Here is a 72,089-nt window from a genome sequence, read left to right on the forward strand (position 1 = left end):
CCCCACACAAAGTGTATGAAGAAGACACGTGTCAGGGTATAGCCACAGTTTATGTGGATGGGTGCTCCTACAATTTTGAGAATAATGGGGAAAAAGAGCTGGTGGCTGGCATTGGGAATGCCTGGGTGAATGATTCCCTGGAACCCTCTGCTCATTAGAAAATAGGACCCCAAAGTAGTTAGGTTGCAGAGTTGATGGCTGTTTATCAAGCCATCCTCACTTCAGTGCACCACCAACTCAATGAACTGGTCATAATCACTGATTCTGATTCTGTCAGGAATGGGTTTGTGGAGCACCTGATTAACTGAAAGAATCAAGGCATGCTTTGTGCCGACAACAGACCCCTAAAGAATGCAAACTGATCCACTCAATCGACGATCTGGTGACCTCTAATGAGATTACCATGTATTGCAAGAAGATAAGAGGTCATTCCAAGATAGAGGGGCCAGATAAGACTGGGAATGACCTGGCTGATCAGCTGGCTAAAACCTGAGCTCTGCAGGGGGAGTTAATAGAAACAGAATCCCTGCTGGGTTAAATCCAAATGGCAGCTGTCACCAGGTCACAAACACGGGCTAACAGCGAACTTGCAACAGACCAGTGAAGTAAAGATACCCCAGATGCAGATTTGATCGCTACACAAATAGAGGAATCTATCATTCGGAAATGTTATCGACTCATTGAAGACCTCGTAATCTTTCCTCTAAAAGAGTCAGATTATGCCGGTAAAGAGGATCCCCAGGTGTTGATGAAGTTTCCAAGATGTTCCGGATGCAAGGTGGTTTGTTGGTAAAGAGAGCCCTATCTGGCTGTAACCAGTGGGTGGTACCTACCTCATTCCGAAGCCTGATGTTGAACAACGTCCATGGCACGGCCACTGCTGGTCATAGGGGATTTCATACAACATTGGTAATGTTGTGCGAGGTTGCATACTGGCCACATATGGGCCAGGACCTTGACACATACCTAAAGGGGTGTCTTGTGTGTGCTCAATTTCAACCCCGTTCACGCACATACAGAGCTCCCCTACAAACAACAGGAATTACACTGCCTTTGTCAGATTTGCAAGTCGATTACATCAGGCCAGTGATTCGCTAGTCTAGAGGAAAAAAGTACATGTTGACTATGACATGCTTGTTCAGGAAGTGCGTAGAATGTCTTCCAGCCCCGAATCGTAAGGCAGAGACAGCTGCGGCACTAATGATCAACCACATCTTCTCTCGTTTCGGCCTCCCGCAAATGATTGAGTCAGACAGAGGAAGCCATTTTACCAGTGAGGTGATGGCAAAGATGTGGGAGATTCTAGGGGTAAAAAGAAAACTCCACATTGCTGCCGCCAGGCCTCTAGAGGGGGGGTAAAGAGATACAACAAAACAATTGTGAATATCTTAAAGAAGTTTGTGGCTGACTGTGGACGCAGTTGGGACATCCAATAGCTGCTTGCCTTGATGGCTATTAGGTCTACACCATCTTCTGCAACAAAGATGTCTCAATTTGAGCTCATGACCAGATGAAAAATGGTGTTACCACAGCATCTCTCTATAGGACTCAGGAGCAGACACTGATAAACGCGTCCAATACTCATGAGTATATTGAAAATGTAAGGAAGCACCTCCAGAATGCTTTTGCTTGTGCTCAGCGCAATTCAGAAAAGTTGGCTGAAGGAATGAAGACCTACTATGATCTAAAGACCACCAAGAAAGAGTATGAAAATCAGGCCAAGGAGCAGAAATTCCTCGCATCTTGGCGTGGTGCCTTTGAAATTGTAGTTTAAATATCAACGGTTGCTTACAAGATCCGCATCCCAAAAGGAGAACAGACAGAAGAAAAATGGGTCCACATCAACCGTTTGAAAAGATGTCATCCCAGAAACGCTTTACGACTGATTATGAAAGTCGAGCAGAGGAACCATCTGAAGAATGAAAAGGAAGGAAGACAAATCGGACCATATATATATATATATATATATACATATATATATATATATATACACACAACAGGGAGCAATTTACTTTGTGTTATTGTACAAATAAAGAAAATAAAATGTGTTTGGTGAAATGGAAATGTCATGTTATAACTGTATGTTGTTGTAAATTCTATGTAAATCTTCCTTGGGAAAAATGTGTGGAAAAAGTACTGAAACTCTTTTTCTATCTTTTATTACAGAACTAAACTTCCAGCCTGGAGGTGAGAGCGGAGTCTGGTGAGAACCGCAGAACCTGGAAAAGAAGGAAGAAGCCATTCCACACCCTCCAACCCAAAGAAGGACAGGGAGGCTGGAGTGTCCTCTCCCAAAAGAAGGAAGAAAGGGGGTTCCATTCCCCACAACCCAGAGATGTAAGGGGAGACTGGAGTGCCCAGTCCCAGATGAAGGAAACCACACTCTGCCCTGCTCTTCCCCAACAAAGAGTCATGGAAGAACAGGGGGTATGCATGTGTGGTGCACTTAAAGGCCCCAAACATAAGTCCCTTTGATATGAATGGCAGGCATTTAAACACTGATACAATGGTCTGGCTTTTGTTTTTCAAGTAAAGTTAAAGAGCCATGTGGAAAGGGGCCTACAAAAACCTGCATATATGGGTGCAAATAAAAACGGATTTCAAAAAGAGAACGTGGAAAAAATATCACTGCTCACAGAAAACTTTCAGGAAAACAAAACACGATGTGTGGGTTGACAAAATCAATGTATATTATGTTTCACCTACAAAACTCCAGTAACATTTGAAGTGCCACTTTGTCTTTATGGAAAATGGCAACCCAAGGCAGACCCTATTTCTGACTGTGGTCAAAACTTCACAAAGGAAATCTCCCAATTCCAACCTGGCTGTCACATCTCCCATCTAATGACCCCTGTAATAAAATGTCCTGCTGAAGGTGTCGAAAGCTCAATGTTCTCCCGAACTGTTGGCTCTGAAAGCAGGGACTACAAGGAAAGTCATCCTTGGCTGGAGCATGACTAAAAGGTGTGAAGACAGGGGGCTGCAACTTCAAAGAGAAAACTACCAACTTCAAAGAGACTCATAAAAATAACTCTGGTCATAGGCTGGCCCAGGGAGACAGATGGGTTTGCTGGATGAAGCAGATCTCCCATTTGCTGAACATACAGATGTACAATTAATTTGAAAGGACTATTATCATTTAGGCCTTTTTCTCAGACATCGTAAGGCAGATTTATTTAATTTTTGTACAGTTTTTTATGTAATTTCTAGGCAATGTTGGGGATATAAAATCCATCTACCTGTGACTCTAGGAACTGTAATGGCCAGTTAAACTAGGTTTCTGGCTGATCTGAACATGTTCAAAATGTGAGAGTTGGTGAGCATGTGGAAAGTGAAATTAGGTATATGCTTAATAACGTACATATTCATAACTATTGTGCTTTTTATGGAAACAGCAGAAATGTGCCACATGGCCATGCTACATCATACGGATTTAGTGGTTGGCTTATCTAATTCTCTATGATCCGCTAAAACAGAACATATGTTTAGTATGGCAGTTGCTAGTAGAATTATGAAGTTGTGATACATAACTCGTTTTTGCCAAAAAGATGAAAGGAGAACAAAAGGGCGATTACAAATGGGTATTGCCACATGGTGCTCCACACCCCTAAATCAATCCCGACTTGGAGGCCGGGTTGGGAGTAGAGGAGTAACTGTCCAATCCTAATAGCAGGAATGACTGCAAGGAACTTCCCAAGATTGTAAAATTGGTGATGCCATTGCTGCTATATAAGGGGGACTGCACTAGGACAGGGCACGCACAAAAATTGGGGAGACAGAAAAAGGAGATAGACAGGTGCACAGAGAGAAGAGACAGACCATCGGGAAGGCCTCAAAGCTGACTGGGTCCTGTGGTGGAGAGCAGGAGGCCATCTTTGAGAGTGGAGTGACCAGACTCCTGCTCTATCTTTCCAGAGTGTCCTGAGATGCAACTGGCTTTCCTGAACCTTAAACAGAGGATTGCTATGTAAGTAAAACTGCCCTGGAAAACCAAACGTTGTGGGGTGTCTGCTTGCCTTGAATGCTTTCCTTTTATAGTGGGTGTGGGGGCAAAACTGTGTAGATCCTTAGCCTATGTAACCAAACATATTCATTTAATTAATTCCCCATTTGGCAGAACAATACGGGGTGAATTCTGTTAATTTCCCAGTGTGCGCTGAAAACTATTGGGCCTCATTCCGAGTATGGCGGTAAGGGATAGCGGCCACCGGTAACGAGACCGGTGGCGGTGATCCCTTACCGCCATACTCCGAGTTCCCTTTGCGCCCTCGCCCTTAACGCCTGCTTTGAGCAGGTGTTAAAGTCGAGGGCGCAAAGGGGCCTCCAAGCCAATAACGGTGACGGTAATGAACGGTCACCGTTATTTGCATCTTCCCCATTCCCATTGAGCCCTATGGGGGCACATTTGGGAATGGGGAAGAGCCTTGGTGAATGGGGAATTACCGCCCCGCCAACCTTGGAATGGGGCAGTAATTCCGCCATCCACCATGGCACTGCCGGTCCGGGTACAGCGTCAACCAAGGCGTTAATAGCGCCATTGGTTAGCGCCGTACTCGGAATGAGGCCCATTGTCTATAATTTAATTGGGTAATCCTTGTTGTCCAGCTAACCCTGACTTCTATAAGGAAGAGGGGTTTCTTTGTTTTTAAATCAGTCCAACCTTTTAATCCAGCTTCCCCAACACATACCTTTCAGTAAGAGGTATCTAAAATCCAAAATTCCCCAAAGCATTCAATTGTTTCTGTCTGACTTCCCAACATAGATCAAAGCAGGGAGGGGTCTGAAAAACAAAGTGATAAATCACCCTGTGTTTGTTTTAAACCAAACGTTTGGGCGAAATTATATTATTGATCAGTGTAATTATTTTGTGAAGTGAAATTGGAAAAAAATCTGTACGATTGTGATAGTGTTCTTTTGAGCTCACTTTTGTGATGTATTTATGCTGAGAGAAGTTGATTGTGTTGTTCCACGGATAAAGTGGTGTTTTTGATATTTTCATGCTAATTTCTATTACTGTTAATTTAAAAAAATACCAATACATTTCCCGTACACCGGACTAGTTCTTTGCTCATTGTTAGCTCAGGGGAGAGGGCTTCAAAGGGCATGATATGTGTCTGAGATAGGTCTGAAAAAAGAATATGTTAAAGAGTTTGTTGCATAACCACGTGCGTGGGGAAGGAAGGAACTCCCTGTGTTGGGGTGGCTTCTCAATAAACCATTACATTACGCTGTAGTCATTTAAAGACTTCTGAGGCCCCTTGAACAGTGCTTCAGAAATGCTGACCATCACTGAGACAGCGATTCCTGACTGTTCGCTGCCATGTAGGTCAGCCTGCAACTCTGTCCAGCTTTGCTCGCTCGCTGAACTGTTTGCCGCCTGATACCTGCAGCTGTCTCCCGTCTTGAACTCTGTTGCAGAAGCTGCAAAGCATCCTGAATCCGACTCCATCCTGTCGAGCACCAAGAACACCTACAAGCACAAGGTACATTTATTTAATTTATTTAATTGGTTTTTTATAACTTGCCTAATACCATACCTGAATTTGGTTTCTAAGCGTGGATCCGGGATTAGAATCTATGTTGCTCTGTGTGGGCTTGCTTCCAACACCAGCGTGTTGCCCCTGTGCTACTTGTGCCCTTGTCCAAGACCTGTGCCTTGCCCCTTCTCCGAAGGCCGCTAGAGACATTGTACAACCCATGGCTCCCTTTGTGCTGACACCAGGTATCTTTGAACTGTTACAATTATTTACTATTCTGACTACCCTCCTGTCAGTATCCAGAGTGCATCCCCTTTCCTTCTTTGAAACTGTCTCTAATCTACATTCCTTTACAGTGTGGGGCACATTTAAAGGCCCTAGAAAGAAGCCCCTCTCACTTGAACAGCAGAATTTAAACACTGCCACCAAAAACGGTGTTGCTTTACTTTCATTTCTCCTGAATGACAAGAAGTTATACACTGCAACCAAAAACAGCCTCGCTTTACTTTATGTCACATGAGGGACAAGAATTTCAACACTACACCCAAAAACATCTTTTGCTCTCCCTTGCACATGAACAGCAGCCCTTTAAACACTGCAAACGAAAAATGGCTTGGTTTTTCTTTTGTTCACGTCAAATTAAAGAACCATGTGGAAGGGGGCCTACCCCTCATTATCAATGGACCAACAGCAAATGCAAACTTGCTCAAAAAGGAGAGAAATCAAAGAATTGTCGGAAAAGAAAAACGGCTTTAACAAGCCACAGTGGAAAGATAGCACTGCTCACGCAGAAAATGTCAGGGAAATATAATGGGGAGGGGGGGTTGCCCAAGCAAATGTACATTATGTGCCAACCCACAAAACTCCAGTCACCTTTGAAGAGACACTTACTACAGGAAAAACCAGTTTGTGCTAAGGCAGGAAACTTCACAATTAAAAGCCCCGCTCCTAGCTGGAAGTCGCACCTACCAGAGAACCATCCCACAATAACATGTGATGCTGCTGAGGTCGTCATAATTCCCTGCTCTGTCAGACATGAAGACAGGGGCCCAGAGATTTCAAAGGAAGCAAAGTGTGGCTAAAGCATGACCAGGAGATGTGAGCCCTTCCTGCAACCACTTCAAAGAGCAAACTGCCAATTTCAAAGGGACTCATAAAAACCCTCTGGTCACAAGCTGACCCAGGGGAACAGATTGCTGTGCCCCCTCTCCCCCACATGTTCAACAAGACACTCCCAATTGACATTAAATGACTGATTTAATTTTTAGGCATTTTGTGCAGCAATCAGAATAAGGATTCATTTAATGTCATTCAATTTTTCATGTAAATTCCAGGTGGTTTTAAAGATATAAATTGCATTTTCCAGGGTCTTTGGGAACTTTAATGGGCAGTTAAATTAGGTTTCTGGCTGATCTAAACATGGGACAAATGTGACAGTTGAGTTGGTGAAAAGATGGAAAATGAAATTAGGAACATGCTTGATCATTTGCAGATTCATAACTTTTGTACATTTTATGAAAAAGACACAAATGTGCCACCGGGCCATGCTACATCATACAGAGTTGGAGATCGGCTTACCTAATTCCCTATGACCAGCTAAAACCGAATATCTGTTTCCTATGGCAGGGGCTAGTATAGGTATGAAGTTATGATAAAAAACTTGTTTTTGCCAAAAAGTTGAGCTGAGAACAAAGCAGTGTAATAAATGCCCACAGACAGATGGTACTCTCTTCCCTTAAACCAATCATGCCAGGGGCGGAGAGAGGAATGGTAAACTGTCCTATCCAAGTGGCAGGGATAATTACAGGGTACTCCCCCTAGATTGTAAAGTTAGTGATGTCATTCATTCTATATAAGGGGGACTGTACTAGGTTAGAGAGACACACCAAAATCAAGGAGACAGTAGAAGGAGGACAGAGAGAAGGCCCTAGCTTTCCAGAGTGTCCTAAGATCCAGCTGGCTTTCCTGAATCACAAATCAAGGCTTGCTTTAAGTAGCATATACCCCAGCCCTAAATTGCATAAGCCCTTCATTTCTGTAGCACTGCATCCAATATTTCTCCAATTGAAAACACCATTGAAACCCCCCCAAAAATTGCCAGTGTAATTCTGTCACCTTCCCATAAAAGAATCTCTTCTTTGCTTGTGTATATTAGCATATTAGCATATTATATATATATTATCTCCTTTGAAAAACGTCTCAGTGTCTGTGTAACTCCTTACTATATTTTTAAGTAAATCAATGTATTCCCTCTATGAAAGTCATGGTAGAAGATTGTTGAAATTCAAAATTAACCATCTTGTACATGGTGTTGCATTTAATTATTCTAGCCATTAAAGCGTTGCCTCAAAAGAATTAGCTTCCTTGTAGCTGATAACCGAATTTGTCTGTGTATTGTGTGCATTACCAAACAAATTACCATTTGCATCTGTCCTATTAAACCCCAAACCTTTGTTCCATTGTGAGCAATCCCTTTTGCCTAGAAGTCTACCTGTTATGTGCCTCTGCCCTTGTCATTGAAAACCGATTTTCCTATTGTAAGCTAAACCCCTTTGCTGAGCTGCCTGTCATTGTAAACCCAGTGTAAACGAATTTCCATTTGCCAATGTCTTTTTCCATTTTGCACTTGCTTTTTTCCGAAACTGATTTTCCCACTTCGTCTATTCTTGCCCTGGTGTGTTGATTAGTATTCTATAAACTTTCCCAATCTCCTGAAGTGTAAGCAATACAAATCTCCTTTCATTCTGTCCCCTAGCAGTTGTGAATAATAATCGAAATCCCATTCTGCCATTTTGCTCCAAAAACAGGTTTTCACTTTCTTTGCTAGCTTCCCATCTTGTGGTGGTGGGCTATACCCCAAATCTGATTTTCTCTCTCTATTCATACTTCTAGCCACTGCCTTCCATTCAAAGGAATCAAGTTTAGCTGATGTTTGGGGGTGAGTGTTACAGGGGGGAGTGCTAAACCGTTGGTGCTATGAATTGGTAAAACATATTTTTTTCTGTTTGTCCATTAAAGAACTGTGTGAATTATAGTGGGCTATCTTAACCTAATTGTTCTGTACAGATCATTGCATTAGTGTTGCCACAACATTGGTGGCTGTGAAATTGGTTGATTTTCCTTTTTCAGTAAATAATAAATGAATAAATATCTTATTGATACACACCGGCCTGGTTCCTAGTCCATTGTGACATGGGATGTTTGTGGCGGTTGGGTGCGAAATGGGTTGGAGGCCTACCCAAAAGAATCCATAGTATATTAAAATAAACAGCATTTTACAGTGCGCTACATCCATTGTAGGGGAAGGAGTTCCCTAACTGGTGTGTGCTGTGTTATAAACCATGACAGCAGTGTAGGTTGTATTTCGTAGGGTGCTAGAACTGACTGTTGTAAAGTAAATATGTGTATACATCCTCGACTGGACAGTCCCTTTTATCGTTGGGTAATAATTGCATTTTTCGCTGTGTTGCAACTAACCAACGATCCACGACCTTTCAGAGATAAGCCTACCGTTCTGGCCACGTTAATACAATTGGACAAGGAGGTTTATAATTTGCTTATGGTTCCAATCTGTTCATATCACTTCTGGTGTACTTCTGGTGTACTAGAAGGAATCTGAGGTTGATTGCTCATTTAGAAACCGATATTCACCCCTGGACCACTGCTGCCCGGAATTGATTTGTCAGAGCAACTGGATACAGAAACAGCCAACCAGGTTGTTGCGTGCTCGCATGCACTAGAAGGACTTTAATAATGGCTGGCCCTGGGTTTCCAAGTCCTTCCTGTGCACGTTGGTGCTGCGCACCTGAATTTGTCTCATTTGGTGACATTACAGAAGAGAGGGAGAGGGTGTATGTGTTCTTTTGTTTTGTGTGTTATGTGTATGTATGCTTCTGTGTTTGACTGTGCACTGTGTGTGTATAACTAGTTAAGTAAATCTGTGGCTCTGCGTGTATGTATGTTAGAATCTGTCTTAGAGTGTGTGTCTAGGTTAGGTCTGTTCACTGTAAATGCCTAGCTGAGACTGCTGATATTAATAGGTTGGGCCATCAGCTTCATGCATGCTACTTACAGTGACCATTTCTCGCATAGATAGGTTCTAGCAGAAGCTTCATACGTGTAATTTAAATCTACCATTAACTGCAAGAGTAGCTTCATTCATGTGTTTTTAAAGTGACCTTTAACTTTAAATAACTTGCACGACACTGCTGCGACCACCTATATATGTCAATAATGCTTACTGGCATAGACAGGTTGTGGCATCTTATTCATGTATGTGATTTTAATGCACTTCTCTGACATAGATAGGTTGTTGATGAAGCCTTATGGAAGAAATATACACTGACCAATACTGGCATAGCGAGGTTTTAAATGCAGCCTTGTGAAAAGTGAATAAGTGCCTCTATGTAGTTTACTGTTCAAGACATGACATTTACAAGTCTTACCCTAGAGAACCAACTGTAAATAGTTTACCGCATTTTTCTCAAAAACTGTGCTGCAAAACACATTATGTTTGGATATATTTAAAAAAAAAATGTTCTCTGGTGTAGGGTAACCTCCTCCTGAACATTTCTTAATTCTTCTTGGCTATACTCAGTCACTCGTGCTAATTTGAGGAAATGTTTAGGACCCTCGACAGAAAACATTCCCCACTCTGTGAGGGCTTACCCATGAATCATTTATAATATCTCTCACTCCGATCTGACCCCTCGCTATTCTTCTTCCGCAAAAAACAGAAAACCTGTTTCTTCACACAAGACCCCTAGCTTCACTCCATCAAGCTGTGTTATCTCTGTCATTGTTATATTGGACTATGCCTATTCATCCATATCATGCACTGTGACTATTTCTTGCCTCTTTGTTCCAACGAACCACCTGGAGGTCTAAGTGGGTGGGGTGTATGAATGTGGTAAGGGTGCCAGCGTCCGGGGAGGCGCAGCTGTGGGATGTCCCTGCTATGGCGGGTGGACGCGCTGACCACGGGGCGGCAAATGGCTGCCGCCGCCCTTATGGGGGGCTCCCACCCAGCTGCCCAAGGAAACAAAGAAGGGCCGACAATAGGCGGGGGGAGCGGCACAAGGATGCACATTACAAAGGGGCGATCAAGGGGGGAAGCGGAGCTGGACCAAGAGAGGTGCAGGCTATATAAAGCCTCCAACCCCAAGTGCCCTCATTTGGTCCTGCTCCCCCTCACAGAATAGTGGAAATCCCACCCACCCATCCCACTACAGATATATTCTTTATTGTCTTAATAATTGTTTGTGTTTTTCTGTTTCAGAAACGCCCAGCAGAGTTATATGGTGATCCCTTGGAAAAGTACTGACAGATCTCATAGGGGACTGCACAGCCAATAGCTTAGAAGTAAGAGTGCCCATGAGCACTAGACTCAGGGGAGGCCCTGGGTAAAGGGGGAGGCGTTAGGGGGCTCGGAAGTCCTTCCAACCTCAAATGTGTGGGGGGGACAATGGAAACTGGGAAAAAGGGAAGGGAAGTCAAGGGGAAATGAGAAGAAGGTGTTACAGTTGGGTTTGGGTAAAGAAAGAAGTAGGGGTATGGATAAGGAGGGTGGGTTAAGGAAGGAATGGATAAGGAAAGAAAATGGGGAAGGGGAAGTACCTAGGGGAAAGTGACAAGTGGGGGACTGAAAGGGCTCGGGGGATAAAAGTTGGCACGGCTGAGTGGAATTAGGCGGTTGGTGAAATAACTTGCTGGGGGATAATGGCTAGAACCAGTGGGGTAGGGGGGCAGGCAACTTGTGGAATAGATAGAACTGAATATGGAAGGAATGGGCAGTGGAAAGGGAAGAAACTGTATGAGGGAAGCACTGGGTGAGGAGGAAGAGACTAAGCCACAAAGGGGTGGTTGGTAGTTGGGGGGCATGGATCTGGGTGCGGGGGGAAGAAGGATAGGGTTTGGAATTAGAACAGAAAAAAGATCAACGAAGATAGGTAGGATGGGAAATCATGAACTGGGAAATAGAATAGTAATATACTAGACAGAATAAGGGAATAGAAAATAGAAGTGAAGGAAAGTAGTGAACACTAAGCACTAGAATTAGAATGGTAGACGGGTAGGACAAGGGAATAGTAATAATAATGAATGGTGGTACAGGAAATTAGGAACTGAAATAAAGAAATGAAGACAAAAGTGTACTGTGAAAAGTTTACTGTGAAAGAAATGCACTGAAAAAGGTGTACCAGGAAATGTGTACTGTGAAAAGTGTACTGTGAAAAGTAAAAGAAATGGTGTGGCCCTTTTGGAACATATTGATATGTGGGGTACATTTGAGGCCCTTGCAGAAATCCCCTTCAGACAAAAACTGCATGGAAATAATGCTGAAAAACAGCAGCGCTTTTCTTTCCATGGCACATATATCTGGCGAGCACTAAACACAAAAATGCCACCAAAAGAAGTGCTCTGCATTGTTTTACCTCCATTTGAAATAATCTGAAAATGACCTGCATGCAGAACAGCACCACATTTGCTGTTCTGTTTTCTGAAAACTAAAGCTGCATACATGACATCCAAGACGGCTTTGCAATTTGCTCTTGATTTCCTTTTCAAACATCACAAAGTTGTGCCCTTCATGGAAACCCATCCTGGCATGCTTTACTTCTGCTGAGTACCAAGATGTGAGGCAATACATTTCCAGAACAGCTGATGTACTGGGAAATCACTTGAAAGGCAAAGATTTTGGTTTTCCAATTAAACACGGCTTGTGTTTTCTTTTTCTATAAACCATTGCGCACAAACTGCAGTAAATGAAATAAATGAAATAAATGACACAGTGTTACTTTTTCTCATGTCAATTTCAAAGAAATGCTTGGCAGTATATCTCTCTGTGTCCAGAAATTGACGAGATCTGTAAAAGCCCTCCAGAAGGAGAACTGAAGTGAAACTATGTTCTTCAAAAACCGCATTTGTAATTTGACATTAAAAAAAATGAACCCACGTGTAAAACAGTGCTTTTGTCCTTTGAAAGTGAAATGCAATTACAGCATGTGCTCACACAGAAATGGGATTAAATATATGGGGACGGGGGGCTGGGATTTGCCCTGAAATGTACATTATATTTATTCCCAAAGAGACTTGGTTTCTGTTGAAAGAAAGAAAAAAAATTGGAAACCAGCAGAACAGGTTTGGCAAGGCACTTACTTCAAAGGTACCCTGCCTTCCATGGGAAAAAAATTACCTCCACAAGTGAAACAGCCCCCATGGACATATGAAGGGGCCAAAGTGTGGGAGTTTGTGGCCTCGTCAGACTGGACGGCATCCTTACAGAAAGGAACAAAGGACCCAAAGAGAACAAGCATTTTCACCAAGAGGTGTGATTCCCTTTGACACCCCTCCCCAGCCCAACTGCCTGGCTTCAAACAGCATAATGGAAACCTTTTGTTCAGACTGACCATGGGGAAGACAGTTGCTGTGGGGGTTTGTAGCACCACCCACATCTGTGACAAATTTGGCCCATTGACAATAGAGGACATTTATACTTTAAGACATTTTTCCCCGCAATCTGAATAAGCAGCAATGTGATATTGTGACAGTTTTCATGTGATTTTTACACAAGCATAATGAGACCGGGTGCATGTTTCTAGCACCTAGGAAACTAGAATGGCAGGAAAAATACATTTTAAGGTGAATTATACATGGCAGAATTATGAAACTAAGTGGAAAGATGCGAAATGATGTCGGGAAGATATGTAGCCACTGGCAGATTTTTAAATATTATGTGTCTTCTAAAAATGGTAAAATTGAGCCAAAAAGCGATGATAACCTTGGCCAGAGTTGGTGATCAGACTGTCCGATTCCCTTTAAAATATGGAAACTGCATATCTCTTTCTTATGATGGTGACTATGATAGATTTGAAGTATTGCTTAATAACTTATTTTTGTTAAAAGTAACTTTTGTGAGACAAAGGAAGTCACAAATGCACACATATAAAATGATGCCAGTTCCCCTGAACCAATCAACCTGGAGGGAGGAGGGAACACCAGGAGCCTGGCCTATCCCAGCGGAGGGTTAATTCCAGAGTTCTCCCCCCAGGTTGTAAAATTCTATGATGTCATTCTGGCTTTCTAAGCGGGAGACAGGGAGACACAGGGGATTAATAGATTAAAAAACTCAAAAACCATATTGGGATGCAGCTGATCTCATCCGGGCAGGATCATCCAGATCCAGGCAGAACCACCCCTGCAGATCCAGGCATACCCAATAATCCAGGGAGAAAAGAGGAACCGCAGCTGAAGCATCCCGCTGTCAACAGTGACTAGACCTTGCCCAGCTGATCCCCTCCATGGGAACCCAGCTGTCCCAGGGACCAGATCTCTTGACCCCGCTGTCCTAGTGCCCAGATCCTTTGGCCCCGCTGTCCAAAGACCTCACTGGCTGTCCACAATCCCAAACTCAAGTTTACCTTGTAAGTATCACCTCACCCAATCCAAAAACAATAACTTCATCTCTTTCTCTTTTAATTTTGCATCCTACAGAAAATTTGAATGTGTATTTTGCTTTTCTCTATATTCTGAATTGCACTTTTCCCATAAAAAAACCCAAACATAGTCCCATTAAGAAGATTCCCTCAGACTCCTGTCTGTTATGTGCCCTTGTTTCTCATCCAAAAAACGATTTCCGATTTTGACAGCTAAGCCCCTTTTCTTAGCTGCTTGTCATTTTAAAGCCTGTGTAAAATAAGAAATTTTTGTTCTGCATTGTTTTCCTCCCAAAATCGATTTTCTTACCTGTGTCACGTTGCTTTGGTGTCCTGTTCAGTAGTCTGTCTTGTCATTTAAGTGCAGCCACACACATTTCTGTCATAGCTATCCTACTGCAATTGTGAACTGAGATACAAGTAATATGTAAAATCTGAGTATGCCATTTTACTCCTTTTGAAGGTTTTCATTTTCTTCTTTGGCCTCCCATCCTGGGGTGGAGGGTTGAATTTAAAAATCGATTGTTCCCTCTTTATACTGACTCCTTGCCACTACTTTCCCTCCACAAAGAATTTCGTAAGTAGGTGTTTGGGGGAAGTGTTGCAGGGGGAGTGCATATCCTGTGTGCCATCTGGCATTTTGAAGAAAATAAATTTTGCTTCTGATTTCTATTAAATGTTCATATAGATGATGGTAGGAATTTGAATTAATTGTGTTGTAGGATTTTTGCATTGTATAGCCACAGTGGTGGTGACTGGTGTTGTACATTTTGATTTGCTTGATTTTCTTTGAATTATAAAAATTAATAAATATTTAATTGTTACACTCCGGCCTGGTTCATAGTCCATTGCGACACTGGGTATTTGTTAAGGTGGGTGTGAGACGGGTTGGGTGTCTTCTCAAAGTAGAACCCGAGAATCAATAAAGATAAAAAGCGTTTTTAGTGTGCGCCACATTTATTGTCAGTGGAAAGAGTCCATGGCTGGAGTGTGCCGTGTTCTAAATCCGTTATACGTTGGGGGCTCATGCCATGATTGAGCTTAGGTTTTCCACCTGTGACAGTCTAATACAGCAGTGTAACCCAGAAAAGGTAGTGATACTTTTTGTGGTTAGAAAACTGTGTTACACTGCAAAAGGCGCCATCCCAAAATGTATACCCTAAGTATCAGGCCTGTGTGTAAAAATAAAGTAAGGTTAATCCTAAACTGTGCAAGAGCAGGGTACAGATTTGTCCTTGCATAAATCAATAAAGAAAGGAAGAACACTTTTCATAATGAGCATTGTGGAGATTACCATGGCTGGGCAGCACCTTCTGCCCAAACTATTCATTGGAGGGGAAAGGCAGAGCAAGAGGAGGAAGCCTGGCTATCCAGCATGATGCAACAGGTCACCTCCACAAGCACAGATGTGTGGCAGGACAGTGGCCTGTTATATGAAGCCCTGACTGAGTTTTACATGACTCAGAATATCAAAGAGGAGCAGCTTAAAATGGCCCAACTCACTGCGTACATATATGTTTCTACCTGACAGTTATGGAAGAAAAATACCAAGGAAGTATAACTTCGGCACAAAACAAGTCTGACCTCTTAAATCAAACCCAGAGTAAATTAAAGAAGGTAGAAAAAAAATTGCGAGAGAGCCACAATTCTAAGGTAGAATTAAGAAACCTTATCCAACAGTTAAAAGAGGAGTTGGCAGTACAGCAAAAAACCATCTCAGAACAAGAGGCCCAATTAGCTACATTAAAAGAAGAGTGTCAGGAAAAGGTTGATTCCCTGAAAGAGAGTCAACACAAATTAAAGCAACAAATAACATATAATGGAGTGTACTTAGAGGACATGGACGCTCTACAAAAACGGATTGACAAATTGGACAAGGAGAATAATAAATTAGTAATTGAAATAGTTCATTCCCAAACAGAATTTGACCAAGAACACCAGACGTTAGGAGCCATAAAGCAACAGAGGGATAACCTGACTGAACAGATGGGCACCCTGTATAAGGAAAAGGATGCCCTAGGCCAGGAAGTGTGCAAATTAAAGACAGACCTGGGGAGAAGGGAGTCAGACCTTCAGGAACTGACTGACCTAAAAGCAGAGTACGAAAATGTAATGGGACATAGGAGTCAAATGGAACTTGATCTAGAGCAGGCCATAGAAGCCAAACATTTTCAGAGACAGGAGATGTATCTTCTGCAACAAAAATGCTCTCAGTGTTCCCAGGCAATGCAAGAAGCACAAAAAGACAATGAGGCCCTTTGTGATGAGAACAGGTTACTCCAGAGCCAGGTAGCAGCGCAGGAGAGGGTAATAAAGGTCAGTCAAGCCCTGATAGCAGAGCAAAAGGTCCAGGCCTTTGCCTACTATCAAGCGGTAGGGGCAGAGTGTTACGCTCACCTGATATCCACGGGGACGCCTGTATGCCCTGGTTACCGTATTTCGGGATGATGTCATCTATGGCAGGTGGGCCTGAAAACACAGGAGGGCTGGGCTTAGGTTCAGATTTTGTTTCCTCCAACCAGCGCCTTGGACTAGACCTGAAGGCCCCCCCCTCACCTTGTTATGATGTCTGGCGTGCTCTCCATCCTGCTTTCTGCGCAGGGGCACATAGTTTCTGCGGGTTGAAGCGACCGAGTTAACTTCACTGATGCCAACTCATTCAAGTGTCTTTAAAGAGGTAAGTTCGATTATAGTAGTCTTTGAGGGCCTTTGCTTTCTTGTGGGCTATTAATGTCTTTCCCTGATTGTTTCCCCCTTAGGTATGCAGAGGTTCGCTGGGTGCGCTTCTTGGGTTCGGCTCCTGCCGGGATTTATGGACGTGGAGCGTATGAAGAAAGGTAGGTACAGCGCAAAGTGTGGCGCGCAAATGTCTTTTTGGGCTAACCTGTATTCTTTATTTCTTTTCAGATTACGATGGTCTTTCTGGGCGTGCAGTGTTTTCCGGAGCGGAACCAGCCAAGATATGCCCAGCCAGGTGAGGAGATTTTGGTTACTGCTGAGCTTGCCGTGGGTAACCTGTTTAACATTGTCCCTTTTTCTCTCCTCCCCGGGTGCTTCATTCCGGTGCAAGCGCGATGTCCTGAAGATGCTGCCAACGGAATGGAAGACTGCGAGCAGCTGGGATCGAAGGATGGAAGACTCCGTGATTCCAGGAACGCAGAGTGCTGGTCTCTGAACATGGTGAGCGTTACGCTGCTGGCTGCAGAATAACGCGAAGCGCGTTTTTTAGCTTGGGTGTGGTTTATATAGCCTACCCTGTAAAGTAGTCCAGGTAAAGTAGTCTGGGCTACCACACCCTAAAACACTGCACCGCACAGTCTGGTTCTTAGGGACTAGACTGTGTGGGTCCCTCCATGTTGGCTGCATGCCTCCATATGAAAAGTAGTCCCTTCAAGTCCCATTCCAAATATGAGCCTGGCGCCAGAGAGTCTCCAGTGACAATGCAAGGCCCTTGGGGCCCAAAATGAACCCAGAGCCCTAACCCTACCTGGCATGTGACCATGCCAGTGGGGTTCTGGGTCACGGGTCGTGACAGCGAGAAGGAAAACCTTGGTAAGTTTGAAAAAGAGTGTGCTAGGTTGAACCAAAACTTGAGAGACCCCAGGAAGAAAGTGCCAGGGCAACCCCTGATCACAGTGTGATGCCCTCTGTACCAAGGGCCTCAAATCCATTTACCACCGTGTATGCCAAAGGCACTGCTGACTTCATGTCCACGGGTTCACATGAGCCAGAAACCACGAAGCAGCCAGACTTAAATAGGCCTAGCATGATTGAGCTGACAGGTCAGCGCCCATCAGAGACTGATGGACGGGCGTCCCTATTCAGGTTAAAAAATGTCTTGGCTGATGGATCTGACCAGGATAGCTACTATGACGAGAACATCAGGGAGCTAGACTTGCAGAAACATCAGCAACAGAGGAACCACTTGGTTCACATTGCAGAGAAAAAAGAGTCTGAGTTGAGGCCCCAAAAGAGTATTTTGAAAACCTCCACCCAATCAGGGAGGTGGGAGGAGTTCTCCCTCAATCCTGGAAGCAGGGAGGTGTCAGAAGACTACTCTCCTGTGCGAAAGAGGTATTCGAAGGGGAGTGACCCAGAGAGCGCAAGGCACAACAGGTGAGATGAGACTAGGCCCCATCATTCTGGGAGAAACTCCCAAGCTCATAGAATTAGGGAGTACCTAGAGGATAAGAATGGGACCTCAAAAAGCAGGAGCTCTGAGTCTGAGGGCGAATGTGCAGCGGCAAAAGAAGGCTAGTAAACAAAAGACGACTTTGGTGAAAGACCCCATTAAACAGATTAAAGCTATTAGATGTTTCATGACTTTGTACCACAAGAATGCCAAATATTCTGTCTGGGAGCATTTGGACCTATATGAACAGATGATGACATCTTTTGACATTTAAACAAATTGAAATTGTATAGAATTTTCCAAATGGACGTTCTCCCCAGAGTACTCCAGCTTATTTGCGCTTCTGGAAGACCAGAACCATTCATGGTTTACCACCTACAAGGTGGCCATCTTGAAGCACTTCTCCACGCACAGAAAACCCCAGGAGGCCCGCAAAGCGGCCTACAATCTGCAGTGTGGAGAGGATCAGGCCCCAAGAGAATTTGTTCAGGAACTAAAACTGGCATTTGCGCAAACTACTAGGCCGGTGCGCACGAATAGTAGGGAATTTATAAATACCCACTTTCATGCACTACCAAAATACATCATGACACAGTTGGTAAGGGATTTCCATGATGACAGGACCCTAGACTGTGTAATAGAGCAAGCTACCCGGATCTACTAGGTCCAAAAACCTGTAGAAAACAACAAAAATACAACCAAAACCAACCAACACCCCTGCTGCTGCCAAGGTGGCAGAGGTGAAGATTGCCCCCATTTTGGACCTAGAAATGGGGGGGGCCTAAAAATACACCTTCCCAAAACCAACCAAATCAGAGGCAGAGAAGTCCCTCTGATCAATGCGAAGCAGGTGGAACTCAGGTATGGTGCCCCCCAAATGGGCCCCCTTACCCAGGATCTGAGTCGCATGTTGAGGGCTCAGCAGAACCCTCAGATGAACATGGTGGCTCAGAATACCTCAAACCGAGGGTCTGGCACCCTGGAACAATGAAGGGGAGAGAACCCTGATAACCCACTGGTTCCAGAGGAGGAGGCATGGGAGGAAGGGGGGTGCAAAGTCCTAAAGGGCGCTTCCTTACTCACCGGTGAAAAGTGTAACGCTCACCTGATTCCCGTAGAGGCGCCGGTCTTGACTGGGCGTATACCGTATCTTCAAAGGTGATGTGTAACACACGGCTGGCTCTTTGGGCTGGACCTCTGTACACTGTATGTCTGGCTCGAAGGGTAAGATGTCTGCAGATAGAAAATGTGGGATTAATGAACTGGGTTATTGAATGTCTCTCTCTTCTTCCCTTTCTCTTCTCCTGTAGAACCCCAAAGGTTAACGCTCTCACCTTAGGTAAGTGAACGCCGTGCTCTCCATCTGCCTCGAGGCAGGGTGCTGTAACCAGTTTCTTCACTGGATAAGGGGAGCAGGCCTCTTGACTTCAGAGAACTGCTGTCCGTCGTTTACTGCACGAACGGTAAGTTTCGAGTAATTCTAATGTCTTTAAAGTCTTTAGTAATGATGTCTCTTGTTTAGCAGGGTTCCGGCGATGGCGGATGGCGGGCTGAAGTGAGTTGAAGATGGAGCCCGTGTGATGAATAGAAGCGCCTGGAAGCACGTAAGTAAGCGCTTGTTGCCTGCTTCACGATGCGCTCTAACTGTCTTTTTATTTTGCAGGTACAAGTTCGGGGCGGCTGCAGGGTGCCGGAATACCCACTGGGTTAGATGTGGAAAGGAGTAATGGCATGTGAGTATTAAAGTTCCCCAATGTCTTTAAACGCACCTTGTTTTGTCTTTCAGATGCGGGATGCAGCGCCAAAGGCCTCCGGAGCGTGCGAAGAGTTGGTAAGCTTTTGTCTTTCAGATGCCGGAATGCAGTGTGAAGACCTCCGGAGCGGACGAAGAGTAGGTAAGCCTTTGTCTTTCAGATGCCGGAATGCAGCGCGAGGCGTTGGTGACAGCCGATGGACCAGGTAAGAGAAGAGCTGTCACTGAAGACCGTAATGCTTACCTGTTCTTTCTTGACTTTATAGGTGTTGCTGAAGACTGGATTCAGAATGGTAAGCCTTTTTCCTTAGGCCCAGGATCGTATGCAGAAGACACGATGAGCGTTCTGCTGCTGAGGATGCAGAATAATGCAAAGCAAGATTCATCCATCGGGTGTGGTTTAAATAGCCTCCTGTAGTGCTTAGGTGTCTCCTTCCACAGCCACGCCTAGGTAAGAAAAGAGTTCCTGCTTTCCAGAAGAGTTCCAGTGTTCTGAATCTAGGGAGTGGCTCCTTCCCCACCCAACAGGAAAAGTAGTTCCAAACAGAAGAGGATCAGAGACTCAACTGGCAGGCAAGTAAGCAGCATGGTCTGCTGCAGGTAAGTCCACCCAAGCATTATGAGTCCGGCGCTTCCAGCGCTGGGACTGGGCATATTTATGAGCCTGGTGCCACTGGCGCCAGGACTGGGTCCAAAAGGTCCCAATTGGGACTGGTTGGCACTCGGAACCTGGGTTATGGATCTGCTTCCAAGGGAGTTGGGAAAACCCTGACCTTTTGGAAGCAGAGATCATGACAGTACCCCCCCTCAAGGCCCCTCCCAAACCGGGCTTCTCCGGGGGTTTTGGCTTGTCAGGAAATGTTCGGTGAAATCTTTTGATTAGGCGAGGAGCGTGGACATATTCAGCAGGTTCCCAGGATCTTTCTTGGGGCCGTAACCTTTCCAGTCAATTAGGTAGAATAGTTTAGATTTGGAGATCTTGGAGTCCAGAATGCTTTTGACTTCAAACTCGAGTTCTCCATCAACTAGGATAGGTTTTGTCGGGTTTGAGGTTGCACGGGTTTTAATAGAGAGACGTGGAAGACCGGATGTATCTTCATGTGCGGGGGCAAGTCCAACTTGACCGCTACTGGGTTTACTATGGTAGTGATGGAATAGGGACCAAGGTATCTTGGGTTGAATGTGCGTGGCCCTTTTAGAGGTAGATATTTGGTGGATAACCAGACTTGATCCCCTACTTGATATTGAGGGGCTTCCTTCCGATGTTGATCTGCTCCTTTCTTGTATTGTTCTTTAGCCCTTTGAAGGTGAGAAACAGCTTCCTCAAAGGCTTGGGTGATTGTAGAATGCAGGTAGTCTACTGCTGGTGTTTCAAGATCTTGGAGGGGATCCAACTCCGAGGTTCGAGGGTGACTGCCGTACAAAAGAAAAAACGGGGTTTTCCCAGTTCCCGAATGGACAGAGTTATTGTAGGCATATTCGGCTATCCAAAGGATGTCTTTCCAAGTTTTTTCAGTTTGTTGCAGCATGCAGCGTAAATACTGTTCCAGAGTTTGATTGGTCCTCTCGGTTTGTCCGTCGGTCTGAGGGTGGTGACTGGTCGATAGTCTCACATCAATTTGAGCCGACCGACAGCAACTTCTCCAAAAATGAGAAATAAATTGACTACCTCGATCCGAAATTAGAACCGAAGGAAAACCGTGCAGTCGGACGATGTTTTCGAGAAATTCTCGGGCCAGAGTTGCTGCTGTTGGCAAGCCTTTGAGCGGAATGAAATGCGCCATCTTGGAGAATAAGTCCACGATTACTAGAATCGTATTGTATCCGGAGCATGGAGGTAGATCGGTGATGAAGTCCATAGAAAGCGTATGCCAAGGGCGAGGTGGGATGTCAATAGGGCGTAAGAGGCCTGCTGGTCTTTCCTTTTGACTCTTGTTTTGGGCGCATACGCCACAGGACATTATAAAGTCTTTTTTCCAAGACGGCCACCAGAAGTAGCGCTTGATCTTTTCTGAGGTCTTGGCCATACCGGGATGTCCTTCCATTAAAGAATCGTGATAACAAGAGATTACTTTTTTCTGTAAATCTGTGCTGGGTAGGTATAATCGTTCTTGGAAATACAATAAGTTGTCCTTTACTGCAAAGTCCTTTCCCTGCAGATGCCAATTCTGTATGTCTGCTGGAGTTACAAGTTGCCTGGCTTTATCCTTAACTTCCTCTATGGATTCTGTGGCGATTACACCCAGAATTCTTTGTTCGGGAATGATTGGTACAGGTTTAGGGTTGATCAAGTGTTCTTCCACTCCCATCCGAGAAAGGGCATCAGCTTTACCGTTTTTTGTACCAGGTCGATAGGTAATTATGAAGTCAAACTCGGCAAAGAATAATGCCCAACGGAGTTGTCTAGAGGATTGGGCTTTTGCGGTTTTCAAATATTGCAGGTTTCGGTGATCCGTAATCACAGTAAGGGTGTGTCGGGCCCCCAGCAGATAATGCCGCCAAGCCTTAAAGGCAGGCATGATAGCCAGAAGTTCCTTGTCAGTAATCGTGTAATTGATTTCAGGAGGCGAGAATTTGCGGGACCAAAATGCCACGGGATGCAACTGATTGGTTACCGGGTCCTTTTGTGATAGAACTGCCCCCATGGCAAGGCTTGAAGCATCAGTTTCCACGATGTAGGGGAGTTCGGGGCGAGGGTGTTTTAAGATTGGTGCAGAGATAAATTTAGTCTTCAAATCCTGGAAAGCTTGTTCCGCCTCGGTAGACCATTCAAAACGTTTGTTTTTCTTTAACAAGGCAGTGATGGGCTGGACTATTCGAGAGAATTCGGGGATAAACCTGCGGTAAAAGTTAGCGAAGCCTAACATGCTTTGCACACCTTTTACGGAGGATGGTGATGGCCATTTGAGAACTGCATCGACCTTCTTTGAATCCATACGCACTCCGCCAGGTGATAATATGAATCCCAAGAATTCAACTTCAGTCACGTTGAAAACACATTTTTCCAACTTAGCGAAAAGTTTGTGTTGACGCAATCTTTCGAGGACCATTTTCACGTGTTTCCGATGTTCAGATTCCGATGAAGAATAAACGAGGATGTCGTCAATGTAAACAACAACACACACATCTATGAGCTCTCTGAGGACATCGTTCATAAAATATTGAAAGGCGGCCGGGGCATTACAAAGTCCGAAGGGCATGACCTGATATTCAAATAGCCCATACTTGGTGTGGAAGGCCGTCTTCCATTCATCGCCCTCTTTTACTCGTACCAAGTGGTAAGCTCCTCTAAGATCCAGCTTTGTATATATGCATGCTTTTCTGACTTGGTCCAGGAGTTCAGGGATCAAAGGTAACGGATATCTATTCTTAACGGTGATCTGGTTCAGGGAGCGATAATCTATACAAGTTCTAAGGTCTCCTTCCTTTTTTGGAACGAAGAACAAAGCTGAAGAAGCAGGGGACTTGGAAGGACGAATAAACCCATTTTCCAGGTATTGATCCAGGTATTGTCGAAGGTGAAGGTTCTCAGGCTCGGTGAGGGCATAAATTCTACTACAAGGAGGAGTAGATCCAGGTATCAGGTCGATCTGGCAGTCATAAGACCTATGAGGAGGTAGAGAGTTAGCCTGATCCTTCCGGAAAACATCTTGGTATTCTAGGTATTCGGGAGGTAACTGGGGAGTCTCTGAAGAAATTGCTGCCAGTGCAACACCAGGTGGAGGGTGACAAGTAGAGACACATTCTGGAAACTGGACCGTTCTTGCTCGCCAATCGATCAGAGGATTGTGTTTCTCTAACCAAGGTATTCCTAGAATAATCTGAAACTGAGGGGCCTTGATCACATCGAACACGATCTTCTCATGGTGTTCATCTTGACTTACTAGCGTCACTTCTTGAGTGGTATGCGTTACTGGCCCGGAGGCTATCTCCGTACCATCCACCGTAGTAATGACGTCCATTACAGCCTTGGGACAAAGAGTTAGATTCATCCTCAAAACTATTTCATGATCCACATAATTGCCGATGGCACCGCTGTCGACGTAAGCTTCAATTGCATGTAATCGATCCGGATTATCAGGGCTGATGAGGACCATAGATATCACGAAATGCGAGGTCACGGAACTGGTTTTCACGCTCGGCAAGAGGACCTCTATTCTTGTCGGGCGAGGTCGTTTCCCTGCTCAGAGTTTGTAACTTTGGTAACTGCAGCTCCTACTGCCTTCTTGGCAGGTTTCACCGGACAGTCTCGAAGAAAGTGCCCTGAGTTTCCGCAATAGAGGCATAATTGCAACTGTTTTCTCCTTTCCCGCTCCTTTTGTGTTAGAGGACCTTTCAGACCCCCTATTTGCATGGGTTCCCCGGAGTCTACTGCTTTGGAAGGAGTTGGCGGTTTGGAAAATACTCGAGCATCAAACTTGGAACGATCGGCCTTCCTGTTCTGCAGTCTGTGATCTATTTGAACGACTAAGTCTATATAGTCCGAACAATCTTGTGGGGGATTCACTACTTGGGCTAACACATCTTTGAGCTCTCCGCGTAGACCTCTATAAAACAGCGTAATCCTTTTGTCCTCAGGCCAGTGTGTTTCCACTATCAGTCTGTTGAAAGACGCAATATAAGCCAAAAGGTCTTGATTACCTTGTCGCAACGAAAGAAGCTCATTGTCCAAGGCCTGCCCCTGTGAATGTCTTGCGAACAGTTTTTCCATACTGAGCTGAAAAGCTTGAAAATCATGGAGGACCGGATCATCTTGATTTACTAGAGGGATCGACCAGTCTGCCGCATTGCCACTAAGGTACGAAAGCACGAAAGCTACTTTAGCTTGATCAGTTGGAAAGGCTGCTGGCCGGCATAAGAAATGCAACCGGCACTGATTGATAAATACTGCAAACCTCTTTGGGTCACCAGAAAATTGTTCGGGTGGAGCCAGAGGTACATTCCCAGGTAGGTTGATCTGCACTGGATTCATAGAGGATGTAGAAGGAAGATTTCCCCCAGATGCGGGTAACGGGGTCTGTCCGGCTTGTGACTGTTGCAATTGTCTAGCGAGATAATCTGTTCGCTCCTTGGAAATAATCAGTTCCCTTCTTAGAGCGTTCGTTTCCTGACGGGCTGCATGCACTTCTGCCCTTAGTTCCCCAAGTAACTGGGCTAGCTGGTCGGTATCCGAGGTTTCCATAGCGCCTGGACGGGAGTTTTGTGGTAGGCTTGCGTTCTGTAACGCTCACCTGATTCCCGTAGAGGCGCCGGTCTTGACTGGGCGTATACCGTATCTTCAAAGGTGATGTGTAACACACGGCTGGCTCTTTGGGCTGGACCTCTGTGCACTGTATGTCTGGCTCGAAGGGTAAGATGTCTGCAGATAGAAAATGTGGGATTAATGAACTGGGTTATTGAATGTCTCTCTCTTCTTCCCTTTCTCTTCTCCTGTAGAACCCCAAAGGTTAACGCTCTCACCTTAGGTAAGTGAACGCCGTGCTCTCCATCTGCCTCGAGGCAGGGTGCTGTAACCAGTTTCTTCACTGGATAAGGGGAGCAGGCCTCTTGACTTCAGAGAACTGCTGTCCGTCGTTTACTGCACGAACGGTAAGTTTCGAGTAATTCTAATGTCTTTAAAGTCTTTAGTAATGATGTCTCTTGTTTTGCAGGGTTCCGGCGATGGCGGATGGCGGGTTGAAGTGAGTTGAAGATGGAGCCCGTGTGATGAATAGAAGCGCCTGGAAGCACGTAAGTAAGCGCTTGTTGCCTGCTTCACGATGCGCTCTAACTGTCTTTTTATTTTGCAGGTACAAGTTCGGGGCGGCTGTAGGGTGCCGGAATACCCACTGGGTTAGATGTGGAAAGGAGTAATGGCACGTGAGTATTAAAGTTCCCCAATGTCTTTAAACGCACCTTGTTTTGTCTTTCAGATGCGGGATGCAGCGCCGAAGGCCTCCGGAGCGTGCGAAGAGTTGGTAAGCTTTTGTCTTTCAGATGCCCGAATGCAGTGTGAAGACCTCCGGAGCGCACGAAGAGTAGGTAAGCCTTTGTCTTTCAGATGCCGGAATGCAGCGCGAGGCGTTGGTGACAGCCGATGGACCAGGTAAGTGAAGAGCTGTCACTGAAGACCGTAATGGTAACCTGTTCTTTCTTGTCTTTATAGGTGTTGCTGAAGACTGGATTCAGAATGGTAAGCCTTTTTCCTTAGGCCCAGGATCGGATGCAGAAGACACGATGAGCGTTCTGCTGCTGAGGATGCAGAATAACGCAAAGCAAGATTCATCCATTGGGTGTGGTTTAAATAGCCTCCTGTAGTGCTTAGGTGTCTCCTTCCACAGCCACGCCTAGGTAAGAAAAGAGTTCCTGCTTTCCAGAAGAGTTCCAGTGTTCTGAATCTAGGGAGTGGCTCCTGCCCCACCCAACAGGAAAAGTAGTTCCAAACAGAAGAGGATCAGAGACTCAACTGGCAGGCAAGTAAGCAGCATGGTCTGCTGCAGGTAAGTCCACCCAAGCATTATGAGCCCGGCGCTTCGAGCGCTGGGACTGGGCATATTTATGAGCCTGGTGCCACTGGCGCCAGGACTGGGTCCAAAAGGTCCCAATTGGGACTGGTTGGCACTCGGAACCTGGGTTATGGATCTGCTTCCAAGGGAGTTGGGAAAACCCTGACCTTTTGGAAGCAGAGATCATGACAAAAAGCCCCTAGAGACCCCAGAACCAGAACTCAAATCTCCTGCCTCCGCAAATCTGCAACCCACGGAACAGAGGGTGGGTAGGAGAAACAAAGAGACCAAAAAGGCACATTTTGTGGAGGAAGTCAGGGTCCTCCAGTTTGAAGGGGAAGAATCCTTGGAGGATTCTGGGAAGAAAGTCTTCTCCTTCAGGGGCGGGGGAATTCCTCCCAAAGAAAAATGGGTCCCAAGAGACCAGAACCTAGACTGGGTAGGTGTGGGGACTGATTCAGAATCACCGATCCCTGAACACCAAAATTGATATGCAGAGTACTTAAGGATCACCGAGGGATCCTCCCCACAAACTGGTTCTAGTGACTTCCAGTAGGTAAAGGGGAACAGCACAGAGCTAAGGGAAAGGGGGATTCCAAAATCCCACCTATTTCAGGATGACAAATTTTCTTTACAGATTCCCGAACTCTGACACAAAATACTCTCCAAAACCCCCCAGTGTCGGAGTCCAAAATAAAGAAATTGACTGCCCAGCTTGCCCAAAATGCCCATTTCCTTTGCTCCATTGTAGGAGAAAGAAGGGAGGTTGTACTCCCCCGTCCAGGTGCAGGGGCGATGTGCATTTTTAGCACTGGTGGACACTTAATCCCAAGCCACATTCTGTTCAAAAGGGCCTATGAGCAGCTCAATTCAGGAAGGGGGAGACACATCAGATCCCTCTCACTCCTCTTCCTGGACAACTCCAGAACTTTGATGGGAATAAAATTCCTGTTGAGGGGACTGCGGATTGGAAATTTTATTGGGCGACATAAGGTGAAGCACCCGGTCATAGTCGTGACTCCTTAGGGAACCCCCTCTCTATTAGGGAATTACATCCTTCGCAGGTTGTCTCCCCTAAAAGTTGTGTGAATAAGGTACTCTGGACTCAAGCTAACCGGCCAATAAAATTAAAACAAAGCATCAACTTTGTCATTTTAAATGGCACATGCCACACGCTTGAACAAAAATCTGACCAAATTGAGTTTCATTTCAAAAACAATCAAATACCTGATGTTACTGTAATTGCTGTAGGACAACAAACTGGTGATGGGAACTCCTCTCCATTCCTGAAAATCAACCTTCCTTCCAGTTTCAAGTGGCATTCCAGACTGGAAGGAAATACCTTGACATTTTATACCGATCCCCAATCTGAAAATCCAAGTCCTGTAGTCAAAAGTGATTAAAAAACCAGCTCAAAGTTTGGCTAAGATTCAGAAAATAAGAGAACAGCTGTTCCTTCCTATTCAGTATAGTGAGGAGGGTGGGGCTGTTCTCGCCAGAGTGTGCCTGAATAATGAAAAAAGCTTCTTCAGCGAAGCGTTGTTTAGGAAACTCCCAAGAGATCCAGCCATTCCCACATTTAAATTGATTGATAACTGGGAAATGGGCTTGGAAACTCCCAATTCCAAACATCTCCCGCCTAGCAGTTGTATGCTCAAAATGTCTATAGGTGATAAAAGCCTAAAGCATCATTGTTGGGTCATGCGAGAGGTCCCTGCTGCATTCCATTTAGGCCGTGACATTCTCAATCGGTTTGCATTTAATTTGGACCTCATAAATTACAAGGCCTGGTCCTGACTGGGGGGCAGCCCTATGGGTTTGATCATTCTGAAAAGGCATTTCAGTCAGCTCAATTGCTACCGTATGCAGTTGAAGTTCAAATTGGAGAAGAGGTCACCATCCCTGGACAGACTCGACAATTCCCACTTGACTTAAAAAATTAAGAGAGGACAGAAACTCCAGAATCCAGACGCTTATGTACACCTCAATTCCCATCTCCAACAGCAGGGATTGGGGTTAAACCCAACACCATTAGTTAAGGTAGAAAACAACACCATTCCAATGGTGGTGGATAAAGCGACCCTAGGAGTATCACTCTGGGTGCAGGTACCAATATTGGAATGGCAGTTGATGACCAGCATTTTTCCATGGACTTAGGAAATGAACTTATAGGACCAATTCCCAATCACTGCTACGACTGTGACGTTGACATACCGCCAGAAAGGATCTTCACCCGGCAAGGGGGGAATTCCTGGTGTACTCTTCCTGCCCTTATGGGGGGAAGAGGTGACCTGTGACATCAGGAAGGATGAGGTGATATTTCAAGTCCACAATGACTGCATCTCCTACCTGAAGCCCTCTGTCCAGGTCAACACCCTCACTAGAGACCTCTCCACACAGCTGGAAGAGGACCCCTGAGATCGCAAAACATGAGGTCTTTCCAGGCTTCAGACAGATGGTTGAAGAATGGGTCCACCTTGCTGATGTTTGTGAGACCGAAGAACAAAAGCAAAAATTGAAACAGGGGTTTTTAGATTTTCAAGATATCTTTGCTGTGGACTCGTACGACTGTGGTCGCACCGAGATACATACTACCTCAATTCCCACGGACCCTGGAATGACTCCAGCATTCGTGAGGCAATATCGCTTGCCAATCGCGTCTATGGAGACCTCACAGAAATTATAAAAACCCTAGCATTCTGTGGGATTCATCCAGTCCACAGTACTTTTAATAATCCGGTACTGGGGATTTTAAAACCAAATGTCCAATGGAGACTTTGCGCAGACATTAGGGAGCTGAACAAACGGGTTCACATGTCCCTACATTGACCAGGGGCTGGTCCAGATCCAGGGGTCAAAGGTGTACACTGCCATTGACCTGACCAATGGATACTGGACCATGCCCGTCAGTAGGGAGGACCAGTACAAGCTGGCCTTTACCTTCGGGGGCAGCAGTACACATGGACCCGGACTCCCTTTGGATACATAAACTCTGGCAATTAATTCAACATCTTCCTAAACAAGGCCATGCCTGACTTGGGTAAAAGGGGTAACCTGGCCTATGTGGATGATGTCCTGATTAAAAGCTCAACTGTGGAGGAATACGTAGCGGAAATTCGCTATGTTGTGACCCAGTTGAGGGTTGCCGGAGCAAAACTGTCCTTCCATAAGGCACAGTGGTGTAGGACCCGTGTAAAATTCTTCGGACATGAAATAACCCCTGATGGTCTCTGTCCCCAGGCGAAGAAAGTGGAAGCACTAATAAAACTGAAAGACCCCACAACTCTGCGTAAACTAAGGAGTATTCTTGGACTGACCAACTACAGTAGGAAGTTCATTGAGGATTATGCAGAGTTCACAAGACCCCTGGTCCATCTGTTAAAGGGAGGGCGGTCAAGTGGGAATGGGGTCCAGAACAAGCCGAGGCAGTAAAACAACTCAAAAGAAGTCTCTCACAAGCACCTTGTCTGGCTTACCCTGTAAAAAACAAGGAGTTCTTCTTGGAGACGGTGTTCTTGAATACATGCTTAACAGCAGTATTACATCAAAAGCAGGACGAGGTCAATAAAGTAATCTCCTATGCAAGCAAGACTTTATACTCTTTGGAGGAAAAATTCAACGATTGTGAGAAGGCACCCCTGGCAACGGTTTGGGCATTGAAAAATTACTGCCCGTTCATCCAGGGGGAGCACATCATAGTGGAGACTCCACACCAGCCTTTGCAATACCTCCAAAGTGAAAGAATCTGGGCAGGAAATGTGAATAATTCCAGAATTACTTCCTGGATTCTGTCCATGCAAGGCTTTCCTTTGGAGGTCAGATATGGCCAAAACAAGAAGAGTCTCCTTGCACAGGGTCTGGCTGACTTGCATGATTGTGCCAGAGAAAACTGTCTCGAGTACAAAAGTCTCAAAACCCAAGACAACATGGAGGCGTACCTTGATTCCCCCTCATAAAGTCTATGAAGAAGACAAGTGTGATGGGGTGCCCACGGTTTATGTGGATGGGTGCTCCTACCATGTTGACAACAATGGGGAAAAGGAACCGGTGGCCGGCGTAGGGAATGCCTGGGTAAATGATGCCCCGGAACCATCAGCTGGGTACAAAATTGGTTGCCGCAGTAGTCAGGTGGCATAGTTGATGGCAGTTCACCAGGCCATCCTCTTTGCTGTGCAACACCGACTCCATGAACTGGTCATAATCACCGAATCAGATTATGTTGGAACAGGTTCGTGGAGCACCTGATCAACTGGAAAACCAAAGGCATGCTGTGTGCAAATAATAAACCACTTAAACATGGCAAGCTCATACAAAATATTGATGATCTGGTCACCTCTAATTGGATGACCATCGATTGGAAAATGATTAAAGGTCATTCCAGAATAGAGGGACCAGACAAAACTAGAAACGACCTGGCTGATCAGTTGGCCAAAACCAGAGCCATGCAGGGGCATCTCCTTGAGATTGAGTCCCTGCTGGGGGAAATCCAGGTCACTGCTGTCACCAGGTCCCAGCAAATGCTCACAATGAACTGTAAACTGCCCAGTGGAGTAATGAGACCCCAGATGCTGATTTAATTATGGCAAAAAAGGGATCCAATTATTGGGAAATTTTGCCAACACATTGAGGACCCCGTGAACTTTCCTCTGACAGAAACCAATTACATTGGGAAAGAAGACCTCAAGGTATTGATGAAGTTTACCCAAATGTTCTGAATCTAAGATGGTTTGTTGGTAAGGAGATCCTTCTCTGGATGTGACCAATGGGAGGTACCTACTTCGTTCCGAAGCCTGATGCTAAGTCACGCCCATGACGCAGCCATAGCCAGTCATCTGGGGTTTCATACTACTCTAGAAATATTGCAGGAGGTTGCTTAGTGGCCACACATGGGGCAGGACCTCAACCCATATTTGAAGGGGTGTCTTGTGTGTGCACAAATGTTAGCCAAGTTCACTCACACATCGAACTCCCCTCCAGAAGAGGCGGATGACACTGGTCAGATTTACAAGTAGATTTCATCGGGCCTGTGATTCACTCCATTAGGAGAACAAGTACATGTTAACAGTAACATGCGTGTTCACCAAATGGGTGGAATGTCTCCCGACACCAAATTGCAAGGCAGAAACAGCAGCTACCCTGATGATCAACCACATCATCTTGTGGTTTGGCCTTCCCCAAAGGATTGAGTCAGAATGAGGAAGTCACTTGACCAGTGTAGTGATGACAAAGATGTGGGAGATACTTGGGGTAAAAAGGAAACTTCATATTGCATACTGCGGATCCTCTAGTGGGGGAGTTGAGAGGTACAATAAAACTATTGTGAGCATTCTCAAAAAGTGTGTGGCAGATTCTGGGCCAATTTTGGACATCCGATTATTGCTTGTCATGATGGCCATCAGATCTACACCATCTTCTGCAACCAAAATGTCTCCATTTGAGCTAATGACTGGATGTAAAATGGTGCTACCTCAGCATCTGCTCTATAGAACACAAGAGCAGACACTGATAAACGCCTCCACAACGCATGAATATGTTGAGAATCTAAGAAAACACCTTCAGAATGCTTTTGAGTATGCTCAGCGGAATCTGGAGAAATCGGCAGAGGGGATGAAAACTCACTATGACTTAAAAACAACCAAAAAAGAATACCAAGTAGGAGACAGGGTCTACTTGTACAGTTTTCAAAGGAACCAGACTAAGGAGCGGAAATTCCTCCCCTCCTTGAGCAGTCCCTTTCAAATTGCAGAATATGCATCCCCAAAGGAGAGCTGTCAGATGAGAAATGGGTCCACATCAATCAGTTAAAAAGTTGTCACTCCAGACATAATTTGAAGCTGATTGAGGAGCCAAAGTAAAATCAGACAGAAGATATATCTGAAGAATGAGAAGAAAGAGAAAGAAAAAGCAGAAGGACATATGTAGGTCCACAGGTATATCTATATAACAGGGAGAACTTTTCTTTATTATTACTGTAAAAATGAAGGAAAAAAATGTGTTTTAAAAATTGTTTTTCTTGTCTGGTTGAGTAATCTACTTGGTGTGATGGTGCAGATGAAAAAAAGTTTATATCATAGAAAATTGTAACTGTAAGCATTATTCCGCTGTTGTAATTCTTCCGGGAACTGGTCAGTAAAACATACTAAAACCTGTTTTTATCTATCTCCTATTAGATAATTAACTTCATTACCTCCTAGTCTGGTTAGGACCTCCCCGGGGACCTGGAAAGGGAAGGAAGGAAAGGGAGTGCCGCTCCATACTCTCCAACCGAAAAATGGAAGGAAATCCTGGTGTGTCAATTCCTGATGAAGAATAACTCTGCCAGATGAACCCCACTTTACCCTACTCTCCCTCAACAAGAATTCAAGGGAGAGCAGGGGATGGGGGATTATGCGGGGTACATTTACCAGCCCCAACAGAAATCCCCTGCATCACAAAACTGCATTTCAGCATTTATCAAAAAATAGCAGCGCTGTGTCTGCTGAGCACATATGGGGCGGGAGTTAAACACAGCCACCCCAAGAATGGCTGCATTTGCTGTTCTCCACATGAATTCTGAGAAAATAACTTAAAGGCAGAAGGGCCTTCCATTTCATTTCTGTCAGTGAAAAACCCACACTCCGGACTGCATCGCACTGGTGTCTCTTTTTGTTTTAAAGAGCACACAATTTGTTCCATTCATCACTGCCCTGCCCGTGTATTGTATTTGAATGCCATGAAATCAAACAAGCCCTGTAGGACGGTATTGTTTTCATCAAATCAAGTCCATGAGGAGCAGAGAATTTGCATCAAATCTGCACGGCTCGAATTTCATTTAGCAACAAACTGACACACGCGAGGAACTTCAAAGAAATGATGCTTTCCCTTGCTGTGTGTCAATTACCAAGAAAACTATTTGCAAGCATATTTGTGTGCTCAGAAATTGACCTGATCTGTAAAAGCCTTTCAGAAAATGAATGGCCAAGAAACCGCATTTTGTGAAATGAACATGAGATAAAAGAACATGTGTAAACCCGCTTTTGCAAAGCAGTGAAATGACACTTTGAAAACTAAATGTGAAAAAATGCCATTACTCGCACAGAAACTGTATTATATGTGTGGGGATGGGGTTTGGTTTAAATGTATACTATATTTATTTACAAAAAGACTTGGGTTCAAATAAAGGAAAAGAAGAAAAAACACATTTGTAACCAGCAGAACCAGTGTTGCTATGGCAGGCACTTCAAAGGTACCTGCCCCAGTGGAAAAGGAAGCCCCTCCACAAATATGAAAGTGCCAAAGTGTGGAAATTTGCAAACTCATCAGACTGTCTGGCATTTCTACAGCAAGGGACAATGGACCAAGGGGAACTAGCACTGTCACAAAAAAGTGTGAATTCCTTTGACACCCCTCCTCTGCTTCTCCTGCCTAGGATCAAAGGTAGTCATGGTAACCCTGTTGTTCAGACTGGCAGAGAGGGGGCGGGTTGGCTGTGTAGATTTGAAGGACCGTCCATACAGTGACAAATGCCCTCCATAGACTAGGGGCCTCATTACAAGTCAGGTGGTAAGGGGCTAACGGCGCCGGTAAAGGTGCCGGCGCCGTCAACCCCGTACCACCTGATTACGAGGTCCCCTCGCGGGACCCGGTCTGCACGTCTGGTTTTACCAGACGTGCAGAGCGGGCCCCGCAAGGGGAGGAGGGAGCAAACAACGGGCCCGTTTTTTGCTCCCTCTCCCATTCCCATTCAGCCCTATGGGGGATGAAATGGGGATGGTCCGGGCCCGGGTTCCTGGAGGGAGGAATTACCGGGTCCTGCGAACTCGGAATGGCCTGGTAATTCCCCATTCCGGGAACCCGGACCCGATTTTGGCAGCAGCCATGCCGCCAGTAGCGGCATGGCTACCGCCAAAATCGTAATGAGGCCCTAGGTGTGTCTTTGTAGCCCATGGTGAACTTGAATGAGAGAAACATTGTATTTCAGTGTGAATCATAAATGGCGCAAACATGAAACTTGATGAAAAGATGCCAAATGATAGTATGCATATATGGAACCATTTGTAGAATTGTAGGTGTTTTGTTTCTCCTAAAAACAGCGAAATTGTGCCTAAGGGTGAAACAGCATCGCACAGAATTGGCGTTTGAATTGGCAAATTCCTTGTAAAATATGGGATCTGCCTACCTGATTTTTGTGATGGTGATTATTGTAGATATAAACTTGTATTCCATAACTCCTTTTTGTGAAATATTAGGCTTGTGGGACAAAAGGAGTCATAAAATGTATACGCGTAAGGGGAGGTCACTTCCTTCAATCCAATCAGCTCGGAGGGAGTTAGCGACATTCATAGCCTGGCCTATCTTACTCAAGATGTATGTCCAGATCACTTCTGCCCACATTGTAAAGATTCTCTGATGTCATCCTGGCTATATAAGAGGTAGACAAAGAGCCACAAGGAGATTCAACATTAAAATTCACCCTGCAAGATTCCAAGACTCCAGAACCAGGTCCAGAGGTAGCTGACCCAGATCCAGGCAGGACCCCCTATCCAGAACTAGATTAATTCCAACAATTCAGGGAGAAAGGAGGAAAGGCTGCTGATCCCTCAGGGGAGAATCCAGCAACCAGACCCTTTGCCCAGCTGATGCCCTGCTGTCCACAGTGACCCGACCCCTGTTGTCCAGCTGTTCCCATAAAGGAGAGCGCAGCCACTGCCTAGTGACCAGATCCTTGCCTCACTGTCCAGAGACCCAGTTGGCTGTCCAAATTACCAAACACAAGTGCATTTTGTAAGTATCACACTTCCCTGTACCCAAAAACTGCATACCCTGCTCTGTGCGTTCTGTCCAAATCCTATAAAAATCCCATAAGAACCCTAGTAACTTTCCAAATTGTCAGCATCCTCTGTTTTTCCTGTCCTTAGAAGAATCTGTGCTAGTATATGTGTTGGCGTAATTCTTTCCAAATCATTTCAGCTATTTGTGTAAACCCTTAGTACCATTTTTTAGATAAATTAATTAATTCCCCTATAAAGAGAAAAGCGGCGCGAGCTGTTTAAAATATCAAATTAACCCCCTTGCGTGCAGTGTCTTTCTTTAATAGTCTAGACATTCAAATATAGTCTCAGTAGAACCTATCAATGTACTACCAAAACCGATTTTGCCCGTGTAATTGCTTTCCTTAAAAAATCTGATTTTCATTTCCTATAAAGAAACACATGCTGTCATCCCATAAAGAGTCATCCTTTCACTTCATTATCCTATCTGCTATGTGCCTTTGTTCCCCATCAGAAGAACCAATTTCCGATTTTGACTATTTAGCTTATTTCTGTAGCTGTTTGCTTGCCTAAAGTCAGTGTAAAGTAAGAAATTGCAATTCTGCCACATGTGATTTTTGCTGCATTATTTGCCTTCCCAAAATCAATGTTCTCACCTGTGTTCATGTTGCTTTAGTTTTTGGCCTCCCATTCTGGGGTGGTAGGTCGAATCTAAAAAAATATTTTTTCTTCTTATTTCTGACTCCTTGCCACTGCTTTCCATCCACACAGAATCTAGTTAGTAGGTGTTGGAGGGAGTGTTACAGGGGAAGTGTATAACAGGAGGGCAATAAGTGGGGGGAAGTGATCTTGCTTTCATCTGCATTTAAAATGGATGCATCTGAGATCAGAAAGTGAAATTAATTGTATTATGACATTTTGCTGTATATTATCACCCCACTGGTGATTGCTGCCCTAAATTTTGGTTCTTTGGTTTTGCATTTGAATTTTAATAATAAATAAATATTTCATTATAACACACCAGCCTGGTTCATGGTCCATTGCAACACAGGGTGTTTGTTAAGATGGGTTGGGGGGGTGGGTCGAGACAGGTTGGGTGCCTTCTCAAAGTAGAATCCGAAATCGATAAGAATAAAAGCATTTTTATTGTGCGCCACATTCCTTGCCAGTGGAAAGAGTCCTAAGATGCACAAATGACATCCAAGACGGCTTTGCAATTTGCTCTTGATTTCCTTTTCAAACATCACAAAGTTGTGCCCTTCATGGAACCCCACCCTGGCATGCTTTACTTCTGCTGAGTACCAAGATGTGAGGCAATACATTTCCTGAACAGCTGATGTACTGGGAAATCACTTGAAAGGCAAAGAATTTGGTTTTCCAATTAAACATGGCTTGTGTTTTCTTTTTCTATACACCATCACGCACAAACTGCAGTAAATGAAAGAAATAACGCAGTGTTTCTTTTTCTCATGTCAATTTCAAAGAAATGCTTGGCAGTATATCTCTCTATGTCCAGAAACTGACCAGATCAGTAACAGCCCACCAGAAGGATAATTAAAGAGAAACTATGTTCTGCAAAAAGACCATTTTTAATTTGGCATAAAAGAAAAATGAACCCATGTGTAAAACAGTGCTTTTGCAACTCAGGAGAATGCCCTTTGAAAGTTAAATGCAATTACAGCCTGTGCTCACACAGAAATCAGATACATTTTGTGGGGATGGGGGGGTTTTGCTCTGAAATGTACATTACATTTATTCCCAAAGAGACTTGATTTCTGTTGAAAGAAAGAAAATAAAACTTTGAAAACAGCAGAACAGGTTTGGCAAGGCACTTACTTCAAAGGTGCCCTGCCTTCCATGGGAAAAGAATTACCTCCACAAATGAACCAGCCCCATGGGCATATGAAAGGGTCAAAGTATGGGAGTTGGGCTCCTAGTCAGACTAGCCGGCATCCTTACAGAAAGGAACACAGGACCGAAGGGGAACTAGCATTTTCAGCAAGAGGTGTGATTTCCTTTGACACCCATCCCCAGCCCAACTGCCTGGCTTCAAAGGGTGTCATGGAAACCATTTGTTCAGACTGACCCTGGGGAAGACAGTTGCTGTGGGGGGTTGTAGCACCACCCACATCTGTGACAAATCTACCCCATTGACAATAAAGGACATTTATACTTTAAGAAATGTTTCCCCGCAATCTGAATAAGCAGCAATGTGGTATTATGACAGTTTTCATGTGATTTTTAAACAAGCACAATGAGAGAGGCAGCATGTTCCTAGCACCTGGGGAACTGGAATGGTAGGAAAAATTATTTTTGGGGTGAATTATACATGGCAAAATTATGAAACTAAGTGGACAGATGCAAAACGATATTGGGAATATGTGTAGCCACTGACATATTTTTAAATATTATGTGTCTCCTAAAAGTGTAAAAATTGTGCCAAAAAGCAATGCTACCTCGCCCAGAGATGGCGATTGGACTGTCTGATTCCCTTTAAAATATGGAATCTGCATATCTGTTTCTTATGATGATGACTGGGATAGATTTGAAGTTTTGCTTCATAACTTGTTTAAAGTAACTTTTGTGAGACAAACAAAGTCACAAATGCACACACATAAAATGATGTAATTTCCCCTGAGCCAATCAACCCGGAGGGAGGAGGGAACACCAGAAGCCAGGCCTATCGCAGCAGAGGGGTAATTCCAGAGTACTCCCCCCAGGTTGTAAAATTCTTTGATGTCACTCTGGCTATATAAGCAGGAGACAGGGAGACACAAGAGATTAAAAGATGCAGAAACTCAAAAACCAGATCCAGAGGCAGTGGATCCCATCCAGTCAGGACCAACCAGATCCAGGCAGAACCACCCCTCCAGATCCATCCATACCCAATAATCCAGGGAGAAAAGAGGAAAGGTAGCTGACCCAACCCGCTGTCCACAGTGACCAGACCTTGCCCAGCTGATCCCCTCTAGGAGAGGCCAGCTGTCCCAGGGACCAGATCTCTTGACCCTGCTGTCCCAGTGACCAGATCCCTTGGCCTGCTGTCCAGAGACCTTGCAGGCTGTCCACAGTCCCAAACCCAAGCTTACATTGTAAGTATCACCTCACCCAGTGCAAAAAAACTGCATCTCTCCCTCTTTTCATTTTGCATCCTACAGAAAATCCCATTGAAACTCCCATATTGCATACCACTCTCTTTTGAATACTGCATCTCCTAATCAAATCCTATTGCAAGTCCCAGATTGCTAGTGTCATCTATTCACCTTTCCTTAGAAGAATCTTTGTTAGTCCATATCTGGTAGCGTATTCCTTTTCGAATTATTTCAGTTATCTGTGTAAATCCTTAGTACCATTTTGAAATAAATTAATTAATTCCCCTATAAAGAGAGCCACAGTGAGCTGGTTGCAATTTCGAACTCAACCACCTCATGTCAAGTGCCTTTGTTTAATAAATATAGTATTTAAAATATAGCCTCAGTAGAACCGGTCATTCTGCAACCAAAACTGAATTTACATGTGCATTTTGCTTTTCTCTCAATTCCGATTTGCACTTTTCCCATAAAAACCCCAAACATAGTCCCATTAAGAAGATTCCCTTTCCCTCAGAATCCTGTCTGTTATGTGCCTTTGTTTCTCATCCAAAAACCAATTTCCGATTTTGACAGCTAAGCCTCCTTTCTTAGCTGCTTGTCATTTTAAAGTCTGTGTAAAATAAAAAATTGCAATTCTGCCACGTGTTTTGTTCTGCATTGTGTTCCTCCCAAAATCTCTTACCTGTGTCACGTTGCTTTGGTGTCCTGTTCAGTAGTCTGTAGACTTCCTTGTTATTTAAGTGCAGCCACACAAATTTCTGTCATAGCTATCCTACCGCAATTGTGAACTGAGATACAAGTAACAAGTAAAATCTGAGTATGCCATTTTGCTCATTTTGAAGGTTTTCTTTTCCTTCTTTGGCCTCCCATTCTGGGCTGGTGGGTTGAATTTAAAAATCGATGTTTCGCTCTTTATACTGACTCCTTGCCACTACTTTCCATCCTCAAAGAATTTGGTTAGTAGGTGTTTGGGGGAAGTGTTGCAGGAGGCGTGCATAACCTGTGTGCCATCTGTCATTTTAAAGAAAAGTAATTTAGCTTCTGCTTTCTATTAAAGGTTCATGTAGATGATGGTAGGAATTTGAATTGTGTTGTAGGATTTTTGCATCGAATAGCCACAGTAGTGGTGACTGCTGTGTTAAATTTTGATTTGCTTAATTTTCTTTGAATTATAAAAATGTATAAATATTTCATTGTTGCACATCGGCCTGGTTCATAGTCCATTGAGACACTGGGTATTTGTTAAGGTGGGTGTGAGACGGGTTGGGTGCCTTCTCAAAGTAGAACCCGAGAATCAATAAAGATAAAAAGCGTTTTTAGTTTGCATCACTTTCATTGTCAGTGGAAAAAGTCCCTGGCTGGAGTGTGTCGTGTTCTAAATCTGCTACAGATACATGGCGTGTATAGAGAGACGGTCTTACCCGGCAGGGTCCTCAGGACACAGACGGTGGGGGTGGAGAGGTTCCCCTCAGCCAGCATAGAATAATCCTGCAGTGTTGCAGAGAAACGGGTCACCTGTAAGATAACTCCTGGCTTTATGCAATAAGGCTTGCTGCGGCATAGTGACTTCCACCTTGAAAACTGGTCTTGCCTCTTGATTCCAAGGAACCTCCTGCAGATCTAAGTGGGTGGGGGGTAGGGTGTATGAATGTGGTATGGGTGCCAGCGTCCGGGGAGACACAGCTGTGGGATGTCCCCGCTATGGCGGGCAGAAGTGCTGACCAACGGGTGGCAAATGGCAGCCGTCACCCTTAGGGGGGGCTCCCACCCAGCCACCCAAGAAAACAATAGGTGGCGGAGCGGCACAAGGGTGCACATCTCAAAGGGGTGACGAGGGGGCGGAGCTTGAGCTGGACCAAGAGGTGTGGGCTATATAAAGCCTCCAACTCCCCAGGTGCACCAACTCCCCAGGTGAACCCTCTTGGTCCTGCTCCCCCCACAGAAAAAATTCCCCAACCTGTGAGGGCTTACCCATGAATCATTTATAATCTCTATCACTCAGATCTGACCCCTCCCTATACTTCTTCCGCAAAAAAACGGAAAAGCTGGCTCTTCACACAAGACCCCTAGCTTCACTCCATCAATCTGTGTCATCTCTGTCATTATTATATTGGACTATGCCTATTCAGCCATATCATGCACTGTGACTATTTCATCTATTACCTGTAACCAGCACCCAGATATCTCCTCTACAAATTGAAATAAATCAAAATAAATAAATCTTGGTGCCCATTAACCATACTCCCCCCTTGTCCTTCCATCCCCCTACCCCCCACCCCCGAACCGGCACCAAAAGCTGCACCTGCCACTGGTCGGTTGCAGCACAACATAACTAGCTTAAACAGAAGGTTGGGTAAGTTTCAGGGGGAACCATGTCCTGTTAAGTGTTCAGCGTGTGACAAGTGTCCCCTTTTATCATTGTACTCACTGATCATGACGTTACCGGGCCTCTGGTTGAACAGACATACAGAGAAGTAGTAAAGCTGGGGCTACACATAGAAAGTGGTAGGTAAAGTGTGACACAGGGAGGTAAAGGGAGGTAGAAACAGAGATTATTCCAGAGAAATAATAAACCATACATCTGGAGAGTGATGCAGATAAAATGCTAGAGGACAAAGAAAACAAATTACAAAAATGCAAAATCCAGTGAATCCTTCAATCACAAATTCGAAAACAGCCCCCACAAAAAAACTTCAACTAGAGAATAAATGAGCACGCGAGAAACTGTTATCTATAGTTTATATACAAGAATATAATGTTTATCTGCGATATTTACAATATTGGTTAAAGCAATATTTTACAACTCCTTCAGGTAAACCACTGGGTATATTACAGTAAGGGTAAACACGGTGCAGTTACATCTGCAAAATGTAAGCAAAACTGAAATCAAGCGAATGGATGCTTCCGGGTCTGTTAACGTTGTGCCATGTGTGTATCAATTACACAGTGCGTGGTTATTGTAGAAATACATCAAGCGTAAAAAAGTTTCAGTCTCTTGTCTTGCATGCCAAGACACACAAAGTTACTTCGGCACTTCATAGACGGGGTGCAACACAGGGACCTAACTCACAAGGCCAGAAATTAAAAAAAAGGGCGGGGTGAGATAACAGGCAGCTATATCTCAAGAAGACTTGCTCGAAGACTAGCCCGTAACATGTTGAAACAATTATCTCGCTGTTTACTGCGGCCGTCTCAGAACAGCTGTGGCCTAAATGAGACCAATACCAAGCAAAGTGGGGGTCACATCTGCAGGCATCCTGTGGCTGCCTTAGCCGAGGCTTGAAGGCCTCACGCTGTTTCTGCCATTAAAAAATTCCGACTGCGGGGCCATTATTTACAAGACCACCTCCTCCCGGCACAGCCACTCGAAATAACACAAAACACGCACTCGCGCCATTCTTTCCTCGTGGTGTTTACGGGGAACGGACGGGTGCTGAGAAGGTGCAAAAAGGCGGGCTCCGGCGCTGCACGACTGACTAGCACTGCAGCTTCCGGATGCTGCGCGAGATCCGCTTGAACTCCCTCTGGCCCTTCTGCCAGCGCTTGACCGAGGTGATGACCAGCTCCCCGCCCAGCTTCTGGCCCATGACCAGGTAGGGCGCGTTGATGTCGTTCATCTCGTCGCACGTGCACTGCAGGCCATCCTTGAGCCAGAGCACCGTCTTCTTCAGCTCGCGCTCAGTCACGCCGTTCAGCTTGTAGATGGTCTTGCTCTTGTTCTCCGGGATGATCTTGGTGTCACCGTTGATGTAGGCGATCTCCTTCACCTTTATCTTCAGGGCTGTTGAGGGAAACAGAGGGGGTGGGGCACAGGTAAGGGACGAAATTAAGAGAGAGCCCATAAATGCACACGCACATACACTCCGGGGCATCGCTAATGAAACGCTCATGTGGTGGCCAGCAGGTGTCCTTTGTGCAGGTATTAAAGGGGCACTTGCGTTGCATTGTTTGGAATGAACAGGGGTTCTTTTTTTTAATGATAATTGTGCATTGTCCCCAACTTGCATTGGAATTTCACAGATCGGTTTTTAGGCAATGGGGTTTCCACACATGCACACACATTTCTATTTCAAAGCCATGGCAATGATTTTTCCCAAGGAACAGTTTAGAGTTGCTGAATTTAATAATTTTTTAAAGCTGTTTTTCTCTGTTCTTTGTAACCCAGAAACTTAAATTTGCTTTTCTTATGAGGTACAGAAGCCACTTTTTTGCATATGTGAGCTCACTTGTGCTGCTTATCTAGGCTACAAGTCCAGGAAACACGCTGGTGGACGGCGTGTGTTTTCGAAGAATACAAAAAAAAATCTTAAATGCACTTGCTTAGACAAAACGATGTGACCGGGATTCGATTGGAACAGAGACCGGAAGGTTTTGAGACAGGAATTGACCTGCTCTACCACAAGAAGCCCAGATTATGAGTCTGTAAAATCTCTCAAAATCTTTCATGGTGGCATTTTGCTATACAGGACATGTTTTGATGCAGATGCTTAGGTTTGAAAGAGGAACCGACTTTATACTTAGCCAGCAACGTTACACAAAAATCTGCGCTCTTGGTTTATTGAAGGTGAATACGTATTTGTCCTCTGGTCTGTCTTCAAATGTTAAAGGAACATTGAATGAAGTTTGGATTTTTCACTTTACAATATGTTGACTTCCTGAGATGTCACTTTTCTATTGCCAATATTAGAGCCCCCCCCAGGATTTATTTAGGACTTGAAGACAGTACTTATCAATTAAATTGCTGGACTGCAATGTTAGGTTCTTTGGGGGAGGTAATGTGTGCCTTTTTCTGAAAATAGAAGCGCCTTTCGAATCCCTCCCATACCCTTTTGAAATGTCGTTTTGGCGAGGAGAACTGTGGTGTTCTATCCCCCAGCCCATGAATGCAAGATGATGACATGGAACTGTGGCCAGACATTCAACCAAATGGATGTTTCCAGCTGAGGGGTCCTTAGTGTGCACCACACAGTGACAGTGGAGAGAGCTATCCATGATACTTTGGGAATCCTGGTGTGAGCATATGGGTTAGAGGCACCATAGCACCATATGAGTTAGAGGCAACCCTTCTGATTTCCTGTCTGATACTGTCCTGGTCACATGGCTACCCTTTGATTTTGGGCCCAGGTACCTACCCGCCCAGTTGCACACCTGCACTGCCTCCCGGCAACCCTTGCACTTGGGTCTGTAACCCTACAGTCCTCCTACCTGCACTTTTGAACACCTGCTGTCTGCACTTACCCTTGCACCTGCCACCTGCTGGTCGCACTTCTTGTTTTGATCCCATGTACAGCACTGCCCCCCCCCCCTCCCCTGGCACTTTTCCCCTCCCTGCACTTGCGCAATCTCAATGTCACTTGGCCTAGTAAGATCGTTGTCTCTGTCCTCCCTCTGTTCCCCCTTCATTGCCTTGTCGCTCCTTGAAACACTTGTGTGTAGGAGCATTACAAATGCCATATCATATCATCATATCATATCATAGGAGCGTACCCACTCATTCATCATGGCTATTTGCTGCACCCGGCCATCTGAAACGTATACCACATTCCTCAATATGATTGCCACAACAGTTTATTGAGAAAGGAGGCAAGGCAGAGGGTAGACAACAGGTCCTCTGTGATCGCCACTTTCTTCAGTAGAACAGCTCAGCCACTCCCACCATGTTCAGAAGCGACAGGCAGGCTGACTAAACTCGCCTGTCACTCATAACAATGGTGGGAGATTGACTAGCACATGTGTGGAGGCGATTTACTAATCTGCCCCCATGGCAAATGCTAATACCATGTGTAGGGTGGGGTCGGCTGCAGGTAAGGAGGGAACTTGACAGAGACTTTTTTAACAACACACCAGCCTATGAAAAGGCAAAGCAAGAGGGTGGGGTCAAGGCAGAGCGAGAGGGGGAAATTCTGAGTGTCCCATATAGCCAACATTCATGCAGGCTGAAATACAGATGGCCTGTACATAGAGGAACAGCAATGGGTGGGAGGGAACCACGGCCAAAGTGAACAAGTTAGATTACATTTTACTTTGACTGCTACTCACTTCCCAGAATGACTCTGCAGCTTTCCCTGGCCCTCTATCCCTTCTCACCCTTAGCCCTGGGACACCCAGCCCTGGCTATATCCATAAAGGACCTATAAGGCCACTTATCAGTCTACTCCTAGTTTCTCGCATTGCTCCTCGTGTATCCAGTAGAACAGTGACCCAAGCAAGCCCCACCCACGTAGTTCTTGATCCCATGGCAAAGAGTATCACTTTGGAACATACTGATTTAGTGTTCCCTGCCAGGACTAGAGTACTTCACGTTGGCCAGTGAATAGGGATAGACATGTTTCTAAGTGCACCATTGGCAATACATTGGGCATGGGTGTAGTCCCGCCGCCTGTAGCTGGCAGCAACCGACTGCTGAGCCTCTTCCCCATGCCCCAACCCCACAATCAGCATGACTTGAATGTTGGTACTTGTTGGTGTCTGCAGCCCTAGATTAGCTAGTAGGAGTAATCAGCTGCAGGTACAAAGCACCACTCCCACCAAGACATCTCAGTGGTATATAGTCACTGCTGCAGATGTGTTTTTACACGACAAGTCATATACCTAATTTCTGGTAACAAAGTTCAGTGGATTTGGTGCTGGTTGCACAGATGTTTGTATATTGTGCAGGCCACAGATTCCAGTCTTAGTAGTAAGAGAGATCACTGTGTAACTTGGGAGATCATTGTGTAAGCTGCATGGGACACCACATTTTCCAATTAGTATTATAGCCGCAAAGGTAGTGTGCTAACTGCGGTGATCTGTATGCAACCTGGATGTTCTATTTTGTAATTGCAATAAAAAGCTCAGTGTGTTTAGCAGTCCCTGTGTAGATCTCTTTGTAAACCACAATGCATGGGTCCCATTCCAAGTGAGAAATTAGAGAGATGTGTATAAAATGCAAGTTCCACATCAATCACTGTCAGCAAGCACATGTATGTGTGTTTACGGTGCAGGATGCAGGTTTGAATCACAGCTTTTACTTTTTCCATTGGACCACTTCGATGCAAGATCCTAGAAAGCATCAGGGTACCTCCCATGTCTTCCCCTAAGAATTGCCTTTACAACTTTAGAGTTCTTAGACGGTTCTTTTGTACTGTTTGCAATGTAACATGCACTATTTGAAACCGTTTCTATAATTAAATTCTCTTGGAGAACCCTTCTTACCCCCGAAGTCCTCACAGGACTGTATAACTTGCTGCGGTATGGAGCTCACATTTATGCCTACACTCATCTGGCTGAAAGCTTGGGGGAGGGTTGCCTTTACCAATATATATTGTACCTGGTCTATATAGCAGGTGTCTACCAACTCATACCCCAGTTTTCATGTTCTCTCCTCTGTGGTTGACTTCTACCTATCTTCCAAAAGGACTTTCTAAGGTGGATCTGTGGCTCTCTGAACCGTCATGATTTAAGGTTGACTACACAAAAGAACCTGGGTTTGTGTGACTTGTAACCAGGGCACCTGGCTTGCTGATGGTACCGGTTCTATGTAAAGGCAAGACTAGATGTTAAGTATGGGTGTCATCAGCAGGATGGAACCACTGGTTGCTCCTCAAGCAACATCCAAGACTGCCGTTCATTATGAGACAAGTTTGCAAAAGATACAGCAGTGCCCCAACTGAGGTGGTAAACATACAGATTGCTGTGGTCCTGATTGCACACACAATGGGAGGCATACAAAATGTACCTGAGAGGTCACTGCCTGAATTAGGTTGCAGTAAAAAGGGAGCACCAGAGACCAGACATCTACCAAGTTGGTGGCAAATTGACTGTCACAGAAGTAAACAAGCATTGACAATGGCAACAGTTTGGGCTTTTGTGTAGGGCTGAGAAAGATGCTTGCCAGGCACTGTCATAGTGGTATTAACTGACCATTAATGGGTAGCAGCTGCAAAACGGTGCAAGCACCTGGCATATAATAGCAGTGCCTGGCAAATGCCTAATATGTATACACAAGCCAAAACCTTTGGCTTTGCCAATGCTTGTCTTTAACAGGGCCACACTGAAGGACACTGCTAGTGCTTATAAATCGAGTGGCTGAAGGAAGACCTTGTTAAGACATTTTTATTGCAGCAGTAAAACATGTACAGCTCCAATTAAACCATTAACTATCCTAAAATGGCTTTGAAACAACATGGCCAGGCACTTTGAGTGCAAAGGGTGTTGTTAAGGCTTGATAAACTTACTCAAAGAGATCCCAGTGGAATATATGTTGGGCAGGGAGGAGCCGGAAGTGGCTGTTAATGGCCATAGGGATTAACATGGTCATGGGCAGTCAATGGGTGGGTAAATACCTAAATAACACCTGCAAGCTTGGTGTCCCTCCTCATATGCCATACCCGCCAGCTGCACTCCATTGCAACAGTATCAGCTTAAAGGTGGCAATTTGCCAAAACTAAGAAATAAGCATGAGGAGTCAAATGACCAGCTCCTACACAAGACTAGTATTTCCCCATTTGTTGAAAAAAAGGGGGGAAAAACAGGTAGCACGGTCTGTGCTACTATATGTCCATATGTACTGTAACAGAGCACATAATTTTGGGTAACTGATTTTTTCAAGATTAGCAAAGTAACTGCACGGCAGAGAAGGGAGCTCGTGCTGGGAGGTTGTTTTCACAGTCACTGACCTGCCTCTGGAAGAATATACATCTGAACCACCTTTGACCCACAGGGGGCGCTCTTCTGCTACATCAAACCTGTCTAGAGTATTTTTGGAATTCAAATGGGTATGCCCTCAGCCCTGCAGGTAATACATGAAAAATACTCCTATAAGACATGGTAAACCAGCGCAGCTCTTTCATCCACATACCAGAAACGCGTCCAGTCGTTCTTGTTCCTTCTGGAGGTTGGCGCCCCTGTTCTCCCTCCCACACGAGAGTAAATAATCCAAACAGTAGCCTGGCCCGTTATTGGTAAAATAGCTCCACTTGTGCTGTTGCTTCAACTGTCCATATTCTCCTCACTACTCCACATGCTCTCTTTGAAACCCGCTCCTTGTAAATTTGTAATGACTGCAAGTTTTCAACCGGCCGCTACCACACTTTCATGGACCGTGCCCCGCCTTTCTACCCTCCCAGAATATAACGAGTGTGGCAGATGTGCGTATCATCACTTTCTGAACCGAATAATAAATAATGAAATCCCTTGTACTGCGCTCTCGAATGACGTGTCGAGGTGATATTCATTAAAGAGGAAACCAGTGAGCGCCCGACAAACATACAGCTAAGTAAAAAGTTTCTTAGCGATTGACTGGACAGTGCCCTCCTGTCAATCACCGTAGGCAATGTGACAGCTGCTCGTGAAGCTCCCACTTGTCCACTCTCATAAACAGACACTTAGCTCCACATCAACTGCAAGGCTTAACCCCATGTGCAGAAGTAATTAGACCGTGCCAAAGAGCACGGCAATCTGCTAAATGCCCGCTAATCTGTGGCCTTTCTCCGTTCTCTGCCGCCTCTTCACACTTGGTCTGAACAGTGTCTGCCTAATTAGCACTCCCGGCCACCCCTGGACACACGGCGCCCGAGGGGCGCATTCAAATGAGAAGGGGACCGACTGCCACTCAACTGGCGCGGATCTGCATCGAGCAACAAGCAATACTTGCCCGTGTACGCGAGACACTGTTGGCAGAGGTTTATTTTTAGTTATCACCTGTTCATAAACGGCATAGATGTCCTATGCAAGACCCCGCCCTTCTGAAGACGCCAGAGCGTTCCATTGGATGGTATGTGTTTTCTCTGCAAAGTGGGGAAATGGCGCCTTTCCCATAAAAGGAGAACACGCCGCCCCCTGAGGTTCCTGCCAGGCCACGGCTATGTGCGTATGCGTGTGGCTCGTCACAGTTACTTGCGGATTTTCAGCCACCCACGATGATGGATTGGGCGATGGCTCTTAAATGCACGCATAGAGCGCCGTGCTAGGAACACAAGGCTAGGAAGTGATGGTGGCGTATCTCTGGCAATGCGGAATAATTGTGAACGCTGCGCATCCTCAGAAGCCAGAAAATCTAGTTCAGTGTGCTCCGAGGAGGCGCTAACATCAATGGCAAAACCACACTGGCTGAGAGACCGACCCTTTCAATGGAAGCTAAATAGAGAGACATTACCGGACAGACGAGGGAGGTTGGTTGTTGGAAAGGGCCTTTGAAGATGACAGTCCTCTGTCACACAAGTACACGTTGCTGAGTAGCCCTAAAACCGACTAGCAGGTCGAGAGGGGCACGGGGGAAGAGGCAGCATGCGGGCGTCGCCCTCACAGGTCATTTTGGAGCACTCTTGGGCTTTGCAGCCCAGATGGTGCCCCTGCAAGAGCCATCATGAGTGCCGGGAATGGTGGCAAGTGTCCTGGCCACTCTCCCACTCGCTTGCAAATCCGTTTTTCACAATCTCTTCCTTTTCACTAATAGGCCTTTATCTTAAGTCTCAGCTCCCGTTTGTTTGATGTGTAAATCATGTGCACGTCATGCATAACAACAGGATGCATGCGTGATGACTTCAATCAGGTGGCTCCAGCACATAGGCGTGAAAATAGTAATCCCCTAACGGGACAGTCTACAGGGAGCTCAAGCTGCCCGCGTCAGGCGTGAATTCATCAAGCACTCCTTCCTTTTGGGCTCACAGCATATGCATCCTGACATCTGCAGACCTGCATTCATAATGTGTTCATGAACAGGATTTAAGGAAGGTGATTCTAAACCCCCTTCAGCTTATCCTTGTGAGAAAGAAGACTGGGAATGACGCAGTGATACTGATATTAGTTGTGAGAAGTGGGCAGCAGTTGTGTGTGAATTTTGCTGACCGCCTAAGAAGTAACTTTGCATTAAGGTTGCTGTTGTGCCCAGAAGAAAACATCATTGTGCCAATGGAATTGGTCCATCCCATAGGGCAACCACACATATATCTCACCCAATGGTAAGATTTGGCACTTTTTTATTTTCTTGAGTAGTCGCTGGAGTTATGAGCTGTGGTTGTGTATATCTGATGGCAGGGCGAGTCCTGACAAGCGGGCCAGAAAACCCAAAGGGCATCCCTGAGTCTGGGTTTGTGAAGGGGTGCGCCTGGCGGGGGGGCAGAGACCTATTGGGTTTCCCCATCACTTTCCACTCTTGGTTTGTGATACGGTGGCGCATATTCTGGCAGGGCCTTGCCTGCCTTTAACCCTTAATGGCGATAACATGAGTCTCGTTTAGTTGGGCAATTGTAACATCTGATATTTTCAATGCTACGAAGTTACTCGGTGCCAGGAAGTGAAAACCCATGGCCAGGTACCCACCAGCCCCCAATCTTTAACCGCCTGTTGAGGAACCCAGATCCTGTTCACCTCCCACTCCCCAGTGTCGATATCGCTGAGTGCAACTATTACCCCTAATACTGGAATACATGGCTGCTTATCATCAACCCCCACATCCCCCGCCCACCCCTTCCCAAAAAATAAAGGCAACTTCGAAGGCTAAGATGGAAACAGTTACATTTCGGCATTAGTGGGCGTGTGTTCTAACTGATGTGCTCACCCAACGCGGGAAACGCTGTACCCCAGTTTATTTTTGTTTAAAGTGGTGTTCGCATCGCTGCCGCGGAGGGGGCGGGTGGGGGGCGTGCGAGAGGACGCTACCACTCACCGAAGTCGTTCTTGCACAGGCTCTCCACGATGTCGTTGTCGTCGTCGTTCCTGTTCTTGCAGGCGTCGCACACCTTCAGCGCTGGGGACAAAGAGAGAGAGAGAGAGAGACAAGGCAGCGTGAGGCTCAGCGGAGGGAGGGCTTCAGTGCACAGCGGGGCGAGGTATGAAGTGGCACGGCAGCCCAGACACGCACCCTTTCAGACCCACTGCTAACGTGCCACAATTAAGGAGACCATACCCATGCAGACATGCTTCCTGCGCGAAGTAGGGCGGCAGGCAGAGATAGAGGAAAGCAGAGCAGGGCAGAAAGTAAGAACTGAAACTCAACATGGCTTTGCCACCGTGTTAAAGTCAGTGGTCGTGAGGCATGCTACTAGAAGTGCCGCTTTCGCTGTGATGCACACAACGCAGAAAAGCGGTCTTTCCGTCCATGCGCAGAGTTCAGGGAGTGTGGCAGGCCGGGTAACGCGTTTTTCTTTTCCCCTCATTACAAGACGGGCGACAACTGTGCGCCCTGGCGTGGCCGAGCGGCGCTGAGGTGCTCGCGTGGGAATGCAGGGGCAGAGGTGCGGCTGGAGTGGAGGGACTGCCCTGACAAGGCACGAGGCCAGGCCTGGCTGCAGTACAATGAGCACGCGGGGTGGTGTAGGTCTTTCATCTTCAAGACCGTGGGCCTGATTTGCACGGCGTTTTCTGTAGGAGTAGCCCGCTGAAAACGCTTTTGTAAATCAGACCCTATGTCGCTACATGGGATTCCTGTATTTTCCAGAATTGGAAAGTGTGGCGTCTGTATAGGTACACAACAAGCACCATGCAGTATGAGGTGTCAAAGGGGGAAGGTCACTTAGGTACTACATTTCTTCCGCGCTTAACTGTGGCCCCACCCCCACACACCTTCTCTCCCTCTCCAAACCAAATGAAGCGCTTACATGCAGTTAGAGGAGTTGTCACAAATGTTATTTGTATCATGCGACTATGTTATGCTCAGTTCTTCCGAAAACGAATTGCAGCGGTCATACCATGTTGAAATGTGGTGAAACGGCTCAGTGCAGATTTTGACTTAAGAAAACATTGCCAGCAATTATTGCCCCGAGTCACTTTTTGTATATATATGAATTGCTATGAACTGAATAACAGAGTGGGCAGTAAAATGTGTTGCTGGGGCACCGCCCGCAGGCAGGTAAAGGTGGGTTAGGAGGTTGGTATTTCCGAATCAATGCGCTGTGATGATTCAGGGAGCGGCGCGAGATAGCAAGGAAGGCGGTCGCGCGCAGAAGCAGCCAGGTAGCCAAACTGCGTCACATGCGTTATGTGAGAGAGAAAGTCAGGAGGCGTCGAGCCTCTCGCGTGCAGGGCGCAAGGGGGGACACGCTCTTACCTTCCCTGGTGGGCGGCAGGTCCTGGTCGTCGGCGGCCGGGGGGATGCACAGGTCGTTGTCCTGCGGGAAGCGGCCGCACTCCAGCATTTCGGGCCACGGGAAGCCGAAGGCGGACATGACGGGCGCGCAGCTCTCCTTCACCTGCTCGCAGAGGGAGCGGCACGGCTGGATGGTCTCGTCCAGGTCGTCGATGCAGACGGGCGCGAAGAGCGAGCACAGGAACTTCTTGGTGTCCGGGTGGCACTGCTTCTGCACCAGCGGGATCCAGGAGGAGGCCTGCTGCAGCACCTCCTTCAGCGTCTCGTGCCCCAGCAGGTTGGGCAGCCGCATGTTCGGGTACTCGATGCCGTGGCACAGCAGCAGGCTGGCCGGGATGGGCTTGCAGTTACTGCGCTTGTAGGAGTATTCTGGCTGCCCGAAGGGGAAGAGCCCCGTGACGGGCTCCATGCAGTGCACGGCGGCGAAAAACAGGCTCAGGACCAGGCACCCGCGGGACATCATTCAGCGCAGAGTCGGCGAACTGAGGGTGGAAATGGGGCCGCTTACTCTACCGTGCCCTCCCTCGCTCCTCTGTGTGTGAAGTGCCCAAGGAGATCTTCCAACTCCTTGCAAAGGACTTTACCAAACCAACCTGCCCCTCCCCCGTATCCCCTCAGCCTAGCAGCCCCAGGGCATCCCCTGTGGAAGGTGTTGGAGAAACTCCTGCCGAGGGCACTAGATAGCTAAACCCCCTGCTGTTTCCCCCCGGGCGACCCTCTCCTCCTTCCTTTTCTCCAACCTGCAAGTCCCTCTCGCAGCACTGTAGCCCCGCTCTGCCCTGTCCCAAGCCCACTGAGTCTGCATGCAGTGTCCCGGGTGCGTGGCGAGAGGGGAAGATCTGACCGTGTTCTGGTCAAACAGAGACTTCTCTTGATTTTTTATGCAAATTGCGGCTGGTGGGCGGGGCCGCCTGACAATAGTCTGAGAAGGATTGGCCGCTACTTTTTTTCCGGCCGGCTTTCCTCTGGGAATACTCTTTTTTTTGGCAGGAAAGCCATGAAAGAGATGTTGCAGTGCCCGATAACAAAACGCCCGCGAACAAAGAGCTGCGCCAGGCTCCCAAGCCGCATTGCTTGTGGGCAGAGTGGCCGCGCACAGCCTCGCTACCTGCTTGTGTTGGCATTTATGTTTGAATGAGAGCGATTTCTTGTTATTGGTGCGCCTGACAGCTCCTAAAATATAACACAAACATTGTGAATGCACACCTAAAACCCATCTCTTTTTATGATTATTTGCCTGTTTTATCCAACATGCATGCCAATCTGAGGCGAGGCGACGGGAAAGCAAAGCTCCCCGTTTTTGTAATGCAGCACTGATGCCCGACATTGGCACGCGTTTAATGGATTGCATTACACCCCGGTTCGCCCCCGTGCCCACGCCCCACCTGTTCACTTTGGCAGAGCTCAGCTCTGCTGTGTTTCGAAGCGTGAATCTCTGCGGCTACTCTGACCCCTGCACTGGCAGTCTGAATCAGGGCATAGCCTGTGTGCTGTGCCGCCATGCCAGCCCCCGTTTCATTTCACCACATATTGATGCGCCGTGTGTGTTCGTTTCCCCGTGAGGCGAAATCGGTTTTTCTAATCTGCTGGAGAATTAACACATGGGTGGCCCCAGAGCAACAGGGTGTCTGTCTGGGCGCAGGCATGCCCGTCTGTCATTGGGCACTTGTCGGTATCAGCTCGCTCACCCTCTTTGGCAATTATATTTTTAACGTGGGCATGCCGACCAGAGTCAACTGTATAGGGATTCGCTGTCGATGTGGTAATGGCCTGGATGTTTGCGATCACTCCCCGGGAAGGAATTGGACCTGAACAAGACAGAGCTACGTTCCAGCAAAACATTGTTCTGCCGGTGCTCCGTTCACACCCGAGGACACACCCCCACCGCCCCCAATTTGAGGAAGCTCTCTGCCCCAGACTGCTGCGACTCTCCTGAACTTGGGTGCAGGCAGCCAGTGGCGATATGCAACGACAACTTGAAATACTGGACTTCACCTGCTGCCTCTGAGAGTCGCCCTTTGCCCTCCAGGGCATCCCAAACTCAAACAATGAAACCGTCAAAAGCTGAGTATATGTCTCATGCTTTGCACATATTTTACTGTCATGGTGACTATTCTGAATGATGAAATGAGCACCGTACCCTGTGTGCATTGCATGCTCAGAAGGAATGCACATGTGAATTATTGTCACAGACATGTCTCATAAATTGGTGGTCATGCTTATGTTCCCAAATTGCAATGTTCTATGTAAAGCAGCCAGTACCCTATATTCAGGGCACCTATATCCGCCCCCTCCCAATTGCTACTTCCCCCTCCACCTCTCTCATGTACGCGAATGTGGGCGGGGAGTGGAGGGAGTTCCCCTAGTCAATTTTGTCAATTTCCAGCAGTGCATACACTTCAATATCCATCTGCAGCCTACACGTTTAAGGACAGCGAAGACAAGGGGAGTCCACACTGTTAAAGCAATACCAACATAAACCAATAGACTCATAGGACTCAAATAACTATGTGTAAAATGCAGCCGGAATTACTTATTATTTGGATTTTCTTTCGAACGGTCCAAAAACCACGTGTCCGAAACTCGATCCTGTAAAAGCCCTTGCGATTAACTGTAATGTTCGCCAGTGGGTTCCACTTTTTCCAGAAAACGAGATGTGCCTAATGGTAGAATTGGTAATTGCAGTGGTTAGAAGCTGGAAGGCTTGTGTGGGGAGCACTGTGTATAATACACCAGTGTGCTATGATAAGAGGCGTCGACAAGCATGGCAGGGCGGCTATAGATACACCAATTACATAGAGAAATCGGAGAGGTGGGCAGAGACTCGGTCAGGGAAAGCCACCAGGGGGCAGTGAGTGAGGAAAGCAATCCCCGCAGAGACCTCTCCACGCGCAGGGGGTCTCATCCACCTTGCAGACACAGCTCCCTCTGGCAGAGGAGGGAGGCTAGCGAGAGGGACGCAGGTTGCAAAGTTTAAACTGATGAAAAACGTAAAGCAAAACTTTATGCAACGTTTTTGGTGCTTGGAGTGGAACGAATGGGTTTTTCCCCCAATCCTTCATTTTCTCCCGCATCGATATTCCAAATTGTGCACCGAACGTAGAACTATGATTTTACAACTTTTTGGCTTACTGCACAAAACACACAGACTCGCTTATAGTGGAAAAGGTCGCTTTAATGTGACAACCCAAAGCTTACAATTAACCGCTTTCATGGCTCCCATGGCCTTACAGACTAACAAAATGTTTTAAACAACAAATTAATAATTCAACACTTTCATTTCCCCAACAATTAAATAATTAAATAGTTCCATTTCCTCCCTAACTGTCCCTTGGTCCCTACCGTCACCTTACCACTTCTCAAGGCGTCCCGCTTTCTCCCGGGGCCATGCCCCTCCAGATTCAATACCTGTTCCTCCGGGGTAGCCTGTTTGTGCAAACAGCACCACCACCATCCTTTCCCGCGCTCTCCCCCCCTTGTGCTTACCTCCCCCCACATCAAAAGGGGCCATGCCCCCGGCAACCAAACAACTTCAAAACCCATAGAACTCCCCTCTACACCAAACTCCACCTTCCTATGACCAGCAGCCAGTCTGCCCTGCCACATCAGCAATAGAAATTTACATCACAACTTCCCCAACTACTGCCCCAACCTGTCACACAAAAACTGCTCAAAAACCAATAAGAAGCTTAAACAGAAACTAAAAACCCATGACAACATGAAAGGGAGATAACCATACAGAGACTAAATTAAAAGGAACCCCCCCCCAAGAAATTAAAACCAGTTCACTGCCAGGAAATTAAAAGGGGGTGGGAGGGCAGGGACAAACTCGCTTTCCAACCGTCGCCTGCTCCAGAACCTTCCCTGACCCGTTACGTACCCCGGAGGGCACTCTATGCGCAGGCCAGCTCGCTGGCTTGTGCAGTGCCAAAAATCAACCTTGGGGGGGAAATGCTTTGCGTTCCCCCCGGGGCCCTCTTTTGGGCTTACTGCACAAAACACCCAGACTTGCTTATAGTGGAAAAGGTCGATTTAATGTGACAGGCCAAAGCTTACAATTAACCGCTTACCTGGCTCCCATGGCCTTACAGACTAACAAAATGTTTTAAACAACCAATTAATAATTCAACACTTTCATTTTCCCCAACAATTAAATAATTAAATAGTTCCACTTCCTCTCTAACTGTCCCTTGGTCCCTACCGTCTCCTTACCACGTCTCAAGGCGTCCCGCTTTCTCCCCGGGGCCCTGCACCTCCAGGTTCAATACCTGTTCCCCCGAGGTAGCCCGTTTGTGCAAACAGCACCCCCCATTGTGCTTCCCCCCCCACATCAAAAGGGGCCATGCCCCCGGCAACAGAAAAACCCTCCACCAAGGTGTTCTTTCTGCCCCACCCCTACCATTTCTTTCTACTTCCAACTGCTTACTGTCACCCACCAGCACGGTGAAATCCGCCAGATAATAACTATTCCTGAAAACTGACAAGTGGACACCGTCCTCTCTGAAGATCATGAAGCCTTCATAAACTATTTCTTTGTGTTCCAAAACCTTTGCCGACACCGAGGCACAATATTTATTATCTCTCTATTTATTCCCTTCCTTGCCCGCTCTATTGCTCCCTCACTTCTCGCTCCCCTCCATATTCTCAGCGGCAAAACCTTAGTCCAAACTACACATGATTGGGGCCACATTTCCCATGCCTTTTCATTTTTCTAAGAAGAGCCACACCTGCATCTCTTACCAGGTCATTTTCCCCTGCATGAATGATCACCCCCTCTGGAGACCCATAGCGTTCCCTCAACCCCGCCAACATAGGAAGCAGCTGATCCCAGCAAAGCCCACCTAAACCGGACCATTTTACCAATGCCTCTTTGCAGCTGCAACCCAATTGCCTGCCAAATACCCTTTTCTCTGCCTCCTTCCCCGCCCACTTAAAAACAGAGTTGCCCACAATCCATATCTGCGGCATCTCCCCCAGCCTCCGAGCAGCATCTGAAAAAGAAATTACATTATTACTTACAAATCTCAACCATCCTACCACATTCGACACTCTTGAGATCCTCCAAAACCTTCTTTCAAACGTCCCCTTTACCCAAATCCCTAACGTACCCTTTGTATCTCCCTGGCTTCCACCGCCCAAACTTTTCACTTTATCCTCCGATAAACCCAATCTACTACCTTCAGATGCAGCACCCATCCTAAAAGAATGAGTTCCAAACTCCTCTGCCTTTTGCCCTACCGCTACCAAAGCCTTTCTTAGCACTCACAAAACTTGCGCTGCTGATACTCTTGCCTCATCCTCATGCTGAAAAACCAAACCTGTCCTCCCCCCACAACGCTTCTTACACACCAAACCTGTCTGAACCGGGCACAAATCCTTGCTCCTCGGAACCAGTAAAACGTAAGAGCCCTTTCCTTTTTGATCTGTCTTAGACCTCTTAATCTTGATGTCCAACCTTAACTCGGTAAAATGAACATCTTCCCAAAGCAGTCCACTTACCCCACTTTTTTCCCCACCAGCTCAGAAACCCTAAAGTCCACAAAGAATAGCCATGTAAAGCAAATCACAAACAACTCTCCTTCCCAGGCCGAACAGCAACCCCCCCCCACAGCCCGACGCAATCTTGTTAGCAGTTCCGCTGATACCGGTCTCCTCTTGTCCTTCTCCTTCTTACTTTCCCGTGCCCATCCTTCCAACATCCTCTTCGCCATTTCTCCACCACTCGGTTGAAAACCATCAAAACCATTTCCCATAGAAAGCGATCTCTGCCAATTTCCCCGTCATAGTTGCCCTAGACCAACCCCTATCCATATACCACAAGAGGAAGTTAGTGACATCATCCCTTCTCCGTTCTTCTGCATCCCCCCTATCCTTCCAACTATGAGCTCCTCCTCCTATGAAATCCTCCCAAGCTCTCCTGTATGCCTCCCTAGATGCTGGGGAAAGCAAACCCTCCACCAATGCAAGTGCTCTCAGCTTCCTATCTTCCACAGTTCCTCCAGAATCCGCTGCCACTCCTGTTCCGCTTCTGGAGCCAATCCACGGAATCTCTGCCATTGAAAACGAGATAATGCATCAGCGATGTCATTATCCTTCCCTGGCACATGTGTTGCCTTAAACACCACATTCCATTCCATGCAACGCAGAACAAACTCTCTTATCAGTCTCGCCACCCTCTGTTCCCTTGCTGACTGCCTGTTCACTACACGAACCACGCATTCGTTGTCAATGTTGAAATTCACTTTCTTTTTTTGCAGCTCCCGCCCCCACAACTCCAATTGAACCAGCAAAGGAAAAAATTCAAGGAATGCTATGCTCCTTCCTTCCTTCAACCAAAGAGATGACCACTTATCTGTGCACCACTTTCCTCCCCAAAACACTCCAAAACCTCCCGCACCTGCTGCATCTGTAAATATCTGCACTTCGCGGGACACCGGATCTCCCTGCAACCACATGGACAGCCCGTTAAAACTCTCCAAAAAAGGCAGCCAAATCCTACAATCTTCCCGAACTGCACCTGATACACTTACCCGATGATGTGGGCACTTTGCTCCGGCATAGACTGCGCCATGTTTCTACAAAAAGTCCGCCTTGGGGCCACCACTTTGCATGCAAAATTCAAATGCCCCACCAATCTCTGCATTTCCACTAGCATCATCTTCTGGGCCCCCACTGCTTTCTCCAGCAATCCTACCAGTTTGCTCACCTTGTTGTGCGGCAAGCGTGAGGTCATGGCCACTGAGTCCAATTCAATCCCTAAAAAGGTCAACACCACTGCCGGCCCTTCTGTTTTGTCTTCTGCTAAAGGCACACCTAACTCTCCCATCAAGTCCTGAAACATTTTTAGCATCTCCCCGAACTCCCTCTGTCTGTCTACCCCGCTAATGAACATAAATTTATCTAGGTAATACAATACCCCTTCCCAACCGGAAATGTATGAGAAAACCCACTGTAAAAAGGAACGGAAACACTCAAACAAGGTGCAGGAAATTGCGCACCCCATTGGCAAAGCTTTGTCGATGTAGATGCGGTCCTCAAATTGCAATCCCAGCAGCCAAAAATCCTCCGAGTGCACCGGCAACAGCCTGAAAGCCGCCTTAATGTCACAATTGTCCATGAAGGCCCCACACCCAGCTTTCCTCACCAACTCCACCGCCTGGTCCACACTTGCGTATACAACCCCGCACTCCTCCGGGGCAATGAAATCATTGACAGACATGCCCTCAGGCCATGACAAGTGGTGTGTCAATCTAAATTTCTTGGGTACAACACCCAGTGGGGATACCACTAAATCACCCGGCAGATCATGAAATGACCCTACTATCCTCCCCACTGCTATCTCCTTGCCCAATTTCTCTCTCACCACCTCCACATTTTCCTTGGCGGATTTCAAATTTACCGCCCACCGACGCACCCTTGGCGTCTGAGCCCCTGCGGCCCTTCCATGTCCGGATAAAATTCCAACCACTTCTCTAACACATCCAATTTAATTGGCGTAAAAGCCTTTCCCCGCAATCCCTCTGCCGGATCCTCTCCCCCTGTCCCCCTGTTGGAAACACTGCGTGAGTGGGTGCTTCCCTGCACATTTGCTACATTCATGTCTGAACCTACATAAGTTCCTTGTGCAGCCGTCCTTGTTAAATGCCCAACATGCCGCTGTGGGCTGCCCTCTGCCTCCTCCGCCCGCCCCCTCCTGGGCGGGGCGACCAAGAAAGGGCCCGAAAGGCACAGGCAAACCACTTGCTGTGTGCAATGTCGGGGCAGGGCCCGTCGGTGCCATCCACTGCAGCCATAGATCCATGTCTATTTCCCCCCAGACCGCCTGACTGTCCTCTGCCATCCTTGCTCTAAATTCTTCATCGTAACGCACCCACACAAAGCCCCCAAAACTTGTAAATGCCGTTCTAATCACATCCATGTATTTGAGCAGAGCCACGCATCGCTCCGGAAATTTCTCGCAATAGACACTGGCGTAGATAATAAATGCTGACGTCCAATTTTCAATTGTCACTGTGACCCTTGGGCGCGAGGCCATTTCTCTCTCCTCTTCCTTAGAACCCTCCTTTGCTCTCACTTTCCTATGAAGCAGCTTAAAAACATCCACAAATTCCCTTGCCTGAATCTTATCCATAGTCGCTGTCACCAAGTGTGCCCCCAAAGTTTTTGTGATGCCCATGTATGGTAGCTTTTTCTCCTTGCCCTTCACTTTAACCTCTTTTTCTTTTGAAACCTGTACCTCGTGCGCCAATGGCTCAATCACCTTGTCCGTTTTTACCTCCACTGAGCAATTTTCCCTTTCACCCACCAAGGCTCCAATAGCATGTAAGTGTTAGGGAGAATTCTCTCTTTAGGCTGAATTTCCTAACCTAGTGAGTCCCTCAGCAGCTTTGCTGGATTTCTGGAGTTTGTTTTTTCCTCCTGCCAAGAGTGAGACTCTTTTTCTCCCACTCTTGGACATGATTAATGGTATTCCTTTGACTGGTAATGTGTTTTATGGGCTATGGGGTCCTTTACTCCATAGGGTCTCATGTGTTTTTCCTATGTGTGTTACACAGCACCCACCGTGCAGTAACACAGGGGTGTCATAGTGACACCCCACCATAGACTCCATACCCTGGGACTGACTACTGTCTCCCAGGGCATGTAAAGTCACCATTGGCTTTACTAGTCCCAAATTATTAACAGAAACCAGTACAAACCATCATATTGTGGACATACTGGTCAGGGCAATTCGATTGCCCCGGGGTCTGTTAGTCGAGGGGGCACGTCTCCGTCCCCCCTGATCGAGATTTGGCTGGTGGCAGTGGAAACTACTTTTTATATTCTCCCTCTCACTGTGCTTAGAGAGGCATCAGCTTCACCTCACTGATGATCCCCAACAAGGGTGAAACACGTGTATGGGGTTGCTGGTGGTACTCTCGTTCAGATTGGAATTGCCATTGTATTTCGGTGCTGGACTGCCCCTGGGCAGGACAAAGACTGATATGCAAATGGATATTACCCATCTGTGAAAGGCACAGTGAGTAAAAGCAGTGGCTGCGAACTCTCAAGTGGTTAATAACCACTGAACAGGTTATCATGTCTGTTCTTGCGAGAGAGGGGCGCCCGCTACCTTTGTAAAACTACTTTTTATATTCGACCGCGAATATTTTCCCATGGGATTTTCCCATTGTTCGAGACTACCAACTTTAATTATTTAATTCTCATAGCCTCGAACATACCGCCAGTTTATTTAATTAATATTAATTCTCCGGTTGGTATTTTTTGCCAAGACTCGATTCAAAAATGGCGTTTGTGTTCTCTTCTGTGACTCCAACCCAAGTCGAGCCCTTTGTTCCACTTTTTGGCAGGCTTCTCCACAGAAGCCTCCAAAAGTGGTGCCACTCTGTCTGGGTACCACAGGGGGTGTGGGAGGGGGTTTAGGCACCCTGGACCGAGTTACCTTGGTAACTCAGGTCACACTCTTGTGTGATTGGCCCAAGTGGTGAGCCGGCCGGCTCACCACTTAGCATGTTTGAGTGACAGCTAGGCTGAGTGAATGGGGGTTTTCTGCATAAAAGCAGGGCTTTGGGGAGTGGAACTTCAGAAGTCGCCACAGGACCTGAGAATCCGACGAGGGAGAAGTTGAGCTGACCTACTACGACGGTGGAGTCCTGCAGAACCGACTCACCACTTCCCAACGATAGAGAAGATCTCCCAGCTGGAGAGGCTTCTTCCCCTGACTGGTGGGCACAACCAGTTTACCTTTCTTTCTTCGCACCCCAGCCCGGTTTGTGGTCGAACTGCCCGTGCCAAGCACTCCGGCAGCCGGATAGCCACTCACCACTGAACCGCGAATCACCGGACCGCTCCTTGTACCTGAGAAACTCCGCAGCTGGTTTCTTCCCTGGCAGTGCAACGGACTCCTGTCTTCCTCCACGACGAGATCCTCTCTTCCCCCGGACGAAGCACTGACTTTCACCTGCTACCAGGAACAACTGCCCCCGCTGGAGTGTTCTCACCACTTTAAGGTACCGTGTCCGCCAGGCCTCCCTTTCTAAACATTGCTACAAGGTAATAATAACCACTTAACCTTCTGGACTGGGCTGGCCGCCTTGACCCTCTAACTGGTCCCTTTCTTTGGTCCAACTCCTTTTTGAACCTTTACAAGACTTTTGTGCACTGCAACCGTGTGACCCTGGACACATTTCGTTTGGATCCTCTGAAAGTGGATCCGGCCTCTTGAACTCTAACTTCACGGTTTTACTTTGCCGTCCTCTCTTGTTATGTTCTGATTAAAGTGTTGGGATCTGTTTTCAACTTGTTCTCTGCTCTTCTCTCCCTTTTTAAAACAAACTATTAGAGTGCCATCTACGTTAAGCGCTCACGGCTGTCTGAAAATAAGTGGGGCTTTACTTAAGACTTGTCTAATTATTCTTTTAAGGGCATGTATATCTTTTAGTGACCGTGTTTTTAAATTGCTTACTATTAGTGTCTGTGTGCTTTTCTAGATGTGGTTTTAAAATAAATAATTATATCTCTTTTACACTAAGCCCTGGTCAGTGTTTACTTGTTCTACTGTGTTCTCTTGACCTATTGTGAATACTCTGTATACTGCCTAACTCTTCTTGAGGGAAGTCTGACTGCTCAGCCACAGCTACCAAGTGAATCTGTGTGGTACAGGCTGCTACCAAGTGGGTTTACTGCCAAACACCTGTAGTCCTAAATCTTTTGCAGTGGTCCCAGAGGGAACTGCACAGGTTTTCGCCTAACACCGGTGTACAGCGGTGGGATTTGTATTGAGTATACATTTTAGAGTGCTTGTTGAACACTTTAGGACAACTAACCACAGAGTTTAGCACTAAAAAGCTGATTTTCTAACTATGTCTGCTATGGAGAGTTATACCCTAGAATCATTGTCTGCCAAAACTGCTGATTGCTTAAAAGTATTGTGTAGACATAAGAATCTCTCTGAGAAGGGCAAGAAAATGGAACTTATAGAAAGATTGTTAGAAAACCAAAATCTGGGTGGTACAGAGGAATCTACCCCCCCAGCAAATGTAGAAAACAGTGATGGTATTGATCTGAATCAAAGTCTTGAGAATGAGTCAGAAGAGGAAAGTGAACCTAATGAAGTTAGCCACTCTGAGCCTCTGTCTGCCTTACCTGCTGTACCTACGGGGCCCATACCAGGTCCAACATGTAACCCTGCTTATTTTGAACTTGAAAAAATGAAGCTTGAATTAGAATACAAACGTTTGTTAGCTCAATCTGAAAGAAACCAAGAGCTAGAGTTCAGAAGAACAAATGCCCAGGCTGAGCAGAAGCAAGCTGAGTTAAGACTCAGAGAAATAGAGCTTAATCATGAGTTAGAAATGAAAAAGTTGTCTGTGGAAAATGCTTCTCTCTCCTCTGGTTCTTCTAGGAGTTCCAGTCCCAAAAGACCCCGGATGCCTAAGGAATTAGTGGGTATGTATGAACCTAGATTGGATGTGTTGGATTGGTTGAACATGTTTGTGTATAATCATGGGCTCCAGGATATCACAGGGAATGAGTTACTTCCCTGGTTGTTCTCTAGGCTTCCCCCTGTTGCAACTGATGTGGTAATGGAGTTGGGGGAGGTGGATAAGAAGGATTATGAATGTGTGAAGCTAGCTTTGATAGCTAGATTTGGGAAGACCCATTCCCAGTACCTTAAGAGGTTTAGGACCCTCAAAAAGCATGATGGTACCCCTTGGGCTACCTGGGTGAGTGAAAGTTTGAAAAACTTAGAGGGATGGATTAAGGGTTACAGAGTTAACACTTATGAAGGAATGAAGAATCTTATAATGTTGGAGTCAATTTATGATGCCTGCTCTCCTGAGCTCAGACAACACTTGGCTGATTCAGAGGAATTAGATTCCATGAAGTTAGCTAAGGCTGCTGACCTGTGGGTTGCCAACAGGGCCACTCACAAGGATTCTGGGGCTACTCAGAAAAAGGATGAGGGAAAACGGCCAAAAAAGGACTCCAAAGAGAATTCTAATAATTCCCATTCCAAAGAGGGCCCCAAACAGAACCAAAAGGGCAAGCCACCAGGAAAACCAAATCAGGCTAGTGTACCTCCTGGTGCCAAACCAGAAGGAGGTCAGAGCAAGCCACCATTCCAGAAAGCATTTGGTAAATGCTTTGTTTGTGGCTCTACTGACCATGTGAAAGGAGATCCCAGATGTAAGGGTAAACCTTCAGGGGTCCAGCTTGTCTCCTTAGCCTTCGCTCCAGAGGAGGAAGTCCAAATGGCAAGTGGAAACTTTCTATTACTGGCCGATGAACCCATTGGAGTCTCAGCTAGTGTTTCTTTAGTGTCTCTGGGTCTGTGGGAACAACAGAACTTAGATGTCTATAATTCTATCCCAGATAATACTAAAGAGTATTATAAGGACAGTGTCCAGGTGAATGGTCAGGAGACTCCTGCCATTAGGGACACTGGGGCCAGAATAACTGTGGTGGACAAATCGTTTTTTCAGGCTGATGATGTTGCTAAGGCACCCAAACGCCTCACCAAGTTAGCTGGAGGGCCTGTGCAGATGCTTCCCCAATTACCAGTTCTCATCCAGTGTAATGACATGACTGTGAAGATACCTGTCAGCATACAAACTGAGGTGCCAGGAAGGGTTCTGCTGGGTAATGACTTGAAAACTCTTGGAGTAGTGTCACATACCGCCAGACCTCCTAGTAAAAGGTTACAGGAGCTCACCACACCTGCAAGGGAGAGAACCATGAGAGGTACTCCCAAGGAGATGATGAAGAAAGAGATCACTCCTGCTCCACTAGAGATGTCAGCTGCTGTCTCTAAGAAACCAGAAGCAAAGGGGAAACCTAAGACTTCTAACAAAAAACCAGCAGTCAGCACTCCAATGCAGCCAACAAGGACTTCCCCTAGGTTGTCCAAAGTTACACCCGTAACTCCCCCTCCAGCTGAGGCTGAGAGGGAGGTACAACCCTGTGTGGTTGAACTAGACTCTGAAGAAGAACTAGTGGAAGGCTAGGAACTCATTGGAGATCTGGATCCTGTTGACCATCCTGAGCTGCAGTCTTTACTGGCAGAAGGTGGACCCAGCAGTGCAGACTTCAGTAAGGGACAGAGAGAATGTCCAACACTGGAAGGTCTTCGACACCAGGCAGATGCTCAGGCTGAAGGGCAAGAGCCTGGGAAATATAGGTTACACTGAGAAGATGGCCTCTTCTACAGTGAACCAACCGAGTCTGCACCTGGGGACAACAAACGACTTGTAGTACCCCAAGAGAACAAACCACAGTTCTTGCAGTTAGCTCATGAGATTCCTTTGGCTGGTCAGTTGAGTTTCAAGAAGGCTAAGGAAAGGCTCTCACTCTACTTCTATTGGCCAAAGATGGGGGCCGAAGTAGATAAATACTGCAGGAGCTGCCACACCTGCCAGACTTCTGGTAAGGTTGGCTCCAAGAATGTGCCACCTTTAGTGCCTCTCCCAGTTGTGGGAGTCCCATTTGAGAGAGTAGGGATCGACATTGTTGGTCCCCTTGATCCTCCAACTTCCTCAGGCAACAGGTTTATACTTGTTGTAGTAGACCATGCTACTAGGTACCCTGAGGCAATTCCTATGAGGACTGTTACAGCTCCGGCTGTGGCTAAGGCTCTCCTTGGTATTTTTACCCGGGTTGGGTTTCCTAAGGAAGTAATCTCTGACAGGGGGTCAAATTATATGTCCCACTACATGAAAGCCACGTGGAAAACCTGCAGAGTTACTTACAAGTTCTCAACCGCACACCACCCTCAGACAAATGGGCTGGTTGAAAGGTTCAACAGCAACCATGAAGAGCATGATAGGTGCTTTAGAGGACCCCCTTAAAAGAAAGTGGGACCTTCTACTGCCATGCCTTCTCTTTGCTTATAGAGAAGTCCCTCAGGAGGGGGTAGGTTATTCTCCCTTTGAACTTCTCTATGGTCATCCAGTCAGAGGTCTATTGGCCCTGATCAAGGAGGGGTTGGAGAGTGCTCCTTCCCCCAAGCCAGTCAGAGTGACTGACTATGTGATAGGTCTCCGCAGGAGAATGTCACAAATGATGGCAGAAGCAACTGATAACTTGAAAGCTGGACAAGCATTAGTCAAGCACTGGCATGACCAAAAGGCTAACATGGTTGAGTTTACTCAGGACCAGCTAGTTCTCGTTATGATTCCAACAAGGCAGAGGGCCTTGCAAGACAAATGGATGGGCCCCTTCAAACCTGTGGGTAAACATGAAGAGGTCAACTATCTGGTGGACTTGGGCAACCCCAAGGAGGCTCCAACAGTCTTCCACACCAACAGACTAAAAGCGTATGTCTCCAGATCTGATGTAGGAGCTTTGCTTCTAGCATCATCCGAGGAAGAAGAAGAGAGTGAAGCTCTTCCTGATCTCCTCAGAGGCTTACCTTTAGACAAAAAGATTGAAGGAGTAAATCTCTCTTCAAATCTGACACCTGAACAACAGGAAGAGTGCAAATCTATGTTGAATCAGTTTGCCTCCCTGTTCTCACTTTCACCAGGCTTGACCCCTTGGGGACAGCATGACATACTCACTGGTGACTGTCTGCCAGTCAAAAGCAGAGGATATCGAATGTCAGAAAATGTAAGAACCCACATCAAAGGTGAGGTCAACAAGATGCTTGATGTCAGGGTAATAGAGCCCTCTACTAGTCCATGGTCTAGCCCAGTTGTGTTAGTACCAAAGGCAGGATCTAAAGAACTTAGATTCTGTGTGGATTACAGAGCTCTTAATGCAGTCACTAAGACTGATGCCCACCCTTTGCCAAGGACAGATGAGTTGGTGGATAGACTTGGTGCAGCCAAGTTCCTCAGCACATTTGACTTGACGTCAGGCTATTGGCAAATAGCCCTGACAGACCATGCCAAGGAGAAAACTGCATTTTCTACCCCAGTTGGCTTATACCAGTTTAAGGTTATGCCTTTTGGATTGAAACATGCACCTGCTACGTTTCAAAGGATGGTAAACCAGGTTCTGAAAGGGATGGAGGACTTCTGCATGGCATACTTGGATGACATAGCAGTGTTCAGCAATTCCTGGGAGGAAAATGTGGACAACCTGAGATATGTTTTGCAGGCTCTTGGAAAGGCCAATCTGACCATCAAGGCAAGTAAATGCCAGATTGGACAGAGTAAAGTGGTCTACCTTGGACATGAGGTAGGAGGTGGAGAAATAAGGCCTTTGCCCAGTAAGATTGAAGCTGTGCAAAATTGGACAACACCTACTACTCAGACCCAGGTGAGAGCCTTCTTAGGTCTCACTGGGTATTACAGGAATTTCATTTAGAACTATGGGTCCATAGCTTCTCCACTGAATGTCATCTCCTCTCCTAAATTGGCAGCACCTATGGTGTCCACAAGCTCATCAGCCTGGGGCAATGGGTGCGCGTCAGTTTTGGTGACGGCATTGACTCCTCGGTAGTCCACACAAAACCTCCAATCCTTGGTACCTGCCTGGGAACTTGCCTTGGGGACAAGGACCACTGGACTGGACCAGGGACTGGTTGAGGGTTCAATAACACCCAGATCCAACATCTTGGCGACCTCAGCCTAGATGTGGTTCTTAACTGTATCTGACATACGGTAGCACCTGCTTTTGACAAGCACACTGTCACCAGTGTCAATCTCGTGCCTACACCACAGTGTAAGGCCTGGTGTCAGTGAAAACAGAGAGGCATACTGCCGAAGCAAAACCCTGCAGGCCCTCTGCTGCTCTGTCATCAGATCTGGAGAGAGATGCACCCCCTCCACTGAGCCATCATGCGGGTTGCTATGTAGCAAATCGGGAAAGGGCTCACTCTCATCCTCTTCTTGCTCTGAAGCTAGCAAGAGACATGAGATTTCGGCTCGCCTGTGGAAAGGCTTGAGCCTATTAACATGGAATACCTGAGGGGCTACCCCAGAGGCTCCCATGTCAACCAGATAATTGACCTCGCCCATCTTGGAGATTATCCTGAAGGGTCCAGTCCATTTTTCTGCAAAAGCCCGAGGTTTGGTAGGCTCCATCACAAGGACTTCCTGTCCCGGAGTCCAATCCACTTGCGATGCTTTAAGGTCATACTAGTACTTGTTCAATTCCTGGCTAGCCTTGAGATTTGCTGTTGCTTGACCCATCATTGTGTCATCCTCTATCTGAGGCCTAACAAATAGTCCCCCACTTGATTGGCGGGACCTGGAGGGGTGACCTCCCAACCTTTTTTGATCAAGGCAAGGGGCCCCCTCACGGGATGTCCAAAGAGTAACTAAAAGGGGCTGAAACCAACACCCTATTGAGGTCCCTCTCTGTAAGCAAACAGCAGGCATGGCAGGACGAGATCCCATTTCCTCCTTAGGGGCTCTTCCAAAGCGCTTAGCATGCCCTTGAGAGTTTTGTTAAATCTCTCAACCAGACCATTGGTCTGAGGATGGTAAGAGGTGGAGAACTTATAGGTTACCCCCACTCTTTCCACGTGGTTTTCATGTAACTCGACATGAAGTTGGATCCTCTATCAGAGACAACCTCCTTAGAGAATCCAACATTGGTGAAAATGCCCAGGAGAGCACTGGCAACCACTTTGGTAGTAATAGTCCGAAGGGGTATAGCCTCAGGGTAGCTGGTGGCATGATCAACCAAGACCAGGATGAACCAATGTCAACCTGACGCGGGAGGGTCAAGGGGACCGACAATGTTGATGCCCACCCTTTCAAACGGTGTGCCAACCACTGGCAACGGCTTTAGTGGGGCAATGACACTGCCTCCAGTCTTGCCAGGCAACTGGCAAGTTGGGCAGGTCCTGCAGTGGGACTCCACTTCTACTCCCGTCCGAGGCCAGTAGAAATGGGCAGAGAGCCTCTGCTTAGTCTTCTTGGTACCAAGATGACCAGCTAAGGGCACCTCATGCGCCAACTGCAGCAGGAAGGGCCTGTAAACCTGGGGTACCACCAACCTCTTGAGGGCACCAGGTTCAGGCTTAGTGGGCTCACTAACAAGGAGCTCCCCCTCCCAATAAATCCGGAATGTCCTAGGCACTTCTCCTTGTGCCAGGGACAGGGCCTGCTTCCTCAGGCCCTCGAGAGAGAGTGGCACTCTCTCTGCCCCTTACAGAAGTCTGCCTGGGAGTGTCCCCCTTCAGCTAATAAGCATTGAAGGTCGGGATGATCCTCCGGGTTGAGAGTCTCTCGCACAGGAAAGTCTTCTGGCTCTTCTCCCACAGGAGTTGAGATGGGATTCACCACTGCACCCAGCCCGTCTGGAGCATGGATCCCAATGTGTGCTGTCGGAACAGCAGGAAGAGCAGGGGCTCCCTCCACAGAGATGGCCTTCTTACTCTTCCGTTTCTTTCGCGCCTTAGGTTTCCCCGTCGGTGAGGGTACCGGGATCGCAGTCGGACCCTGTGTGACCTGCGATCGGGTGACCGCCACAGCAGCTATGGGTAGACCATCCGTGATCATCCTCAACTCGACCAAATCGTTTCCCAACAAAATGTTCACAGGCAGGTTTTCCTGAACTAGGACCAGAAGCTTCGCTGTCTTGTCACCAATCGTAAGGTTGACTAAGGCTACAGGCGATCATTTGGGAGGCCCACCAGCTAACCTGGTGGTTCTCAGAGGAGCACCTGCATAGTCCTCTGGCGTAACGCAGGGTCCTGTCCACCACTGTCATGCTTGCCCCAGTGTCTCTCAAACCAGTAGAAGGCTGGCCATTCAAGAGGACACTTCTCAAAAACCTACAAGTGTTCCGTGGGATAGTCATCAGTACTTCTGCGTACTGGTCCCAGGTCCCATGGGACACTAAGGAAATCTCTACGGGAGCACCGAAGGTGATCCCAGTAGAGGCGGGGAGGACAGTGGGCCTCCACATCAGGTAAGGAGTAGGGATAGGTCAGGCTGACAGCCTGGATTCCAAGTGCCTTACTCTTACACTTGGGGTCACCCCTTCGGTGTTCCAGAGCCCCACAATCCCAACAAGTGCCAGGAGTGTGGGGTACGGTACTGGAACCACTGGGACCCTGCTTTGCAGCAGGCGGACCACTACTCTTACTCCCACCCACAACAGACTTATCCCCACTAGGTTGTTGGGTCTTCGGAGAGGACGGTTTTGGTTTACCCGACTGCTACTGCATTGGGGACTCCTCAGCTTTCTGAGAGGCCCCCTTTTCTTTGTCCTTGTCCTTCCCACTGGAGTCCTTAGGGGACACCCATGAGAGACCCACTTGTCAACCAACCTAGCCAGCTTAAAGGGGTCCAAAATGTTCTGGTCAGCAACATACAGATGCAGCTCTAGTGAACAGGCTTCCGAAAAATGCTCAAAACATAAAAGGTGGGACAATTCAACAAACGTTTTCACTTTGTAACCATCAATCCACCCCATCATGTTCATGTGCGCAGCACTCACCCAGTGAATCCAAGACACATTCTCTCGTTTCTTAAAATCCCTGAACCGTTTAAGGTATTGGGTCAGTGTTTTACCAAATGTGGCAATTAAAGCAGACTTCATGCACTCATACTGACCCCTTTCTTCCACACTCAGTTTCAGAATACAGTCATATCCAGTTTGAGGCACTCTGCTTAACAAACACTTAGCCCAATCTCTCTTATGAACATCGTGAATTGCACAAACCATTTCAAGCGCTTCAATCCATTGGAGGATAGCAGAACCCTCCACATACACAGCAACCAAATCTTTCATAAATTTGGTTGCTGGGGACCTGACACTCTCAACTGGTTTAGCTGAAGTCTCCACTCGAGCTTTCTCTAATTGGATTCACTGACATTCAGTGTCCTTGTCTTTGAGTTCAAGATCCCTATTTTTGAGTTCCACTGGCTGTGCCAACTCCTCTTTCTTAAACTCAGCATCTATTTCCAACTTGCGATATTCAAAGGCCAATTTCATCCTTAATAACTCAACCTCGAAGGAAGTGCTGGGGTTTGGAACAGAGGAGGCAGGAATGGTTGCATTCCCAGAAACAGGTTCGGCGACAACCCTCGGCATAGAGTCCTCATTGGTTGCACCCCCCCCCCTTCAAGAGCTTCACAATCAGTCTGGTAGTCCACCAGGGCAGCTCTCAGCTCAGCCCTAGACTTATCCACAAAGTCTAACTCCCTGGCTTCACAAGCACTCTGGAGAACCTCTAAGCTCATCCGAGTCAATTTACCATTTGCAATAGATTCCATTGCTTGTAATGTAGTTATCTCGTATACAACTAAACCTCAATTTAACAAAGTGCAGATATTTTGTAAGTGGCACGGTTATACACTGGTTCTTAAAACCGTAAGCATCCCACTGCTGCCACCAGTGTAAAGACTGGAGGGGGGTGTCTGTACTTCTGCTCACTATATGGTAGAGGAGAGGAACAGAGGACCCCAGCCAAGATTCTCTATTATTGGTACGTGGTCGAGCAATCAAGGCCTAGCTTCTCAGTAGGTGATGCAGGCTGGTTCTTAAGTACAGTGTAGTCCCCAAGCACTCGCAAAGGAATGTCTTCACACTGTATCAGTTAAAACACAGTCTTTATATAATTAATATTCAAGGTTATGTACAATATCACGATAACCCACTTTGTGCTACGAAAATCAATAATGGCAAATATATACGGTTAAATGGCACACAAATCAAGTCGTAAAGGAAACCAACAGTAGACAAAACAGGAAAGCAGTTGATAACAATTGGCAGAAATACTGGTCACTACCGTTAAACACAGCTCTGTGTGGAGATCCACTCACCTGGGCAACCTGTAGAATAAAGATACAAGCCCAGTCCATATATTGTTCACAAGAGACTTCCCAATAGTTCTGCAACCCCAAAGTACCTGGCGTTGTAGCGTTGCTTGTCAGGGAATCGACGACCCTTCTTGAGTGCCCTCCCTTTAAGGCAGGAGTCACGGGTCGTCGAACGTGCGACGGAGAACAGGGTGAGCTACGACGGTGAAGTGGCAGCTTCGTTCCTAGCGGTGCTCCTCGACGGGGAAGCGTAAACGTCCTGCAAGGAAGAGGCGTGCGGGGCACATCAGTGTCAATAGTTCTGGACCGCAAAGAGTTTGAAGAACTGTGGCCCAGCAAGGGTGTCGAGTCGTTGGCATCTCTGTGGTCTTTACGTGGCGGGAAACCCACCGGGGGATGCTCCTCGGCGCGTCGACGGTCAGGCCTTCTCCAGCAGGATACAGCGGCGACGATGCAGACGAGAGGGTCCTTGGATCAAATGAAGTTCTTAGGCAAACGGGAGCACGGCGGCTCCGGTCGGCGACGGCGGTCATCGACAGTGGCAGACAACAGTCCGGGCGCTTCTCCTTGGGATTCCGCAGCAGTCCCCGTCTCGTGTCGGCAGCCTGTCGAAGGTCTGTCTACCAGGGAGCTTTGGCAAAGATCAGCTGGTGCACGATGGTCCCTCGTAGCTCGGGAAGAGGGTGCCTTACCAGGTCCTCTCTGGGTCAGTCCTTGGAGACACAGCAGCTTTCAGATTGTGAAGGAGAGTAACAGCAATTCTTCTCATCCAGCAGAGCTTCAAGGTCAAGCTTCACTTACTCCAGTTACTCATCGTAGTGGACTTCAGGTTCTGAACACAATTCCTAGCAGTGAGAGGTCCCCAGATATACTGTTGACCTCTCATTCATTCCACTGGGTCATACTCAAGCATCCAATCACGACTAAGGGCATTTATGCAGGCAGGTAGCCAATCAGGCACACAGTGCATTTAGGCCATTCACTTCTCTCCAGACACTCACAACAAGTTATGTGTATTGGGACAAGTACCCAGCCATTCAACACTCCACACTGTATTCATACCGGTTTCGGGCAGGGCTGTCTCAGTCATTGGGCCTCATTACGACCCAGGCGCTGGACCATGGTGCTATCACACACAGGTGGCCAAAAACATACACTAGGGGCACAGGGTTGCACCCCTA

The 72,089-nt window shown here is 46.6% G+C and overlaps 1 protein-coding gene across 1 annotated transcript; it reads right to left on the minus strand.

Moving 5' to 3' along the window:
- Positions 1-40,843: 40,843 nt before the first annotated feature.
- SFRP2 (secreted frizzled related protein 2) lies at positions 40,844-52,039 on the minus strand. The gene is made up of 3 exons (XM_069631303.1): positions 51,149-52,039; positions 49,769-49,849; positions 40,844-41,902 (listed from the first exon to the last, which is right to left on the minus strand). Exons 1-3 carry the CDS (start codon positions 51,648-51,650, stop codon positions 41,598-41,600), a joined length of 888 nt encoding a protein of 295 aa, XP_069487404.1. The 5' UTR covers positions 51,651-52,039; the 3' UTR covers positions 40,844-41,597.
- Between the last annotated feature and the right edge of the window lie 20,050 nt (positions 52,040-72,089).

The sequence above is a fragment of the Ambystoma mexicanum genome, chromosome 6q (genome assembly GCF_040938575.1).
Source record: "Ambystoma mexicanum isolate Mex_15411 chromosome 6q, UKY_AmexF1_1, whole genome shotgun sequence".
NCBI lineage: Eukaryota > Metazoa > Chordata > Amphibia > Caudata > Ambystomatidae > Ambystoma > Ambystoma mexicanum.

Coding starts and splice junctions, on each gene's coding strand:
- SFRP2 (XM_069631303.1), bottom strand. CDS start 51,650: ATGATGTCCCGCGGGTGCCTGGTCCTGAGCCTGTTTTTCGCCGCCGTG. Junction 49,850..51,148: donor CCTGCCGCCCACCAGGGAAG/GTAAGAGCGTGT, acceptor CTTTGTCCCCAG/CGCTGAAGGTGTGCGACGCC. Junction 41,903..49,768: donor CCTGTGCAAGAACGACTTCG/GTGAGTGGTAGC, acceptor TTCCCTCAACAG/CCCTGAAGATAAAGGTGAAG.